At 64.5% G+C, this 67,088-nt stretch overlaps 2 protein-coding genes across 6 annotated transcripts; one reads left to right on the top strand and one right to left on the bottom strand.

Annotated features, from left to right (window-relative positions):
• Window positions 1-8,264: 8,264 nt before the first annotated feature.
• On the top strand, window positions 8,265-23,377 carry TOLLIP (toll interacting protein). Of its 5 annotated transcripts, none has more exons than XM_068976547.1 (6): window positions 8,265-8,356; window positions 16,424-16,573; window positions 18,278-18,460; window positions 19,082-19,234; window positions 19,800-19,890; window positions 21,469-23,377. In XM_068976547.1, the coding sequence occupies exons 1-6, from the start codon at window positions 8,324-8,326 to the stop codon at window positions 21,678-21,680; spliced, it is 822 nt and encodes a 273-aa protein (XP_068832648.1). In that variant the 5' UTR covers window positions 8,265-8,323; the 3' UTR covers window positions 21,681-23,377. The 5 variants fall into 5 exon arrangements, with proteins under 5 accessions (XP_068832648.1, XP_068832651.1, XP_068832653.1 ...); XM_068976551.1 differs by lacking the exon at window positions 8,265-8,356 and adding an exon at window positions 12,110-12,355; XM_068976550.1 differs by lacking the exon at window positions 18,278-18,460.
• A 1,949-nt stretch (window positions 23,378-25,326) lies between these two features.
• MUC5B (mucin 5B, oligomeric mucus/gel-forming) lies at window positions 25,327-63,374 on the bottom strand. The gene is given in 60 exon segments (XM_068976204.1): window positions 25,327-25,419; window positions 25,422-25,458; window positions 25,596-25,708; window positions 25,795-25,948; window positions 25,994-26,037; window positions 26,603-26,692; window positions 27,083-27,190; window positions 27,306-27,392; window positions 27,726-27,842; window positions 28,214-28,251; window positions 28,331-28,435; window positions 28,804-28,984; window positions 29,241-29,272; window positions 29,552-29,652; window positions 29,851-29,920; window positions 29,991-30,172; window positions 30,263-30,491; window positions 30,715-30,901; window positions 31,259-31,506; window positions 32,273-32,444; window positions 32,710-32,891; window positions 33,005-33,103; window positions 33,272-33,464; window positions 33,466-33,506; window positions 33,509-33,621; window positions 33,623-33,758; window positions 33,761-33,947; window positions 33,949-34,082; window positions 34,085-39,524; window positions 39,999-40,099; window positions 40,148-40,336; window positions 40,541-44,245; window positions 44,453-47,422; window positions 47,634-47,831; window positions 47,906-47,949; window positions 48,039-48,186; window positions 48,371-48,499; window positions 48,769-48,925; window positions 49,773-50,012; window positions 50,399-50,578; window positions 51,381-51,494; window positions 51,572-51,710; window positions 52,046-52,197; window positions 52,303-52,403; window positions 52,511-52,563; window positions 52,980-53,235; window positions 53,449-53,575; window positions 54,524-54,618; window positions 54,951-55,115; window positions 55,413-55,550; window positions 55,870-55,939; window positions 56,047-56,157; window positions 56,415-56,489; window positions 58,272-58,381; window positions 58,577-58,667; window positions 58,777-58,891; window positions 58,995-59,256; window positions 59,559-59,609; window positions 60,043-60,096; window positions 63,305-63,374. Coding segments are annotated over 60 exon segments (19,323 nt in total).
• Window positions 63,375-67,088: the final 3,714 nt, after the last annotated feature.

Below are 67,088 nucleotides of genomic sequence, written 5' to 3'. Positions count from 1 at the left end.
CCTGATCTGGGAACCAAGGTCCCACATGCTGCACAGCCAAAAATAAATCCATAGCTCTCAAGCACCTCATGCTGGCTCTGAGGCTCTTTAAAAACGAAAGATTAAAAAAAAATAAAATTGATCGTGGTGATGGATGCACCCCTTTGAAGCTACACGGAAAGCCACTGAGAGCCAGACATTCTGGAATGTGAAGTCAAGTGGGCCTTAGAAAGCATCACGATGAACAAAGCTAGTGGAGGTGATGGAATTCCAGTTCAGCTGTTCCAAATCCTGAAAGATGATGCTGTGAAAGTGCTGCACTCAATATGCCAGCAAATTTGGAAAACTCAGCAGTGGCCACAGGACTGGAAAAGGTCAGCTTTCATTCCAATCCCAAAGAAAGGCAATGCCAAAGAGAGCTCAAACTACCGCACAATTGTACTCATCTCACATGCTAGTAAAGTAATGCTCAAAATTCTCCAAGCCAGGCTTCAGCAATACGTGAATTGTGAACTTCCTGATGTTCAAGCTGGTTTTAGAAAAGGCAGAGGAACCAGAGATCAAATTGCCAACATCCACTGGATCATGGAAAAAGCAAGAGAGTTCCAGAAAAACATCTATTTCTGCTTTATTGACTATGCCAAACCCTTTGACTGTGTGGATCACAATAAATTGGAAAATTCTGAAAGAAATGGGAATATCAGACCACCTGACCTGCCTCTTGAGAAACCTGTATGCAGGTCAGGAAGCAACAGTTAGAACTGGACATGGAATAACGGACTGGTTCCAAATAGGAAAAGGAGTACGTCAAGGCTGTATATTGTCACCCTGCTTATTTAACTTCTATGCAGAGTACATCATGAGAAACGCTGGACTGGAAGAAACACAAGCTGGAATCAAGATTGCCGGGAGAAATATCAATAACCTCAGATATGCAGATGACACCACCCTTATGGCAGAAAGTGAAGAGGAACTAAAGAGCCTCTTGATGAAAGTGAAAGAGGAGAGTGAAAAAGTTGGCTTAAAGCTCAACATTCAGAAAACTAAGATCATGGCATCTGGTCCCATCACTTCATGGCAGATAGATGGGGAAACAGTGGAAACAGTGTCAGACTTTATTTTCTTGGGCTCCAAAATCACTGCAGATGGTGACTGCAGCCATGAAATGAAAAGACGCTTGCTCCTTGGAAGAAAAGCTATGGCAAACCTAGATAGCATATTCAAAAGCAGAGATATTACTTTGCCTACAAAGGCCCATCCAGTCAAAGCTATGGTTTTTCCAGTAGTCACTTATGGATGTGAGAGTTGGACTCTAAAGAAAGCTGACCGTTGAAGAACCAATGCTTTTGAACTGTGGTGTTGGAGAAGACTCTTGAGAGTCCCTTGGACTGCAAGGAGATCCAACCAGTCCATTCTGAAGGAGATCAGCCCTGGGATTTCTTTGGAAGGAATGATGCTAAAGCTGAAGCTCCAGTACTTTGGCCACCTCATGCGAAGAGTTGACTCATTGGAAAAGACTCTGATGCTGGGATGGATTGGGGGCAGGAGGAGAAGGGGACGACAGAGGATGAGATGGCTGGATGGCATCATGGACTCGATGGATGTGAGTCTGAGTGAATTCCGGGAGATGGTGATGGACAGGGAGGCCTGGCGTGCTGCAATTCATGGGGTCGCAAAGAGTCGGACACAACTGAGCAACTGAACTGAACTGAAAGCTGGGGGAGGGAAGGGAAGCAGGGGTCAGAGGGCCTGGTAGGCAGGGCCAGTGGAGGGTAATGTGGGCAGAGGCAGGGCACGTGTTGGGGGGGGCGGGCTGGGGTCCTGAAGAAGGATTGCTACCTGCCTGCCAGAATCTCTCCTTCCCTCTTCCTTTAATTCACTGACTAGGAAAGACCTTCCCCAGGAGCTCTGTTCTCTGGATAAAGACAGTGGTGATACCACTATACTAGTGTAAAAACATTTTATAAACTTTAAAATGCAACCTATTTTTATTTTCCTTAAGAATGAAATTTCCGTGTAATGATATGTTTCCAATATAACTCAATGATGTGTAATATTTGTGTATATTGAATTAAAATTCTTGTCATGCTCAAAAAAAAAAAAAAAAATCAGAGAGTGTGTGGTGAGCCGATGAAGGAGTAGCTTCCAGCCTCAATAGGGTAAGTGTCTGGCTGCTTCTTTTTCCTCCCCAGCCTGGCAGGACTGACCCAGGGGTGACCAGCCAGCCCCACGCATACACCACTCCACCCTGCGGGAGCCACCCTGGGTTGGCAAGGCCACAGGAAGACCCCCCAAGTCTGCAGAGACACACAGGCTCCCTGGGTTTGGCGGCTGTTACAGCAGAAAGCCTGGATTGCACACATCTTAAAGGTTATGGTTGTAATTTCTTACCCTGGCCTGAATTTAGGTGATTAATGCCTGCGGCATGCCCTCACAGAGGTTTTAAGCAGGTGTGTGCAAGTGGCTTCTTTTGTGAAACCTCAGCCTGCAGACACTGCGAGCTGGGTGGCTAGGCCCCCTGGGCGTCCATTCAGGACACGGCCCTCCAGGCGAAGCCAGGGGCCCGAGGGCTTCCCGAGGATGGCCGCCCTGCGTCCTGTGCCTGACATGGCTGGGGTCACTCCTTTTCCGTATAGAAGAAGCAGGTGCTGGCACACAGTAGGGACACAGAGACGAGCCTCTGACCACGAAGGAGGTGAGGGACCCTCTCTGTGTGTCTGGACACAGGGGAGGTCCCGACATTGGGAGCAGGATGAGACCCTGAAGAGCGGGGTGGTCCTCCCCACAGACCCCGCCCCGAGCAGCCTCCGCTGGGCTGCCAGACAGAGTCTGCGTTGCATTCCACAGGGCCGGAGCGAGGGGGCGAAGCGGGTGATTAAACGGTGAATCACACTGCTGTTGCTGCTGCTGCTGCTGCTAAGTCGTTTCAGTCGTGTCCGACTCTGTGCGACCCCATAGACGGCAGCCCACCAGGCTCCCCCGTCCCTGGGATTCTCCAGGCAAGACTACTGGAGTGGGCTGCCATGCCCTCATCCAGGGGATCTTCCTGACCCAGGGGTGGAACCCTGCAGGGGCCGTCAGGGAAGCCCCGTTCAGTGTACACTTATTGATAAAGATGTGTGTTCTGCTGTTCTTGGATGGAGTTTTCTAGAGATGTCGGTCAGATCCAGCCATCTGCAGCCCCCAGCCGTCCAGATGCCGTCTCATCACTTATCCCTTTACCAGGCTTCTCTCTGTCCCACTGGATGTGGAGCAGAGGGTGTCGAAATCCTCTTCGGCAGTTGTGCGTTTGTCTCTGTCCCCACAGTTCTTCCTGGTTTTGCTTCAGGCGTTCTGAAGCTCTACAACTAGGTATATAAACGTCCAGGATTTCTATGTCCTCCTGATAAGTGCGTCCCTTTACCAGCTGAAAACAACCCAGTGTGTCCCTGGCTATCTTGAGGCAGTGCCTTTCGCGCACTCTGCTCGGCGTTCTCTCGGTTCTGTGACTTCTTACTCTGACTTGTGGCAACGGGAACCGTGCCCGGCCCTGCGCGATGAGCGGTGCGATTTCTGTAGCTCTTCCAGGCGCTGCTCTTGTCCTCCTTGGCAGTTCATCCCGTGCCTGCTCTGGTCTGAACTCAGCTGAAGGCTCCAGGGGAGCCTCTGAAGACGGCAGTCCCGTCTCTGCAGGGTCTCCGCTCTGCAAATGCCAGCCTGCCCACTTCCTCGGACCCTGGCCAAGTCCCCTCAACCCAAGGAGACCCTGCCCTGAGCCTTGGTCACCCTCCTGGCGTGGCGGCCTGCGTTGTCTCTCTGGGCAGTGAACAGAGCCATCCTAGTGCCCCCATCCCACACGGACCACTGACCTAGGTTGCCTGATGTCCTGTGTCTTGAAAACTGCTGCTTAATTATTTGGTGTGGATTTTAAACACTCATACGAGCTGTTCTGCAGACATCTACCTTGTTGTTTCTCCCTGTTGTGCGGCACGGGAGTGTGCGTGCATCAGATTCCCCTGACGACGGGCAATTAGGTTGCCAGCTCTGCTGCACAAGCAACTACACAGCAAACAGCCTGAGTGCGTCCCTTGCGGGTTAGCTGGGGAGGCTCCAGAACAGGAGCTCTGGAGAGCGCTCCTGGGCGTGACTAGCTTGCGAAGCCCCAGAGCCAGGCCGACTCCTACCCCAGGCCCCGGCTCAGTTTTCACCAGCCGTTGGTCTCCCTCCCCACCAAAGGCTACTCTTCTGATGTCCCGTCACTGGTCTATTCCTCTCACTCGCTGCGAGCCTGAGAGCCCTTCCCTTACCTGCCAAGCCTTTGGGCTTCCCCTCTTTGAATTCACAACATCTGTCCGTTTATCATCTGGTTGTTCAGTCGCTCAGTCGGGTCCAGCTCTTTGCAACCCCACGGACTACAGAGTGCCAGGCTTCTCTGTCCTTCACTATGTCCCGGAGTTTGCTCAAACTCACCTTCACTGAGTCAGGGATGCCATCCAACCATCTCGTCCTCTGTCACCCTTCTCCTCCTGCCCTCAATCTTTCTCAGCATCAAGGTCTTTTCAAATGAATCAGCTCTTCACATCAGGTGGCCAAAGTATTGGAGCTTGGGCATCGTCATCAGTCCTTCTAATGACTATTCAGGGTTGATGTCCTTTAGGATGGACTGGTTGGACCTCCTTGCAGTCCAAGGGACTCTCAAAAGTCTTCTCCAGCACCACAGTTCCAAAGCATCAATTTTTCGGCACTCAGCTTGCTTTATGGTCCAACTCTCACGTCCATACATGACTACTGGAAAAACCATTGTTTTGACTAGATGGACCTTGCTAGTAAAGTTAGTAATGTCTCTGCTTTTTAATATGCTGTCTAGGTTGGTCATAATTTTTCTTCCAAGGAGCAGGTGTCTTTTCATTTCATGGCTGCAGTCACCATCTGAAGTGATTTTGGAGCCCAAGATGATAAAGTCTCTCACTGTTTCCATTTTTCACCCATCTATTTGCCATGAGGTGGTGGGGCCAGTTTCCATATTGTGGATATTAATTATTCGTTGGTTTTAGACAACGGTAAACATTTTCATCCTTCACTTGCCTGTTATCCTTTGTCAGGCAGATAACAAATGCATGTGCCCCGTGGGACCGTACTGTAGATGGAATAGGTAAACAATGCTGAGCACTTAGATCAATACCTGGCGCCTCTGAAGCATGCAAAGGTGTCATTTATCTTCAGTCTTATCAAGAATCCACCCAGAGACGTACAAAACACCATGGGGGGCTCTAGGTACATCGGGACACTCCGTGAATCCTGGGGCCCGTGGGGGCCACTATGAGGCGAAACCTGGACACAGAAGGCCAAGCAGGGCTTCCCTGCCATGGCAACGCGGATGGGCTGGGCACAGCGAGGGCTCCACAGGCTGATGCCGTCATTCGGGTGACATTCAGGGTCTCGGCCCTGGATGTTAAGTGTTGGGTCTCTGAGCAAACGTAGGCAGTTAGGTGGAGCAGCTGGTGTTTAGAACTCCCTTCAGAGTTAACACTTTCTACAGAAATACACTTGGCAGGACCCTGCCCTCCAGCTCTGCCCCCTCTTCAGTTCTCCTGCCAGAGACGTCCTCTCTGCCCAGCTCTACGGCCCACAACTTCACTCTGTAAAGCTCCATGATGACAACTTACTATTGATAGCACCCTGCTGTGGTTCTCATGCCCACTCTAGGGTTGAAACCCCTTTTCTGGCCCACCTCTCACTTTCTCTGCCCATCAGCTCCCTCTGCCTTTCTCAAGGATATGTGGTCAGTGCCCGGTGGCCAGGTGGTGCTTGTCTTACCGAGTGTCTCTCCCGACGCCTCAACTTCTGTTCGAACCTTCCCACATCTATCAGAGGCAAAGTGGCAGCCTTTTCTGATTTTATCCTTTACAAACGTGGCATAGATACTGCATCAATTCCATTAGAAATTGCTTTTTTGTTCAGCATAAGGTAGGGGTCGAATCACAAGTTTTTTCCCCAAGTACAGCCAACTGTTTTAGTACATGTACTACAAGATACTGCTCAGCAGGGCCAACACCCTCATAAACCAAGTTTTTGTATTTTGTTCCATTGGTGAACTTGTCTATCCCCATATCTATGTCACAGGCTCAATTACTATAGTTTTAGAATACATGTGCCATCTTCTGGAACAGTCTCCTCCTGTCTCCGGCTTCTTCTCTTCCTTCTCCTGGAATGTCTTGGCTAACATCCAGCCTTTGTTCTATACAGATTCTAGAATCAGCTTGCTAAATAGTCTTTAAAAAAAAAAAAAAGAAAAAAACCCTGTAGGGGTTTTAATGACAATTTCTTTTGTAGGGCAATTTGGGGGACAATTGACTTATTTCTGACATTAAGCCTTTCTATCCATGGATATGGTATAGAGCTTCCCAACTTATTCAGGTCTTAATGTGTTTTAATAAAATTTTATTATTTTTCCTTAACACTCATAAAAGCTGCAGTTTTGTCTCATCTATTCTGTTGTTGCTCTTTTCAATGATGTTTTACAAAACTGTGTCCCCTGGTTATTGAGGATATTTATTTTTAATTGAAGGATAATTGCAATATTGTGTTTTCCCTACTTGAGCCTCCCTCCCATCTCCCACCCCTCTAGGTGGTCACAGATCCCCAGTTGGAGTTCCTCAATTTGAGTCATACATCAAATTCCCACTGGCTGTCTGTTTTGCGTATGTCAGTGTATATTTTTCCAAGCTGCTCTCTCCATTCCTCCCACTTTCTCCTTCCCACCCGCTATTGAGGTATTTAGACACACATGTAGATTAGTTTCTGGCTGGCCTCCCCAGATCTCTCCACCTTTCTCTACCTCTCTGTGTCTCTGTCTACAGAATGGATCTCCCGGTTAGCTTGATGGCAGACACTGTATAGATCAGAGATGGGAGGACAGAGGCCAGGGGTTCGTGTCCCCAGGCCCCCTCCCACAGCCCTGTGGTTGGCAGTGACTTCCCCGTCTGCTGAGGAAGCCTCTTTTCCTGACCTCTGCTCCCTCCTTCTCTTCCAGGCCAGGAGTAGTGAAAAGCTCCCTGAGACTAAAAGTCTCTCATGCTTTGCTTTTTCACTTCACCCTTTCTTGGTAAACAGGACATTTGCTGAAATCTCTGCAGTGTTCTTCCTGAGAACACCGGCTGTTTCTTGCTGGGACCCTGACTGATACTATAATTGTCACCGGAAGTGACCCCAGGAAACAGGCTCTAAATGGGATGCTGGCCTTGAGGTGCACATCTATCTGATGAGTGTGTGGATAAAGTCCTTGCCCAGGGAAATCGAGTACCAGGAGCCCGCGTCATCCAGGGACAAGGGACATCCCAATTCCTAAAATGATCACCAGCGGCGGCATGGGACGCCGTGCGAGTGGGTAGCCAGTCGCTTGGGCAAATGCGGGATTGCAAAGCCCGCGCAGTGGGCTGGCTACTTCTGAAGGTTCTAGGAGGCACACAGCAGGGAAAGGACGGTTCAAGCCTCGGGTGTGACAGTGCCCTCCAGGCAGGCCACCGGGAACGCCTGCACCTCGACGAGCTGGGGTTCTCACTGGTTTGCAGACCAGTAAGACCAGACACCCTGGGGGCGCACAGGGGGACCCCGTGTAGGATGGGGGCTTTTACAGGTGATTCCGGGTAAGGTTTAAGGACGCGGGGTCTCGCTGTGGGTTGGGTGCCATCTGGAAGCTTCTTCATACTTCCCATCTGGGAGAGGCGACTGGCGGGCGCCCGAGGCTGTGGCGCGAGGGGGACGCGGCGCTCCAGCTCGGGGGCGAGAGGGTGGCCACTGGCCGGGGGGGAATCCGCGCGGCGGACTGGAGTGGCCAGCGGCTGTCTCAGGCGGCCGCCTGGGAACCGCCTGTGTCGGGAGCAGAACGCCAGGCCCGGGGGAGCCGCCTTGGATGGAAAAGCGCAGGGCCGCGTGGAGACTCCAGAGACCGCCCGGCCAGCAGCGTCGGGCACACCGTGCCGAGGGGCCGGCGGGCGGCAGGGGAATCGCGCGGCCTCACCGCCCGAACACTCGGAAGGCCGCGGCCGCACCGGGTCACGCCGGCCACTCGCGGGGCGCGGCAGCCGCGGCGGCTCCCGTCACCACCCGCCCCGGCCGGCCGCGCCCGGCCGCCCGCCGCGCCCCAGCGCGCAAGCGCACACCGCCGGCCCGGGAGCCATTGCCCGGGGCCGCGGCGCGGGGGGCGCAACTGCGCAGGCGCCCGGCGGGAGCGCGCGCGCCTGCGCGAGAAGCCGGAAGCGGCGGCGCGCACTGCGCCTGCGTCCGGGCGGGGGCGGGGCCGCCGTCAGCTGACTGAGGCGGCTGTGGCGGCTGTTGGTGGGCTCGGCGCGGGGCCGGCCGGACCATGGCGACCACCGTCAGCACGCAGCGCGGGCCGGTAGGCTCCGGCGGGGGCGGGCTCCGCGGCCTTCGGGCACAGGCCGACGCCGGGCTCCGTGCGAGCGGAAGGGAGTCCCCGGCAGGGAGAGGCCGCGCACCGTGCGGGTCCCCGGGAGGACGAGGCCTCACGCTCACTGGGCGCCCGGGGCGGGGGAGGGTCGGCGCCCGTTGCTTTCCCGGGGAGGAGGCGGGTCGGCGCCCGCTGGGTCCCCGGGAGGAGGGTCTGCGCCGGTTGGTTCCCGGGGCGGGGGAGGGTCGGCGCCCGTTGCGTCCCCGGGAGGAGGAGGGTCGGCGCCGGTTGGTTCCCCGGGGAGGAGGGTCGGCGCCCGTTGGTTCCCCGGGGAGGAGGGTCGGCGCCCGTTGGTTCCCCGGGGAGGAGGGTCGGCGCCCGTTGCGTCCCCTGGATGGGGGAGGGTCGGCGCCCTTTGGTTCCCCGGGAGGAGGAGGATCGGCGCCCGTTGCGTCCCCGGGATGGGGGAGGGTCGGCGCCCGTTGCGTCCCCGGGAGGAGGAGGGTCGGCGCCCGTTGGTTCCCCGGGATGGGGGAGGGTCGGCGCCCGTTGCGTCCCCAGGAGGAGGAGGGTCGGCGCCCGTTGGTTCCCCGGGGTGGGGGAGGGTCGGCGCCCGTTGTGTCCCCGGGAGGAGGAGGGTCGGCGCCCGTTGCGTCCCCGGGAGGAGGAGGGTCGGCGCCCGTTGCGTCCCCTGGATGGGGGAGGGTCGGCGCCCGTTGCGTCCCCGGGTGGAGGGGGCCCCGCCCCCACCGGCGGGCCCCGGGGTCGGGCAGGCTCGGCACCCGCTGGGTCCCTGGGAGGAGGCAACACCCTGTGCCTAGAGTGTCCGTCTGTAGAGGAGCCACCCGGCCAGGCTTGGATGAAGGAGGGTCCAGCCCAGCTGTGTCCCTCGGTTCCTTTGGTAACACATGAGGGGGCCTGAGCTGGAAGCCCTCTTCTGCCCCTGGCCCTGGAGTCCTGTCTCCTGCGGGCTGCTGTGTCCTTCTCCAAGAGCAAGGCTTTGGCTCCTGGGGAGTCGCCTCTAGCCCCCGTTCAGACTGGGTTGGGGTGCCTGACCGTGAGCGGTGAGGTTGGTTTGTTTTAATCACAGTCAGAGCCTTCAGCTGGGACAAGGTTCTGGTTGATGGTTTGATGTGGCTTCACCAGGGAAGTCCCCGCAGCCCCGGCTCTTCACCCTCCCGCCAGGGTGGACAGATCTTGTCTGTGTCTCTGCCAGCGGGAGACGAATCTATCCACACGGCGTCTTTCTGAGTTTGAGGAAAGCAGGTCTTGTTGGAAGCCCTTTGGGCACAGGTGCTCTTTCTGACCGTTTGAATGGGACGTAACAGGGCTTCGTGACAGACATGCGTGTGGAAAGGTCCCAGAGTCTGTAGGGCGGATTCTGGCCCCTGGCTTCCCGTCTCTGTCTTCACCGCACACAGTGGCTTGGAGCAGGCTGAGCGTCGGCACTTCCTCCGTTCTACAGGGGCACAGATCGATCATTCCCCTGGGGCAGGGACGGGTGTCGGCTCTGTCCCGGGTCAGACCTGCTGGGAGCTCTGTGCCTTCGTCAGGCGGGATCCGCAGGCAGACATGCGCAGGCCTGCTGGGACCCAGGCGAGGGGAGCGCGTGGTGAAGGCGGGCCTCCTCTAGTCCAGAGGGATGTTGGCCCTGCGCTGAGGTAGGGCTGTGACAGGGCCCAGGCGGCAGAGGGTGTCTTGATGTGAGGCCTGTGCTGTTGAGGTCCCAGTGACCCGGACGACTGGCACGTTCTCTTGTCAGGGACTTGGGCCCCACGCGTGGACTGGCAGGGGTGTGAGGGGTGCTCCTCAGGGGCCGAGCTCATGCCCTGAGGTTTGGTCAGGGCCAGAGCAGCTGGGGGCTCCGGCCCTCGGGCGTGCTGGCCTCGGTGCAGGCGCTCTCGGTGTCTTGGGTAGCACGGCTCACAGAGGAGCCAGGCCTGGGCCTGAAGGTCTGACCTGGAATCGTGGTGAGCAGCAGCCTCCCTGGGCCAGGGCGTGGGGTGAGTAGGGTTGTGGAGGAAGCACGTCTGACCGAGACTTAAGGGAAGGGGAGCGTGGAAAGCAGAGCTGGAGAGGGGGGGAGAGCCACTGCTTTGAGGCCGGGAGCTCCTGAGGGGGGTGCCTGTGCCGGGGGGCGGGGGGTCACTAGAGTGTGCTTTCTGTGTTTTCTAGAGCTTTTGCCTGGTACCTACCCTCTCGTTCTACGTCTCCCCACCAGCCTATCCCCCGTGGGTGAACGGCACTTGGAGAGGCTTCCTCTCCAGTTATCGGCGTTGGGGAGCCCTTCCTTTTGCGGTTACTAGAGTCTGGTGGAGACCTCTTCCCTTGCCAGGATGCATGGACTTGGCGGGGGCTGTCCTGTGTGTGCCTGGTGCAGTGGAGGCCTGCGGATGCGCTGAGTCCCGGCTGGGTGGCACGCCCAAGGGCCAGCCTCTGCCGGGGGTCCCAGCCTGGCTCACACAGGACAGGCAGCACTCAGCCTCAGCCCAGGGTCACTGACCAGGGGACCCGGGCTGACTCTGAAGTCTGACTGTCTCCTCCGGCGCCTGGTGAAGGACGGATGGGCAGGGTCCCCGGGCACATGAAGGCAGAAGTGGGCCTGCCCACTTGGGGAGATTCCCTCTGTCCCTGAACAGGGAGCCTGAGGAGCTGGGAATTGACTTACATTCCAGAAGCCGTGCTATCTGTGTCTTCAGAATAGCTTACCCGAGTGGCCGCTGAGGGTTGCCCGCCCTCTGCTGTCCGCCCACTTTCAGTGGCCCTGGCACTTCCCTCCTGACTGCCTTCTCCACCCTGTGTCTCTTTCTGGTCCACAGAGGATGAAAAGCGTGAATGGGCGCCCACGGGAGCAACTGTGTGGGGCTCAGAGGAGGTTTGTGGCATGTGTCGCTGCAGCTGCCCGTGCTGCTGGCCAGCTCGGCGGGCAGCGGTCAGGCTTGCTCAGAGGCTGAGCCTTGCTGTGTGTCCACAGACTCTAGGCTGACGGGAGCAGTGAGGGCCACTTGCCCAGCTTTGGGAGATGCGGGCTGGTGAGCGCAGCCCCTTTCTGTCGTTTCCCTCATGAGGCTTGAGGGTGAGCTGTCGGGCGACGCTGTGTGGCCTGTGACAGCCAGGTCATCAGCCTCGCACGAACTGATGACTGTTGCTGAGCCTGTGACCCACCAGGGGTGGCAGGGAGTTGTGTTTGAGTTTTATTGCTTGGTTTTGGGGGGCCTGTTGGTATAGGTGAGGTCTAGTTGTCCTTAAGTACAGTCTGTATAGAAGGCAAGATGCAGGCTCAGGCCTTGCTCTGTCTTTGCAGTATTCAAAGGAAGGGGCGGTTCTTCTCTTTGGGCTGGCGCGTGGCTTTCTCTCTCTCTCGGTTGGAGTCTGGCCCGAGCTCCCTTCTTGCTCCAATGGCCCGCTCTCGCCAGGTGAATCCATCCCTCTGGCCCAAGTCCTGGGCGAGGGGTGGCTTCTCCGCCCAGCTGGCCCGTGTCCCGATTCCCCAGGCCCCACGAGCTCTGCTCTGGATTCTCTGCGGCTGAGTTAGGAGCGCTTCCGGGCTGAGAAGGCCCCGTCTTCCTGTGAGTCAGACCTTGTTGCGTGTGGTGACCCTGCTGGCCGTGTACAGGCCTTTCTTGTTTGGCTTGCCGCGATGAGGGATGCCAGCTTGCTTTCAGGGAGTGTCTGCCTGGTAGACTCCTGTTCTGGGACTTGCGCGTGTCGGGTGGGCCTGCCGTCAGCAGCGCGCACGCGGCGCCCGGTCTTCGCCCTCTGACGGGAGTGTGCGCGTCTGCGTGCAGAGTCACACGCGCCGTTTGTTCCCAGCACTTCCGTGCTTCTGTTTGCTTGCTTTTCTCCTTCTCTCCTTGCCTCCTGGTGGAGTCGCTAACCCAGGTTCATTCGTTCCATTTTCCTTCTCTGCTGGTTTGAAACACATCGTCCTTCTCTCTCGTTGCAGTCCTCCTGGGGACGTCACCGTGCGGCCCTGGGGGCTCTCAGGTCCGTCTCTGTAACGGCCCTCCTGGGCAGCAGGCGGCCTCGGTGACCTCTGCTTTCCTCCCAGGAGGGGTGTTATTTGATGAGCTCGTGTTTGTTCAGATGGATGGTTCGTCCTGCTTTCTCTGATTCCTGAAAGGTCTGTGTGGTATCTGGGACTCTGAGCTCCCGGTCCCCTTCTCTCCGGATGAGAAGGGGCCCGTGTGGCCTCGGCAGCAGACCCCCTCTGCTCGGGCGCCCGCATCTGCGCATCCTTCGCCCTGCCCGCGCCGATGGTGCTACCCAAGCTGGACAGGAGCCGGGGCGGGGTTGCAGTGGGGCACGGGAGGGGCCGCTGCCTGTCACAGTGGGAAGGCCCCAGGGGCAGAGCCCACCTGCATTCTGTGGGGCGTGGGAGTGAGCAGGTGGGGAGGGGGACTCGGGTGGTGACTTGTCTGGGGTTTGTTCTGGGGCCTCTGAAAAGGGCTGCAGCTGTGGACACAGGTGCGACGTCCCTCCCTGCCGGGGGTCTCTCTTCGTGGGGATTTCCTTCTTTCCCTGGGGCCCTCGCTGATGTTCCCGTCGCCTCAGGCGGCAGCCCCAGCCCCTTTGCGGCTCCCACCGGAAACTCGCGCACACCCGCAGGCTCTCGTGCGGCTCTGCCTTCTGAGCAGACCCAGAGCCGGTTCCTTCTCAGCCTGGGCACCTCCACACCTGCCTCCCCTGGCCAGCGGGTTCCCGCTGCCACCCCTGGGGCCAGGCCCCAGGCAGAGCCCGTTGTGCGAGCAGCCCCTTGCCCGTCCCCTTCTGCCCCCCTCCTCGGATCCGAGTCAGAGCCCGGTGCTCCTGGCACCTGTCTGCACTCCATGTTCCTGCCCTCCCTGCTTGCCCGGCTTTGGCTACCTCCCCACTGTCCCTAGAGCTGCCCCCCTGGCTCCTAGCCAGGCCTGTGCCCCGCACCTCCCCAGACCCTGCGTGCCGCCCCGTCCTGCCTTCAGATTGCTGCGGAGGCGGCGTCTTCTCCCAAGGCCGCCTGAGCCGGCCACGCCGTCCCCCCTTGGGCAGCAGTGGGGCCTTGTGCGGCTGCCTTTCTTCTGTTGGGACCCGAGCCCTGCGGGCGCTGCGACTGCCCCACGTCTGGCTGGGAAGATGCGCACCTGCGGCGGAGCTGAGACCTTGCAGTGCGGCGCCCGTCTGCCCCGGCCCTGCCGCCCCACAGCCTGTGGCGGCCGGCGTATGCAGTGTGCGCGGGGTGCTCCGTGTCAGTTGCGCCAGGTCCTGAGCGGCGTGAGCGGCGCTGGAGCTCCCTGCCGAGCCCCCGGTGCCGCTCGCTGTCCGTCAGCGGCGTGGCCTGGTGCTCATGTGGCCGGCGGTGCCGTCTCTCGCGCTCGCCCTCTGGTGTCCTTATGCTCACTTAATGCCTCCTCTCGGCCCCCTGTCTGGGGCTTGTGTGGACTGTCCGCAGGGCCGGTACAGCCAGACGCTTGGGCTTCAATGGCTTGTCCGAGTCTGGGCTGTTTAGGAAGTTGGGGCGGCCTGCAGGATAGGATGGCACCCCACTGCAGTACTCTTGCCTGGAAAATCCCATGGACGGAGGAGCCCGGTAGGCTGCGGTCCATGGGGTTGCTGAGAGTCGGACAGGACTGAGCAACTTCACTTTTACTTTTCACTTTCCACTTTCATGCGTTGGAGAAGGCAATGGCAACCCACTCCAGTATTCTTTCCTGGAGAATCCCAGGGACGGTGGAGCCTGATGGGCTGCCGTCTATGGGGTCGCACAAAGTCAGACACGACTGAAGCACCTTAGCAGCAGCAGCAGGGTAGGCAGGGGAGGAGAGCTGGCCTCCGGGAAGGACGGGGCTGTTCGCAATGACACCTGGCAGAGGGCAAGGCTGGGGGCTCCATGGAGCCCTTTGGGAGCCGCCCCCTCCTCAGCCGGGTTAGGAGGCGCTGGTGGTACCCGCCTTCCCTTTGGTGGCTTCCAGGTTTTTGCTTCTCTTTCCTTGAGCTAGGAGGACGGTGGGGTGGGCAGGGAGGGTGAGCGGCACGGAGACCCACGCCGTGGCTGCAGTGACCCGGGTGGTGATGGTGGGGGTCGCAGGCCTCAGCGGGCACGTCCTGTGACCTCCCGGGGGTGGGGTGTGTGTGGCTTGCTCCTCCCCACAGGCCGCTGAGGCTGCTGTCCGGCTGGCGGGGCCGTTATCGGCCACCCCGGGGCAGGGAGCCCCCAGGGCCTGCCCTGGCCCGTTGCTGACTCAGGCCTCTGCCGCCCATGGCGCCTGCAGGTGGGCAGCTGCCTGGACTGGGAGTCTCTGGGTTCCGTGCTGCTGCACCAGCTCTCGGCTGTGACGACCCCCCCCCGCCCCCCAGCCAGGCCTGAGCCTGGCCCGCTGTCCAGTGGCTCCTGTGGGGGCTGTGCAGACCCAGAACCAGCATGAGGACGGTGAAGGGGGTGCACAGCCCCGGGAGTTGGCTCACGGCAGGGCACACGGGCTGGAGGAGCGGAGCTGCCGTTCCTGACCATCACCTGGCCCCGCGTGGCCTGTTCCCCGCGGGCTCCTCAGGGCTGGGTGGGCGGTTGCTCTGAAGGACAGCGGGCATGGTCAATGGGAGTCAGGGCTGAAGCGCTGGGCAGGCCAAGGCGGGGCTATGGGCACACGGCAGCAAGTGGCCCGAGGGCTCTTGGCAGGTGTGTTGTGGGCACACGGGGTCTGGTCTTGGCGCCGTGGACCTGGGAACTGGTGTGTTCCGGGTGTCTCAGCCCTTCCCGAGGGGTGCGGCCGCAGGGTGTCACAAGTGGCCTGCCTCCCGGGGCCCAGGCTGGGGCCTGCTCTGCTGCGCCACCGCCCAGGAGACGCACCCCACAGCGCCTTGGGGAGCGAAGGAAGGTGCTGAGCCTTTCCTGGCAACGTGGGCTCCGGGGCGCCTGGGCCCCGCCCTGCGCTGGGCCTTGGGGCAGCGGAGCTGGGGGATGCGGAGCGGAGCCCGGTGTCCCCAGGGAGCAGGCCACCGGGGACAGTGGCGAGAGTGCCCATCAGAAGGGCCTCTCTGCCCCCACAGTTCCCGTCTGTCCCGCCATTGGCGTCACACTCTCGGGGCCTCTCTTCGTTGTATGGGTGCTGGTTCTGGGGTGAGCGCCAGCAGGAGTGAGGGCACCCTAGAGCCGGCAGGTGCGCTCCCAGGCAGGTGGGTGCCGTCTGGACGCCCACCCCATGCCGTCTGGTCAGCCTCGCGGGAGCCTTGGCGTCTGGCAGTGTCTGGTGGTCCCTGGCAGCCACTGTCCATAAACGCAATTGCCAGGGCTCACCGTGACATGCAGGGTCTTCTCTCCTGTGTTCCCTGAAGCCGCCACGTTCTTCGGGTCCCTGCGCAGGGGTCTGGGGCCCTTGCGCTCTGGGCACCGAGGGGGGCTATGGCCCTGGTTCTGTCGTGGGTCCTGGCCCTGGCTGCACTGTGCCACCCGGCAGAGAGCAGAGGCGGGGGGTCCAGGTTCCTGAGCATCTGGGGGGTGGGCCGCCTGCCCTGGGGGGTGTCTCTCCATGCTCACCGCCCCGGCGGAGCCCAGCTGGCCCGAGCTCGGTCTCCTGTGGTCTCCTTGGAGTTGTCGCCGTCAGACCGCACACTCTCCGCGCGTGGGTGTGTGTCCAGGCGCCGGCGCCCTCCCGCCGCCTTTCCTCTCCAGGGCCGGGTCCCGTGGCCTCTGCTGGTCACTCTGCCGGCTCTCTTGGTCCCCAGGGCGCTTCTGTGTGTGAGCTGTTCTCCCGAGGCGTCTGCACAGAGGCTGCTCCGAGTCTCAGGGCATCTGGGCCTCAGGCTTCACCCAGTGAACAGCTTGTGGTGGAGAGGCCGTGCTCGCCATGGTCCTGGTCTGCGGCTGGGACCGCCAACACGCAACAAGCGCATCTGAGGCCTGAGAGCGGCTTGCAGCCCTGGCGAGGATGCGAGATGTGCTTTCAGGCAGGGACGTGCTGGGCGCCCTGCCCCCGGGAGCACAGGCCTAGGGGGCCTGCAGGCTGGAGCCCCAGACCCGCGTGGTGCAGCAGGGGGCCGGGCCAGGGCGGGCGGCCCCGCGCTGATGCCGTGGTCCCGCAGGTGTACGTCGGGGAGCTGCCCCAGGACTTCCTGCGCATCACGCCCACGCAGCAGCAGCAGCAGATCCAGCTGGACGCACAGGCCGCGCAGCAGCTGCAGTACGGAGGGGCCCTGGGCACCGTGGGCCGCCTCAGCGTCACCGTGGTGCAGGTGGGCGTGGCCCTCAGAGCCCGTGGGGCCGAGCGCGGACGCTGAGGGTTGGGGGCAGCAGTGGGCGGCCCTGAGGCTACTGTGGAGAGCGTAGGTTGAACTGGAGTCCCCACCCCTGGGGTGGGGGCAAGGGTGGGGTATGGGGGGCAGCGAGCAGCGTGGAGCAACTAAGTGGGAAGCAGACGGCGCGCCCCGGGCTGGGTTAGGGCTCCCTCGGGCTCTGTGTCAGGAAGGTCGTGGGCAAGGCTGGAAGGCCCCGCGCTTGGCCTCCTGGGGGGGTCCAGCCCAGTTCGAGAGCCCTCAGGTTGGGGTGGGAGGAGGGTGTGTGACCCCGCGGCCTGTCGCCGGCACCAGGGGTGGTGGGCAGTGGCCAGAACGGGGAGACGGCAGGAGCAGGTGGGGAGGAGAGCCACGCTTCAGTGTCGGACGCGTTCAGTCGAGGGTGCTTGAGAGGATGTGCCTGAGGCTGAGAGATGACTTCAGGGGGAGGTCCTGCGGTGACACGAGGCATGTGTCTGGAGGTGGGCCAGCTGGTCCTGCGTGGAGGGGCGGCTCTGGGGCATGATCGCGGGCAGGCGCGCCAGAGCTCAGGGGGTGTCGGCCCGAGAGGGGTGCAAGGAGGCTCCCAATGGGCGGGGCTTCCACAGAGCCTTCGTCGGGAAGAGATGGCGTCTCACAGGCCGCAGGCTCTAGGGGCTTTTAAAAAGAATCGGCCTGTTGAGTGTGATATACGTGTCAGGACGCACTGGTTTGAAGTAACGTGCTTTTGTTTCTGTGACCTCTTGACACGTGTGTCCACCCCTGTGATAAGAGCGTTTCTCCAGCACCACGGAAAGTCCCCTTTCCTCTGGCTGTCATGGGCCTGCCCTCAGGCCCCAGGGTGCTTCCTGGAGTCTGTCCGTTGCTCAGCAGGAACCAGGGCGCCAACCCTGGTCACCATGAGGCGTGGGCTCCAGGGGATCAGGCCCTCGGAGCGGATTCCCGGCCCCCCCGGGCACTGGGCAGGGTCAGTCACTGCTGAGAGAGTCCTGCCTGGTCAGGGGGCCGGCACGGTCGCTGTCTGAGGAGACAGAGAAGGCTTTGGCCAGGCCTCGATTCTCAGGGGGCCCCCGACCCCTGCTTCTCCGGGGCTCAAGACTCTGTCCCAGGACCGCCTGCCCTCTCCACCCTCCTCCCCAGGAGTTGGGGGGACCCAGCCCCGCCCAGCAGCGGGTGTGTCCTGAGACGCTGGGCCCAGCCCAGACCACCTCCTCGTTCCTGGGCCCCGAAGCACAGTTGTCCTCGGAACGGGCTCTGGGACCCCACAGACAGCACAGTCTGAGGATGCTCAAGGCCACTACCTGAAACAGTGCAGGTTTGCACGTGGCCTGCACAGATCCCATGTACTCAGAGCCATCCCTGGGTTACTCATGACACCTAGCACCCCGAACACGCCACGTGAGCTCAGTTGTCATACGGTACCAGGCTGTAAACCCAGTTGCTGGTGTGGCAGATTCAGGTTTTGCTTTTGGAAGTTTCTGGAATGTTCTTTCCTGGTCCAGCGCCTTTCTCTTTCACTTTGGACCTGTGGTTGTGGAGGGCCGACAGCACAGTGGTGGCCGTGTCCTGTGGGCCAGCACCCAGAGCGCCCTGGAAGCCGTGGGTGGCGGGGAGGCTCCCAGGCTCACGGCTGCGGCCCCGTCTCACGCGGCGGCTTTGTTTCAGGCCAAGCTGGCGAAGAACTACGGCATGACCCGCATGGACCCCTATTGCCGCCTGCGCCTGGGCTACGCCGTGTACGAGACGCCCACGGCCCACAACGGCGCCAAGAACCCGCGCTGGAACAAGGTCATCCAGTGCACCGTGCCGCCGGGCGTGGACTCCTTCTACCTGGAGATCTTCGACGAGGTGGGCACCGCACGGGCCGCTGCGGCGCAGGCTCCCGGCTGCTCCAGAACGCCGGGCGTGTGTGCAGGCACGGTGCTGTGGTGTCACAGGCACTCTGTGCCCCCAGAGTCTCTGGAACCTACACTCAGACGCGTCACCACCATGTCGAGTGTGGACGTCGCCTGACCAGTCAGGCCAGGCACTGCTGTCCGCACGTGGCTCAGGGCTGACACGGTCAGGCCCTGGCAGGGTGGGCACTGGCCTCTTTGTGGGGGAATGGCAGGAGCCTCCTGAGTGTCCCTGGGGTGTCGGGAGCCCCAGGCCCTTCTCAGCCTGGCCCTCCACGTGCCCCAGCCCTTCTGAGGCTGGCTCAGAGTGGGGTGGGCGGCAGGGCTGGGAGAGGCTGCGGTCCTCAGGGATTGGGGTGGAGCGGCGGGGGGGAGGCGTGGTTCAGGGGAGCGCGTGTCTGCGGGGGTCTGGCCCCGCGGGTTGGTGCAGGCGCTGGTGGCGGCTCACTGGAGCCCCCTCCCTCCGTGTGGACCCGCAGGAGGGGAGCGAGGCGGGTGCTCCGTGCTGTGCCCACCCTGCGGGGGGAGGGCCCTGGGGGCTCCGGGGTCACATGCCTTCTCCCGTCTCCCCCAGCGGGCCTTCTCCATGGATGACCGCATCGCCTGGACCCACGTGACGATCCCTGAGGCACTGAAGCAGGGCAAGGTCGTGGACGAGTGGTACAGCCTGAGCGGGCGGCAGGGCGACGACAAGGAGGGGATGATCAACCTGGTGCTGTCGTACACGGTGAGGCCGCCGCCCCTGCCCCGGTGCTCCCCGCGCGGGGGCGGGGCGGGGGACCTGGGCCGGCGGACCCCCAGCCTCGGGGCCACCGCGCTGGTACCTGCTCACCCCCTCCTGGCACTGGACCAGGTACTGCGGGTTCCCACATCAGCACGTTTCTGCTGGGTACATGCTACCTGTTCAGCAGACGCTTCCATGTGGATGGGACGCTGCTGCCGTGTTTAACTAACTGCAGCCAGAGAGAGGCTGTCCTGGGACGGCAGGGGTTTGAGCCTGAAACTTGCGCTCCGGCTTACAGCCTTGAGCAGCGTCCTTTGTTGATGACCTCTCAGTCATGGTTCCGCAGGTCTGACGACAGACGCCTTCCACCCGAGTTGTCGTCCTCTGCCCGCAGAGGAGCCTGTGGGGAGGCAGTGTGAACGGGCGTCTGAGGATGGGGACAGGGCGCGTCCCTGCCTCGACCGTGGGGCCCCAGGCCTGGTGCTGCCTCCCCCCCCCCCCCCAGCTTTTGGTGAGGCTGGGGGACGTGTTCTGCTGTGACCCTGGGGTCATCTTTGGTGTGTTTCAGTCGCTGCCGGCTGCCATGATGATGCCGCCTCAACCCGTGGTCCTGATGCCCACCGTGTACCAGCAGGGTGTGGGCTACGTGCCCATCACAGGTGCGTCTGCCCTCCTCGCCCTCCTCGCGGCGTGTCTCCTGGGCTGGCGTCAGAGCAGGAGGGAGGTGCGTGGGGTGTCAAGCTAGAGGCTGGGCCTGGCCTGCAGGCAGTGCCTGGAGAGCCTCCCCAAACCGGGGGTCCGCTGTCTTGCGTCGGCTTCTCCTGCACGCATAGGGGGTAGGGTTTTTTTTCTCTGTCAGCGCAAAGAAGTTGAGTTAAGCGTGTGAAGATGGGAAAGCATGATTTCTGAGGCGCTGTAGCACAAGGTCACGTCCTTTCGGCTGGATGGACGGGCTGCACGCCCGAGCCTTCCTGCGTCTGTCGAGTTCATTCCCCGCGCGCGGCTCTCGACCTCTCGTGGTGCTCACCTTTGTGAGCCGGCGGTTCACGTGCAGCAGAGTCAAGTAGCGTGTGGCTTCTCTCTTGGATTTCTGTGCCTTCACGTCAGCCTGTTGTCAGTTCCCTCCTAGGCTCTGATTGGAAGTGACTCAGTCCCCCTGCCTATGAACGTCTGTAGGACGGGGTGGGACGCAAGCGTGGGAGGCTCAGAGCCTGGGAGACGGGTGAGGATGCGAGGATGCTGTGCGCACGGTGGTGGCCGTGTCCCTGAGAAACCTCTGAGCTCTTCAGCAGAGTGCGGGGAAGAGTGAGGGCTGGAGTGGGAGGGAGGGGCTGGGCCCCGCGGCTGCCTCGGGTGCGCGCCCGGCCCCGCAGGCAGCCGTGTCCATTGCAGGCTTGGTCCCACCCCTGCGGCCGGCACCCCTGTATCTCAGTGCTTGTCGGCTCTTCTGCTGGTTTTGGTTTGGAAGGTTTTGAGTTGCCTTTAAGGTCTTCTGAGCTCAGACAGGAAAGGAAACCATGTGAGCTGTTGGGCGTGGTTGGGGGACTGTGCTTTTGAGTTTCTAGGGTAGTTTTGCAGCCGCTTCCGCCCTTCCGAGCGCTGTCTGGCCAGGGCTGTCTCTGAAGCTGCGGGACCTCAGCAGCACTGTCCTTCCTTTTGCTGGTCTGTTTTCCTCACGAGACAGTCGGAGCTTTGACTTGGGTTCTCGTGGCTCCAGGTCTGAGTCTTCCAGCAGCTGAGATGCCTTGAGCTTCTCAGCGTCCACACAGGAGTGAGGGGGTGAGGCTGGTGTGGCGAGCTGACACCGGAGCCCCACGTGCTGCCCGTGTGGAGCGGGGGGAGGGGGCGGGACTGCCGTCCCCAGGACGCTGGGCCCGGTGGGGTCTCCTTCCTCGTCGGGGTCTGACTGGGACTGGGTGCCCAGCTGGGAAGGCCTGTCCTGGAGCGCCAGCAGAGGGGCCGGCAGGGGAGTCTCGGTGCTTGGGGTTGGTGGGTTGGCAGCTGCAGGTGGCCGTGGTGGGAGGGGTTGACCCCCGTGGTGTAAATGGCTGAGGTCTGCTCACCCCCATTTCTCCTGAGCGTCTGGCCTATCTGAGAGGTAATGTCCGGGGCCGAGATCTCTGGGGTCATGTTGGGGGTGGGGGGAGATCTCTGGGGTCGTGTTGTGGGGGAGACCTCAGGTAAGACCTGGGCCCCGCAGCAGAGGGGCTGCCTGCTGAGCTCGCCTCTGCTTGCAGGGATGCCCGCCGTGTGCAGCCCCGGCGTGGTGCCCGTGGCGCTGCCCCCAGCCGTGAGCGCCCAGCCCCGCTGCCGCGAGGAGGACCTGAAGGCTATCCAGGACATGTTCCCCAACATGGACCGGGAGGTGATCCGCTCCGTGCTGGAGGCCCAGCGGGGCAGCAGGGACGCAGCCATCAACTCCTTGCTCCAGATGGGCGAGGAGTCCTAGACATGCCCGCCGTCTCGCCGCCTGCCCGCCCGCCCAGCTGCCCCGAGCACTGTCCCCAGCAGATCCCCGTGAACACGCCCCGCATAGCCCCTTCCTCGGACGTCCGTGTTGCCGTCCTCGCCCTCGTTGGGATGCATGTGGTTTTGGTTCTTGGAGCCGTTCTCCACGTGGTCAGGGCGGGTGGAGTGGCTCTCCTCCCGCTTCCTGAAGGGTGGAGGCTGCGCGTCCCGTGCACACGCCCACTTCCTGCCAGCCGTCCTCCCGGGAGGCTCTCCTGGGAGCAGCTCCCCCGCAGGGCCTCGGTGCTGGGCCCCTTCTGGGTTGACAGGTGGTCTCTCGTGATGCCACCTGCCTGGGTAGACACACTAACGTGAGGCACAGAGAACCCACTAACAGCTGCTGTGGGTCGTGTTAGGGCTTCAGGACAAGAAGCTCCGCTCCTCCCCGTGGCGGTCTTCCTGGGCGCCTCGCTGGGGTCGGGCGGGCCTTGCCTCGGGGCCCAGCCTGTGCGCGGAGCCCTGGGCCCAGCCTGGTGTCTGCAGCCACGTCCTGAGCCCGCGGCCCCGTAGTCTTTCCTGCTGCCTCGCCCTCCATGCCATGTCCCGAGGGGTCGCCGCCCCCAGACGCGCTCTGACTGCAGAGCTCGGTGAGATGGGTGTTGGGAGCAGACCCAGTCCTCGTCCTCGTCTATCAGAGGTCTCTGTGAACTCAGCTCACTGCCGACCTTGTGTAGGAAGCTGGGCCCCAGGCTGGGTCAGCATGGTGACCGCCGGCCCTGGGAGGTCTTCCTGAGAGGCAAGAGGCAACCTGCGGCGTGGGCGGCACCCTGCTGCCTCCGACCGTGGACACCGAGGATGGGGCCGGCTGGGTGGAGCCCCGTGGAAGCGAGAACACGGTGAGGCCAGCCACGGTTGCCGCTCTGCCTGGAGGCCTTGCCCGGCCTCTGGACATGGAGACAGACCCCACCCTGAGGCAGCGAGGACTCAGACAGACCCCAGTCCTGTTCCCGACGTAGGCTTAGCGTGAAGCTGGCCAGTGGTCAAGCCAACCAGACCCCTCCCGTGGCGGCCCGGCGGCAGGGAGGCCTGCGAGGGGGGTTCAGACCACCGGTGCCTTTGCCGCAGGCGCTCGGTAGATGGGTGAGACCAGCGGCTGCACAGCCGCACGCTGTCTGCAACACGGTGACCACACAGCGCAACTCTGATGGCTGACCCCAGCCCGGGCGGCCCCACGCTGCCTCCCCACCACCGCCTCCCCCTGCCTAGGCCTCCAAGGACAGGAGACTTGGCTTCAGGGTGGGTGAGACCTGCTAGCCAGCTCGGGGTCCTTTGTCGCGGACGCCTGCTGCTGCACTGGGTCAGAGGAGGGTGCATCTGTGGGGCCTCGAGACGTCCGGTGGCCCTGCTGTCCCTGCTGCTCTGTTCCCATCCGTGCTTGCGTCCAGGCCGCCCCTCGGGGGCACTCAGCGCGGCGTCTGTGGCTGCCGGGCCCAGGACTGGGGCGCCTCGCAGGTCGTTGTTGCTTGGTGTCGGAGAGGAGAGGCGTGTACAGCAGGCTCCCCACCCCACTCCCGTTTCAGGAGCCCTGCCGGGTGTTTGCAGAAATGGTCCTTGGAGCTTTGCGTTTCAGATGATTCTGTTGGGGTCCAGGGTCCAGATTCCTCTTTGATTGTAAGATATGTTTGTACCTTTCAGCCTTCTAACTTAATAAATGATCTATGTAAGAACAGAGAAGTCCAGTTCTTCAAAGAGAATTTACTATTTTTATTCCGCTTTAATCTGGCTTGTAATAAGCCAGTTGATGAAACGGTCACCAGCAGACTAGTGAGTGAAGGCACAGGGCAGAGGCTGGACTCTGCCCGGGAGCCTGGAGTGTGAGCATGGAGCTCAGAGTGTGTGCACGGAGCCTGGCGTGCAGGCACGGAGCCTGCAGGGAGCAAGCCTACAGAGGATGTTAGCACCCTCGGTTCCAAGGTGAGCTCTGACCTGCGGAGCGCGAAGACAGTTCATACATAGGCACTCCAGTCTCTGGAGAGTGAAGACGCTTGACACGCGTGAGCTCCGGTCTGCGATGAGTGAAAACAATTTACACGCGTGAGCTCCAGTCTGTGATAAAAACAATTCACACACGTGAGCTCCGGTCTGTGATAACAGTTCACACGCATGAGCTCTGGTCTGCAATGAGTGAAAATTCACACGCGTGAACTCTGGTCTGTGATAATTCACACGTGAGCTCCAGTCTCCGGAGAGTGAAGACGCTTCACACGCGGGAGCTCCAGTCTGCGATGAGTGAAAACAGTTCACACATGTGAGCTCCAGTCAGTGATAAAAACCGTTCACACACGTGAGCTCTGGTCTGTGGCAAATGTCAGTCCTCAGGTGCCTCAAAAACATGCTTAGTTCTAAGGAAGACGCTGTGCCTTGAGAATGACTGAAGCATAGGGAATGCTGCTGTTTCACTCGTGAATTAGGAGACTCAGGCCAGAGCAGAGCCCAGCCACAGTCGTCCAGGAAATGAGACTGAGACGGGGGAGTGCACAGACCCCAGTGGCGGCCGGAGAGGGGCCGCCAGCTCTGACTGCAGTCTGTCCGTAAGCTTGTCAGCCCTGCTGGACCATTTCCAGTCCAGTCCCAGGGGGGTCCTGCCCCGACTAGACCTTAGTGGTTACGTAGGAAAGGCCACGAAGAGACCCCAGCCCCCACCTTCCCTGGGCGCTGAGGACCGCAGCCCCTGGGGAACAGCATGAGTCACTGGTTCCCAGGTAGGCACCTTGGGTGGGCCCCAGCACTGAGAGTGGAGGCAGGCCCTGTGGTGTGCGGGGCCTCGAAGACCCTCGTCTCACCCACCGGCCTTGCTTGGCTGCAGCCAGCGCTGCCTTGCCCTCTGCGGGGCAGCCTCCCCTGTCTCACAGGGAGGTGCCTGTGCCATGCGGGTGGGTCAGGCCAGGCCTGCCACCCGCCCCTCGCACCCAGCTTGTCCTGCCCCGCCTGGTGCAGACCGCTTTCTCCACTCAGGATGGAACAGCGCAAAAGAAAGGCAGTGACCCCTGCCCTTGGTGGAGAGGAGACATCAGGGGCAGAGACGGGGCAGGCTGGCCGGTGACAAGTGCCTGCAGGAGGTGCTGACAGCGTGGGGAGGGTCTCCTGCGTGGACACACTGTGACCCCCCAAAGGCTCATCCAGTCTTTGCGCCTGTGAACAACTTCCTTCTAAACCCTTCATGTTCGCAATCATGGTGACAGTGTTTCCGAGCCCTCGGGCCACCCCGACTCTGCCTGATAACTCCCAAAGCCTGAGACGGACCCTGGGGGCCTCCTTGCTGCCTGCTCCGCCCGCCCCTCCTGGGGGTTCCAGCAAGAGCCTGAGGGGCGGGGTTCAGGGACAGCCTGGCCACCCCTCTTCCCCGGACGGCGGGGGAGCTCAGGGACGCAGCTGGTGGGAAGAGAGACCAGGACCAGGAAGCGTATGTGATGCTCGGCCTTTATTTGCAAAACGGGCTGTGTGAGCACAGGGCGTACCGTGGGGGCCACTCCCTCCCTGGCCTGCCCCTTGGCCCTCGTAGCCTCAGCCCAGGGTCCAGACACCGGCAGGCAGCCAGCCTGGCTGATGCAGCTCCCTGGAGGCAGCCGGCCTTGCCTGGCCCGGCCTCAGTCTGTGGTTCGCTGTAGGAGGTAGCCAGTGGGGGTCTGTGCCCCGGGGCCTTCGAGGGGCACAGAGGCCGCGGTGGGGCCCGAGAGCAGCAGGGGGTGCGGTTTTCTCCACAGCGTCGCCGCCTCCTGACGCCGGCGGGGTCGAGCCTGGGTGTGCCCGTGTTTCAGATGACAGTCACCTGACCCTGATGGCCAGGGAGGTGGCCAGACAGGCGTGAGGGGCTCTGAGGGCAGGACCTCGGGTCCTCAAGCCGACCCCCACTGCGCTTGTCGCCCTGCAGGGCCCGGGTTTCACCGGGGCAAGTGCAAAGAGGGCGGGGGCAGCAGCACCCATGGAAGGCGTGCGTGGGCGCCCGTGGTTTCTGTGGTGGGGGGGTGCCCGGGGGGCGCAGGACGTCAGACAGCGGTGGACCCCAAGGTCGGGAAGGTGGGCGCGCTCTCCTCGAGAGTCTGGGGCGAGGACGCGCAGGCCGGGACGCAGCCGCACTCGTCCACGTGGGTGTAGGTGTGCTGGAAGGCCGTCCCATCGGGGCACTGCATCATCACCGCCTCCTGGTGGGTCCTGGTCTCCTGGCAGCAGCTGCAGCTGCACTGCCTGGCCTGTGTCTCCATGGAGTACCTGCAGACGCATGGCCCTCAGGACCTGCCCTCCCGCCCACACTGCCCGGCTCCTGGCCTCTCAGAGGTCCGGAGACAGTGGCTGGCTCCCTGAGCGCGCAGGGCTGCTCACACTGGCCCGGACAGCGCTCTGGGTCCCTGAGAACCCCAGCCTTCCCCAGCCAGGCCCCGCTCTTTCCCAAACCAGCTCCTCAAACTTGCCACCCGTGGCAGACCCCTCCTCTGGGAACCTGCCCTGGGCCGTCCACCCGGGTCCAGACTCTTCCTCCTGCCGTTCTGCCTGGGCTCACAGCGGGCCGTGGCCTGGGTTTCTGGGGGTTGGACTCTGCCAACAGCTCTGCCCTGACACTCCGGCTTAGGGAAGGCGCAGATTCTGCCCGGCGCCAACACGGGCAGACCTCCCCGTGGTAGCCCTGGTGCTCTGACCCCTGTGGCCCCGCCCAGCTGTCCCAGGCCTGGCGCCGGGGGTTAGGGAGGCTCAGGGTTTCTGCAGCCCTGCTGGGCGGCCCTTCCCTCTTCCCTGTGGCAAGCTGGGCCCTCCGGCCTCAGCCCCAGCGCAGGGGGTCCCGCTAAAGACGGTCACGTGGGGCACCGGGTGGTGGCCATGCGCGCGTCTGGGGCGGGGGTGGAGGGCACGGGCGGCTCACCGGGACACTTGCGGGCAAGAGCCCTCGCAGAAGGAGACCTTGACGGCAGTCTGGGCGACGCAGCCCCGGTGTCGCAGGACCGTCATGTTGGCGTGGACCTGGCAGGCATCTGCGCAGAGGAAAGGCAGTGGGGGCAGGTCTCCGAGGACCCACGTCACCTCCCGCTCGGGGTGCAGGTTCTGGCGGGGGCGGGCAACTTTGGGAGGAGTCAGTGGGCGGAGCTGGCAGTGCTGAGAGGCAGGAAGCTGACCCTGGACTTACCCGTTTGCACACAAGAGTAGCAGCAGCCGATTTTCTTGAGGACGCCCTGCAGGGGGAGGGGGCAGAGGCGGGGCTGGAGTGGGCGGGGCTCCTTGGTGGGCGGGCGGGGCCTCTGGTGATGGACTCTGGGAATGGGTGGGTGTGGGCTGTGGTGTGGGCGGGGCTTCTGTGCCAGGAGGCCAGGCTGGCTAGCCTGAGCCCCAGACACACACCTTGCAGGGGGACACGTCGGGGCAGACCACAGGCATTGGGGTCAGCATAGGGGGTCCGTCCCTGGCCTGGCAGTGGTACTCCGTGCAGTTGTCCACAAGGCTGTTGATCCAGGTCTCGTTGAACTGGAATGAAAGGGGGAGAATGGGTGGAGGCCGGGCCGGGGATTACCTGGTGGGCGGAGAGGAGCTAGTCAGGAGGGTCTCTGCAGGGCAGGGCTGAGACTGAGTGCCCCCTTACCTGGACCAGCTGACCATCTGGTGCGAGGCAGGAGGTCTGCACGCACTTTCCACAGCATTGCCCGGCCACGGTGGAGTACTCAGAGCCCTGGGCAGAGGGGTGGCCACGTCCCACACCCAGCCCTCCTGCTCTCCCGCCCATCCTGGGGCACCCCCTTTCCTCTGTGAGGCGTGCCCCTGCCCAGCCCCAGGGTCCTCTCTTAGCCTAACCCCTGCTCCCAGCACCTTCTCCACTTCGGCCCTCCAGAACCTGACCCTAGCAGCCTACAGGTCCGCCTCCAACCCAAGGCCCCGTACCCCACCCTCCTGCTTCACTCCCTCCTTTTGGGAAGAAAAAGCCTCCGTGAAGGCTGAGCTGGAGGCCCTCCCGGGGGCCCAGGGCCCGGTGATGCGGCTCCCCAGGGACCTAGCCTGGCCTCACCTGGAGGCAGGTGGTGTTGCAGGCCTCCTCCTCACACCACACGGTCGGGTCCTCACTGTCCATGGACAGACAGGTGCACGTGTGGCACGGAGTGACCCCTGGGATGGTCGCACCAACCTGCAGTGGACAGAGTGAGGGGAGGTGACCCTGAGGGGGCACCAGGGCCAAGCCACCTCCCTGTCCCCGTGAGACCCAGAGAGCGGTCTCCTTCCTCTTCACACAGGATCAGAGACGTGACCCTGGATGAGCGTAGACCGGGGCAGCGGGGACCCCGGGCAGGTGGGAGGGGCACTCCTGCCCTGAAGCTCTTGCTGGGAGAGCCTGAAGCTAAGCTCCCAGTGGCTCTCGACAGCAGCTGCCTCTGAAGGGCCCGGAGCCTCCACCCATCCGCTGTCATGGCGAGAGGGGCACAGGGGTCCTCGGAGGATGTGCCGAGTCTGGAGCCCACCCTCTGCCCTGCTCCGACTGCCTGGACGCGGAGCCCTTACCCCGTAGAACGTGCCATTGAAGCTGCACAGCAGAGGCTCTGGAAGGAAAGGGGTTGCTGAGCGCCTGCCGGGCGGCCCCCAGCCCCAGCCCCACTGCCCCCCAGCCTGGAGACTCACCGCAGCTGAAGGTGGGGCAACAGTCACCCTCCACCTGGGTGCGGACCAGCTTCTCTCCCCGCCCACATGCAGGGGGGCTCTGGGGGCATGTGCTCGCATTGCAGACTGCGGGAGAGTCAGGGGGCTGCCTGGGGTGCCCCTGCCCCCCTCCTCCCGCAACTGTGGTTCCCGGGGTAACACCGCCCCACGCTGGACCGGAGAGGCCTTTTCCAGAGGAGCTGATGGCTCCCTGCGGCCCTTCTGGGCCACACTCTGTCATCTCCCCAGTCTTCCCCAAGACCCTGCCTGGTAACAGGGACACCAGAGGCTGCCAGCTTCATTTTTAGGTGGAAAAGTGAAGGAGCGAGAGGCCCCCCACCTCGGGGTTCAGCCTCAGCCCGGCCACAGGACCCCGAGGCACTCCCGCCCTGCCGGCCAGGTGGCTGGAGCCAGACACCGTGCCACCCACCCGCCCACTGGGGTGCAGGCCTCACCACACAGATTCTCCATGCAGCACGGGTTGTCCGCCAGAGGCCTGCTCACGGCCACGAAGCCGGCCCGGCTGCATTCCTGTGGCTGGTCTGGGGCCGGGCACTCCACGGGCACGCACTGCACTGACACGGTGCCCTTGTCACACACGCAGTTCTGGCAGTTGCTGACCCACCGTTCTCCAGGCTGCGACAGACCAGATCAGGGTTCCCAAGGGCCCCAGATGGCACCCTGGCCTCTGGGGTCGCGTCCAGCAGCAGGTCGGGCCCCGGCCTCCCTGTCCCAGGAGCAGCCATAAGGCTGACATAGCTCACACCTGGGTGTGCCACACCCGCCCCCGCCCCGCCACCCAACCCCGGGCAGAGCCAGGGCCCTGGAAGGGGTATGCCCGCCCTCCTTCCGCTCAAGTGAGGAGTCAGGCCGCTGAGCGCGGAGCACTCACGAATTTGGGAAGCCCATCCGGTCCCACACAGGCTACAAGGCAAGAGTCGGGAGACGGGGGTTAGTGGGAGCACTGGAGTCGGGGCCTAGCCGGCCTGGCCACCCCTCCCCCAGGGGAGGCCTCTTCTCCCTGCTTGGGGCAGAAGCCCCTGGAGAGCTCGAGGGGGTTCACTTAGGAGGGGGCTCAGGAAGGCTCCAGGCCATGCTGAGCTGCTGGCAGGACTGGGCAGGACTGGCCCCAGCCGGGGTCTGCCCGCCCCGGGGCCCCTCCCGCTCTCCAGGGCTGGGGGAGCCCGGCCGCGGGCTGCTTACGGCACTCGGGCACACAGATGTCCCTGTGGGGATTGAAGAGGATGTGGCCGTCGGGACAGAAGCAGCCCTCTGCCAGCCCCACGCTCCGCAGGCTCTGGCTCCTGCGAGGCAGCAAAGGCAGGCTGAGGGGAGGGCGGTGGGCATGGTGCTGGCCCAGGGTGAGCCTCGGGTCCGGGGCCGAGGTCGGGGGGAAGGGCACCCCTGAGGTCTGGGCCTCCTCCTGGCTCCCTGCCGGGTCCTCTGGGCCGGCCCGGGAGGCCCGCTGCCCCCGCCGTGCTCGCCCTGCCAGCTGGGCTCACCTGGAGTCGCAGGACTCTGGCTGCACAGGGCCGCAAGACTTGTACACCTTGGCGGGCGGGCAGGCTAGGTCTGGGGGCACACAAACAGGTGTCAGGCAGGCCAAGGAGGCCAGGGCCCCCCGCGACCACACCCGACTCACCACACAGCCCGTGGGTGGCATTGCGCCAGTCGGCGCAGACGCCCCGGGAGCGGCAGAGCTCTGCGTAGGTCTCCAGGCTCTGGCAGAGCACCTTGCGGCCGTGGCCAGGCCAGCAGCTGTCACTGACACAGGCATTGAAGTACGGGCCAGGCGGGATGAGGCTGTGGCACCCGGCGAAGACCCTGCAGGCAGGGCCCATCAGAGGCTGCAGCGGAGGCCCCTCGGGGTGATGGCGCCCCACCACCACCACCCAGCCCAGGCGGAGAACTCACGAGCTCAGCATCAGCTCGCAGAGGGGCTCTGGGGGGCATGATGGGTGGATGGCGGGTGTGCTGGTTCCCGGCAAGAGGGGGCTGGTGGTTGGGGGCAGGCCGGTGGGCTCTCCGCAGCCCTCCCCGCTGCTGTCGGAGACCAGCCAGGACCGGGCCATGTCCCGGCAGGTGCGGGCCATGGTGCCGTCCGGCCGGCGACATTCATCCCTGCGGTTGTTGGTGCAGGTGCCTGGGGAGGGCGGGGTTCGAGGGGGGACACACACTGGACCATCCTCGCCTTCCCCCTTCCTCTCCCAACCTCCCCAGCAACCGCTCAGCTACCAAATAGGGCTTCCCGCCTGGGGCAGGTGCGGGGGCCGGGTGTGCGTCTGGGGTCCCCTGGGGGGACTGCGCCCACAGTGGTGGTGCCAGCCCCTCGCCGCCCCCGCAGGCGTCCTGCAGGCCCCACTCACCACACTGGCCCTCAGTGTTGTGACTGAAGTGGCTGTACGAGAGCCGGGCCTGGAAGACCCTCCCGTTGAAGGTGATGCTGACACCGATGGCGGGAATATCGATGCGCATCCCGGTGGCCCCAGTCAGGGTCACGGCCACGCCGTTCTTGCTGAAGCTCTGCCTCACCCGAGTTTGGTCCAACAGGATCTGGGGGCGTGACCGGGGGACCCGTGACGGGGGCTGCAGGCCTGCCTTCGGGGCTGTCCTCCCACGTGCTGGGCCCCCTCCTTGGCACTCGTGCCCTGAAGAGCAGATGCCCACCTCGGGCTGGGGTCAGGCTCGGTGTGTTCGGGTCCCAGGTGCTCTCGGCTTCGGGCGCCCCCTCATGCTCCGTCCCCGCCCTCTCTGGAGTCACCACACTCGGGCCCCCAGGTCCCAGTGTGCCCTCTGTCTTCCCCGAGGCCCCTGAGGCTCTCTGGCGGGGGGATGACGTGGTCTCTGTGCCCCAGGGCCCCCCTAAACCAGGTCAGGACTGGCCACCACCGCTCTGCTGCCCGCGCTCACCAGGCTTTCCTCCTGCCCGTCGGCGCTGGTGGTGGTGGAGAGGACGACGTCCGTGGACTGGTAGTGGATGCTCAGGGCACGGGGGCAGTGGGCGGCGGCCTCGCAGAAGCGGCTGTGCAGCAGGACGCGGAAGTTGCCGCGGCGTGGCTGGACCTCGCGCACGAGGACGTAAGTGCAGTTGCCCCGGAAGGTGTAGGAGGTGCCATCGAAGGTCTCATAGTGGCTGCTCCCCCAGCCGCTGCAGACGCCTGCAGGCGTGGGCGGGCCTTACCCAGTGCCACCTGCAGCTGCCACTTTGGGGGTCACTCAGCCCCGGGGGCCTCCATCCCTCCTTTGGGACACGAGTGGACCCGGTTGGATGGGGGGGCCCCCGGACATGTCCACCCAGAGCCTGTGGACGTGACCTCCTTTGGGGAAAGGAGGGTCTCTGCAGCTGTGATTCAGTGAAGGCTAAGGGGGGAGGTCATCCTGGATGACCAGGGTAGCCCTCAGTCCATGACAAGGGTCCTTCTGAGAGGCAGGGAAGAAGCTGCGTGGTCACTGGGTAGAGGTGGGGCCACAGGCCAGGTGCACCCAGGGCCCCAAGTCTGGAGGGCCAGGCAGGACCTCCCAGCTTTAAAGCTTTGGGGACAGCTCGGTCCTTCTGACTCTTTGCTCTCTGACTTCTGGCCTCCAGGACCATGAGAATCAACTCCTGCTGTTTTAAGATGCCTGGCTGCATCGGGGGGGTCATTTGTTTTGGCTGCCCCAGGAGCCCAAGGACTGTAAAGCTACCCACCTCCTCCCGCGGGCCGTTCGGCCATGGATGCTGCTGAGGACCCTCAGGACGCGATCCTCTCAGCACCTCACCTTCACCCCTACTCTCCCTGCTCTCAGAAACCCCCGGGTTCCCTTCAAACCGTCAAGCCTGATGGGGATGGGCCCAGCGACCCCAGGCCTAGGGCATGGCAGGTGCGTGCACGTCTCAAACGCCACCAACCCTCCCCCCACCCGGAACTGAGGGCGGGCGCTCACACTCGCACTCGTAGCGGTAGGCACAGTGCTGGCTCTGATTCTGCACCTTCACGGGCAGGTGCCCGTTCACGCACGTGATGCTGCTCATCGGCCGTGGCCCCAGCAGGGTGACACGGTTGTCACCTTCACAACGGGCCACTGTGCAGTCCTCCAGGAACCAGGACTCATTCACCTGTGAGAGAGCACAGCACTCACGGGGTGGGCTGGCAGGACCCCTTCTCACTGCCCCCACCTCAGCCGCAGGAACCCCCCACCCCTGCCTGGGGCAGGGCGGCCACTGCCTCCTGGCTGGGCTTGGACCCTGCGTGCCTTCCTCCAGCAAGAGCGACACGTGGAGTGGCCACTGAGGGCTGGGGGTGTGCCAGCAACCTTGACAGAGGGCCGGGCCCCATGCACACAGAAGGGCCTGGCAGGTCCTGGTGGAGTGGGAGGCACACCTTTCGAGGAGGGATTGTGCGATCACAGCCGCTAACTGGGGTGGTTGGGGGGACAGAGGCTGAGGTCCCTGTGGGTGAGGAGGTGGTGCAGGCGCCCTGGAAGCGGTCAAGTTCACAGCGCTGGTTACAGACGGCTAAGAAGGGGCAGCCTGCCCCGTCTGTCTTGTTGTAGACAACGTCCCCTACAAGGTCAGAGACAACAGGTCAGCCAGGGTGGGGCCAAGGGCATGAGGACACAACCAAGGCAACCGAATGCCAGGGAGGAGGTCTGCAGGAGGGTTGGTGCTTCACATACCAGGTAGGAAGAACTTCCCAAAGGCGTGGCAAAGGCAGGGTGTGGTGGGGCTAGGCGAGGTTGCGGGAACAACGGAGGGCATCAGGCTGCCAGAGGTCTCTGAGGACCAGGACGGGGTAGTGAGTGGAGACACAGGAGTCGATAAGGGGGAGGTTGAGATACTGGACAAGTCTGGCTTGGTGGTCATGGGTGAGGACCCCGGGAAGGGAGAGGCACTAGAGATGGACATCCTCTCGGTGGTCGCCACGGAGGAGGGTCCCGTCACACTCGTGGGCGTGGAGACCCTCTCCGTGGTCGCTGTGGAGGAGGGTCCTGTCACACTGGTAGGGGTGGAGACCCTCTCTGTGGTCGCCACGGAGGAGGGTCCCGTCACACTCGTGGGGGTGGAGACCCCCTCTGTGGTCACTGTGGAGGAAGGTCCTGTCACACTGGTGGGGGTGGAGACCCTCTCTGTGGTCGCCACGGAGGAGGGTCCTGTCACACTCGTGGGGGTGGAGACCCCCTCTGTGGTCACTGTGGAGGAAGGTCCTGTCACACTCGTGGGCGTGGAGACCCTCTCCGTGGTCGCTGTGGAGGAGGGTCCTGTCACACTCGTGGGCGTGGAGACCCTCTCCGTGGTCGCTGTGGAGGAGGGTGCTGTCACACTGGTGGGGGTGGAGACCCTCTCTGTGGTCGCCACAGAGGAGGGTCCTGTCACACTCGTGGGGGTGGAGACCCTCTCCGTGGTCGCTGTGGAGGAGGGTCCTGTCACACTTGTGGGCGTGGAGACCCTCTCCGTGGTCACTGTGGAGGAAGGTCCTGTCACACTTGTGGGTGGGGAGACCCTCTCAGTGGTCACCATGGAGGAGGGTCCTGTCACACTTGTGGGAGTGGAAGCTCCCTCTGTGGTCACTGTGGAGGAAGGTCCTGTCACACTCGTGGGGGTGGAGGTCCTCTTCGTGGCCACTGTGGAGGAGGGTCCTGTCACACTTGTGGAAGTGGAGACCCTCTCTGTGGTCACTGTGGAGGAGGGTCCTGTCACACTGGTGAGGGTGGAGACCCCCTCTGTGGTCACCATGGAGGAGGGTCCTGTCACACTTGTGTGGGTGGAAGCTCCCTCTGTGGTCACTGTGGAGGAGGGTCCTGTCACACTCGTGGGGGTGGAAGCTCCCTCTGTGGTCACTGTGGAGGAGGGTCCTGTCACACTCGTGGGGGTGGAGACCCTCTCCGTGGTCACCATGGAAGAGGGTCCTGTCACACTTGTGGGGGTGGAAGCTCCCTCTGTGGTCACTGTGGAGGAGGGTCCTGTGACACTCGTGGGGGTGTGGGTCCTCTCGGTAGTTACTGTGGAGGAGGGTCCTGTCACACTCGTGGGGGAGGGGGTCCTCTTCGTGGTCACTGTGGAGGAGGGTCCTGTCACACTCGTGGGTGTGGAGACCCTCTCCGTGGTCACTGTGGAGGAGGGTCCTGTCACACTGGTGATGGTGGAGACCCCCTCTGTGATCACTGTGGAGGAGGGTCCTGTCACACTGGTGGGTGTGGAGACCGTCTCCGTGGTCCCCTTGGAGGAGGGTCCTGTCACACTGGTGGGGGTGGAGACCCCCTTGGTGGTCACTGTGGAGGAGAGTCCTGTCATACTTGTGGGGGTGGAGGTCCTCTCAGTGGTCACTGAGGAAGGAGCTGGAACACTCGTGGGGGTGGAGACCCTCTTTGTGATCACTGTGGAGTAAGGTCCTGTCACACTGGTGTGGGTGGAGGTTCTCTCCGTGGTTGCTGTGGAGGAGGGTCCTGTCACACTGGTGAGGGTGGAGACCCCCTCTGTGGTTGCCTTGGAGGAGGGTCCTGTCACACTGGTGGGTGTGGAGACCCTCTCAGTGGTCACCGTGGAGGAGGGTCCTGTCACACTTGTGGAAGTGGAGACCCTCTCTGTGGTCACTGTGGAGGAGGGTCCTGTCACACTCGTGGGGGTGGAGGTCCTCTTCGTGGTCGCTGTGGAGGAGGGTCCTGTCACACTGGTGGGGGTGGGGGTCCTCTTCGTGGTCCCCTTGGAGGACGGTCCAGTCACACTCGTGGGGGTGGAGACCCCCTCTGTGGTCACTGTGGAGGAAGGTCCTGTCACACTCGTGGGGGTGGAGGTCCTCTTGGTGGTCGCCACGGAGGAGGGTCCTGTCACACTCGAGGGGGTGGAGACCCTCTTTGTGATCACTGTGGAGGAGAGTCTTGTCACACTGGTGAGGGTGGAGACCCCCTCTGTGGTCACCATGGAGGAGGGTCCTATCACACTGGTGGGGGTGGAGGTTCTCGGCATGTTTGCTGTGGAGGAGGGTCCTGTCACACTGGTGGAGGTGGAGACCCCCTCTGTGGTCACCATGGAGGAGGGTCCTGTCATACTTGTGTGGGTGGAAGCTCCCTCTGTGGTCGCTGTGGAGGAGGGTCCTGTCACACTCGTGGGGGTGGGGGTCCTCTTCGTGGTCACTGGGGAGGAGGGTCCTGTCGCTCTCGTGGAAGTGGAGACCCTCTCCGTGGTCACTGTGGAGGAGGGTCCTGTCACACTCGTGGGTGTGGAGACCCTCTCCGTGGTCACTGTGGAGGAGGGTCCTGTCACACTGGTGATGGTGGAGACCCCCTCTGTGGTTGCCTTGGAGGAGGGTCCTGTCACACTTGTGGGGGTTGAAGCTCCCTCTGTGGTCACTGTGGAGGACAGTCCTGTGACACTTGTGGGGGTGTGGGTCCTCTCGGTAGTTGCCGTGGAGGAGGGTCCTGTCACACTCGTAGGGGTGGAGGTCCTCTTCGTGGTCACTGTGGAGGAGGGTCCTGTCACACTCGTGGGGGTGGGGGTCCTCTTCGTGGTCACTGTGGAGGAGGGTCCTGTCACACTCGTGGGGGTGGAGACCCTCTCCGTGGTCACTGTGGAGGAGGGTCCTGTCACACTTGTGGAAGTGGAGACCCTCTCCGTGGTCACTGGGGAGGAGGGTCCTGTCACACTTGTGGAAGTGGAGACCCTCTCCGTGGTCACTGGGGAGGAGGGTCCTGTCACACTCGTGGGTGTGGAGACCCTCTCCGTGGTTACTGTGGAGGAGGGTCCTGTCACACTGGTGATGGTGGAGACCCCCTCTGTGATCACTGGGGAGGAGGGTCCTGTCACACTCGTGGGTGTGGAGACCCTCTCCGTGGTCACTGTGGAGGAGGGTCCTGTCACACTGGTGATGGTGGAGACCCCCTCTGTGATCACTGTGGAGGAGGATCCTGTCACACTGGTGGTTGTGGAGACCATCTCCATGGTCCCCTTGGAGGAGGGTCCTGTCACACTGGTGGGGGTGGAGACCCCCTTGGTGGTCACTGTGGAGGAGAGTCCTGTCATACTTGTGGGGGTGGAGGTCCTCTCAGTGGTCACTGAGGAAGGAGCTGGAACACTCGTGGGGGTGGAGACCCTCTTTGTGATCACAGTGGAGTAAGGTCCTGTCACACTGGTGTGGGTGGAGGTTCTCTCCGTGGTCGCTGTGGAGGAGGGTCCTGTCACACTGGTGAGGGTGGAGACCCCCTCTGTGGTTGCCTTGGAGGAGGGTCCTGTCACACTGGTGGGGGTGGAGACCCTCTCGGTGGTCGCTATGGATGAAGGTCCTGTCACACTGGTGTGGGTGGAGGTCTTCTCCATGGTCACTGTGGAGGAGGGTCCTGTCACACCTGTGGGGGTGGAAGCTCCCTCTGTGGTCGCTGTGGAGGAGGGTCCTGTCACACTCGTGGGGGTGGGGGTCCTCTTCGTGGTCACTGGGGAGGAGGGTCCTGTCGCTCTCGTGGAAGTGGAGACCCTCTCCGTGGTCACTGTGGAGGAGGGTCCTGTTGCTCTCGTGGGTGTGGAGACCGTCTCCGTGGTCCCCTTGGAGGAGGGTCCTGTCACACTGGTGTGGGTGGAGGTTCTCTCCGTGGTCGCTGTGGAGGAGGGTCCTGTCACACTGGTGAGGGTGGAGACCCCCTCTGTGGTTGCCTTGGAGGAGGGTCCTGTCACACTGGTGGGGGTGGAGGTTCTCTCCGTGGTCGCTGTGGAGGAGGGTCCTGTCACACTGGTGGGGGTGGAGACCCCCTTGGTGGTCACTGTGGAGGAGAGTCCTGTCACACTTGTAGGGGTGGAGGTCCTCTCAGTGGTCACTGAGGAAGGAGCTGGAACACTCGTGGGGGTGGAGACCCTCTTTGTGATCACTGTGGAGGAGGGTCCTGTCACACTGGTGGGAGTGGAGGTCCTCTCGGTGGTCACCATGGAGACCGGTCCTGTCTCACTGGTTGGTGTGGAAACTCTCTCAGTGGTCACTGTGGAGGCGAGTCCTGTCACACTGGTGAAGGTGGAGGTCCTCTCGGCGGTCACCATGGAGGTGGGTCCTGTCACACTGGTGATGGTGGAGACCCCCTCTGTGATCACTGTGGAGGAGGGTCCTGTCACACTGGTGGGTGTGGAGACCCTCTCCGTGGTCACTGTGGAGGCGGGTTCTATCTCACTGGTGGGGGTGGAGACCCTCTCGGTGGTCACCATGGAGGAAGGTCCCGTCACACTGGTGGGGGTGGAGGTCTTCTCTGTGGTCACTGTGGAAGAAGGTCCTGTCACACTCGTGGGGGTGGAGACCCTCTCAGTGGTCACTGTGGAGGCAGGTCCTATCTCACTGGTGGGGGTGGAGACCCTCTCGGTGGTCGCCATGGAGGAAGGTCCCGTCACACTGGTGAGGGTGGAGACCCTCTCAGTGGTCACTGTGGAGGCGGGTCCTGTCACACTCGTGGGGGTGGAGACCCTCTCAGTGGTCACTGTGGAGGCGGGTCCTGTCTCACTGGTGGGGGTGGAGGTGGTGATGGCCGTGCTGGGGCAGTAGCTCTTCTCACAGCAGAGCAAGCGGATCTGGTAGTTGAGGCACATCTGGCCGCTCTGGTCCTGGTTCCGGCACACCAGGCCCACCTCCCGCTGGCACAGTACCACCTGGCCCAGGTCTGTCAGGGGGGTGTCCGGCAGCTGCTCAGCCCGACACTCCAGCTTCAGAGGCTGCTCGCAGATAGCCCCGCCGGCTGCCCGGATGTTAGCATACGTCTCAAAGTCCCCCCCATCAGCCCCTGGCATTGGGTAGCTCTGGTCCATCCAGTCTGTCCAGGCACACTGATGCTCACAGGTGGTGGACGCAGTCCTTGGGGATGTGGGGACCAAGGTGGTCCCAGAGGTGTGGGCCTTTGGGGAGGACAAAGTGGCCACAGAGGTTGTGGTGGTGGTGGTGGGGCCCAGGGTAGTGCCCAGTGAGGAGGTGCTGCGCTCAGGCCCCAGAGGGGATAGGGAGGTTCTGGTGCCCGCCCCTGTGCTGGAGGTAGCCTGGCCTGTGCTGAGTGTGGTGACTGGGGGTCTGGTCGTGGTCTCAGAGGGCCTGGTGGGGAGCTCTGTGACTTGTGTGGTGCCCTTGGAGGTTGTGGGTGGCAGGAAGTGGGTGTGAGTGGTGGGCAGGCTGGTCACAGAGGTGGACTCAAGAATGTGGGAAGTCACCAGAGTGATTGTGGAGGGGGCACCAGTCCAAGTCGGCTTCGGGGTCGTGTGCAGGGCCTTGGAGGTGGAGAACGGGGACCAGGCTGTGGTGGAGGTCGGAGGCCATGGCCCCGTTGCTGGGGAGCTGCCAGGGGGCAGGGAAGTGGACCGCAGGTCAGGGGAGGCTGTGGTGGGGCAGTGTCGGACATCATCACAGCAGTACACACGGATGTTGTAGTTGAAGCACATGGTGAAAGGCCCCCTCTGGTCCACGTTCCTGCACACCAACCCTGTCTCCAGGCTGCAGGTGAGTACCTGCCCGATCTGGTCGATGCTGACCTCGGGGTAGCTCTCTGCCCGGCATTCGATCTTCTCTGGATCCTGGCACATCTTGCCGCCTGCAGCCCGGATATTGGCATAGGTCTCGATGTCGCCACCTGTGACCCCCGAGGTGGGGAAGTCCACGTCAAACCACTCTGTCCACGTGCACTTGGGTTGACAGCTGGTCGTGGCCTGGCTGGTGGTGGGCCCAGTGGTGGCCGTAGCGGGCACTGGAGTGCTGGTCCTGGGGTGCTGGGTGGACGGGGTGCCTGTTGTGCTCAGTGGTGCTTCTGTCTGCGGCCCAGCTGTGGAGGTCTGAGTCGTTGCCAACACCGAGGTGGGCCCCTGTGAGGTTTTTGGAGTTGGGAGGACCGATGTGACTGTCCCCAGGGTGGTGGACCCTGTGGATCCTCGAGGAGTTGCTGGGAGTGTGCTTGTGTGGCCTGGACTCGAGGATGTCGCCCGGGTTGTGAGTCCCGTGGAAAGGGCAGGCACTGGTGTGGCACTGCTGGCAGGGGACCCAGGAACCACTGTGCTCCCCGTCTGTGTTCTGGTCTGTGTGGGTGTTGGCACAGCAGTGGAGGTGGTGCTGGAGGCAGTAGAGGCAGTGGGGACTGTGCCAGCGGAGATGGTGGCAGTGGGCACTGTAGCAGTGACAACCGTGGCAGTCAGGGCTGTGGCATTGGAGGTGGCAGCTGTAGAGATGGTGGCAGTGGAGGGGGTGGCCGTGGGCTCTGTGGCAGTGGTGGTGGTTGCCGTGGGCACTGTGGCTGTGGTGGACGTGGGCACTGTAGCAGTGGTGGTGGAAGTGGGCACTGTGGCAGTGGTGGTGGAAGTCGGCACTGTAGCTGTGGTGGCAGTCAGAGTGGGCACTGTAAGAGAGGTGGCAGTGGTGCCAGGGGCTGTGGAGGGGGTGGCCGTGGGCACTGTGGCAGTGGTGGACGTGGGCACTGTGGCTGTGGAGGTGGTTGGTGTGGGCACTGTGGCAGTGGTGGTGGTTGCCGTGGGTGCTGTAGTTGTGGCGGTGGTTGCCGTGGGCACTGTGGCAGTGGTGGTGGAAGTGGGCACTGTGGCAGTAGTGGTGGTTGCCATGGGCATGGTAGCAGTGGTGCCTGTGGGCACTGTAGCTGTGGTGGTGGACGTGGGCACGGTGGCAGTGGCGGTGGTTGCCGTGGGCTCTGTGGCAGTGGTGGTGGACGTGGGCACTGTAGTTGTGGCGGTGGTTGCCGTGGGCACAGTAGCTGTGGTTGCCGTGGGCACTGTGGCATTGGTGGACGTGGGCACTGTAGCTGTGGCAGTGGTGGTTGCTGTGGGCACTGTGGCAGTGATGGACGTGTGCACTGTGGCAGTGGCGCTGGTTGCCGTGGGCACTGTGGCAGTGGTTGCCGTGGGCACTGTGGCGGTGGTGGTGGTTGCCGTGGGCACTGTAGCGGTGGTTGCCGTGGGCACTGTGGCAGTGGTGGTGGTTCCCGTGGGTACTGTGGCAGTGTTGGACGTAGGCACTGTGGCAGTGGCGGTGGTTGCCGTGGGCACTGTGGCAGTGGTGGACGTGGGCACTGTAGCGGTGGTTGCCATGGGCACTGTGGCAGTGGTGGTGGTTGCCATGGGCACTGTGGCAGTGGTGGTGGTGGACATGGGCACTGTAGCTGTGGTCGCCGTGGGCACTGTGGCAGTGGTGGACGTGGGCACTGTGGCAGTGGCGGTGGTTCTCGTGGGCACTGTGGCAGTGGCGGTGGTTGCCGTGGGCACTGTAGCTGTGGTCGCCGTGGGCACTGTAGCTGTGGTCGCCGTGGGCACTGTGGCTGTGGAGGCAGTGGCCGTGGCCGTGGGGGGCGTGGTGGCCGTGGGCACTGTGGCTGTGGTCGCCGTGGGCACTGTGGCAGTGGTGGACGTGGGCACTGTGGCAGTGGTGGACGTGGGCACAGTGGCGGTGGTGGCAGTGGACACTGTGGCGGTGGTTGCCATGGGCACTGTGGCAGTGGTGGACGTGGGCACTGTGGCAGTGGCGGTGGTTCTCGTGGGCACTGTGGCAGTGGCGGTGGTTGCCGTGGGCACTGTAGCTGTGGTCGCCGTGGGCACTGTAGCTGTGGTCGCCGTGGGCACTGTGGCTGTGGAGGCAGTGGCCGTGGCCGTGGGGGGCGTGGTGGCCGTGGGCACTGTGGCTGTGGTCGCCGTGGGCACTGTGGCTGTGGTCGCCGTGGGCACTGTGGCTGTGGAGGCAGTGGCCGTGGCCGTGGGGGGCGTGGTGGCCGTGGGCAGCGTGCAGTCGCTGCTGCAGCACAGCACACGCATCCTGTAGTTGACGCACATCTTGAACAGGCCCGGTTGCTCCTCGTTCCTGCAGACCAGGCCGAAGCGGACGTCGCAGTGCACTTGCTGGCCCACCTGCTCCAGTGGCAGGCCCGGGTAGTTCTCAGCTTCACATTTTATCTCCTGGGGCTGCTCGCACACAGCCCCTCCCGCAGCCCTGACCTTCTCATAGGTCTCAAAGTCGCCCCCACCCTCCTCGTACTTGGGGTAGTCCACGTCGAACCACTCTGTCCACGTGCACTTGGGTTGACAGCCGGTTGTGGCCTGGCTGGTGGTGGGCCCAGTGGTGGCCGTAGCAGGCACTGGGGTGCTGGTCCTGGGGTGCTGGGTGGACGGGGTGCCTGTTGTGCTCAGTGGTGCTTCTGTCTGCGGCCCAGCTGTGGAGGTCTGAGTCGTTGCCAACACCGAGGTGGGCCCCTGTGAGGTTTTTGGAGTTGGGAGGACCGATGTGACTGTCCCCAGGGTGGTGGACCCTGTGGATCCTCGAGGAGTTGCTGGGAGTGTGCTTGTGTGGCCTGGACTCGAGGATGTCGCCCGGGTCGTGAGTCCCGTGGAAAGGGCAGGCACTGGTGTGGCACTGCTGGCAGGGGACCCAGGAACCACTGTGCTCCCCGTCTGTGTTCTGGTCTGTGTGGGTGTTGGCACAGCAGTGGAGGTGGTGCTGGAGGCAGTAGAGGCAGTGGGGACTGTGCCAGCGGAGATGGTGGCAGTGGGCACTGTAGCAGTGACAACCGTGGCAGTCAGGGCTGTGGCATTGGAGGTGGCAGCTGTAGAGATGGTGGCAGTGGAGGGGGTGGCCGTGGGCTCTGTGGCAGTGGTGGTGGTTGCCGTGGGCACTGTGGCTGTGGTGGACGTGGGCACTGTAGCTGTGGCAGTTGCCGTGGGCACTGTGGCAGTGGTGGTTGCCGTGGGCACGGTAGTTGTGGTTGCCGTGGGCACTGTGGCAGTGGTGGACGTGGGCACTGTGGCTGTGGTGGACATGGGCACTGTAGCTGTGGCGCTGGTTGCCGTGGGCACTGTGGCAGTGGTGGTGGTTGCCGTGGGCACTGTAGCTGTGGTGGTGGTTGCCGTGGGCACTGTGGCAGTGGTGGTGGTTGCCATGGGCACTGTAGCTGTGGTGGTGGACGTGGGCACTGTGGCAGTGGTGAACGTGGGCACTGTAGCTGTGGTCACCGTGGGCACTGTGGCAGTGGTGGACGTGGGCACTGTAGCTGTGGCGCTGGTTGCCGTGGGCACTGTGGCAGTGGTGGTGGTTGCCGTGGGCACTGTAGCTGTGGTCGCCGTGGGCACTGTGGCAGTGATGGACGTGGGCACTGTGGCAGTGGCGGTGGTGGACGTGGGCACTGTAGCTGTGGTCGCCGTGGGCACTGTGGCTGTGGTTGCCGTGGGCACTGTGGCAGTGGTGGACGTGGGCACTGTAGCTGTAGCGGTGGTTGCCGTGGGCACTGTAGCTGTGGTCGCCGTGGGCACTGTGGCAGTGGTGGACGTGGGCACTGTGGCTGTGGTCGCCGTGGGCACTGTGGCTGTGGAGGCAGTGGCCGTGGCCGTGGGGGGCGTGGTGGCCGTGGGCAGCGTGCAGTCACTGCTACAGCACAGCACACGCATCCTGTAGTTGACGCACATCTTGAACAGGCCCGGTTGCTCCTCGTTCCTGCAGACCAGGCCGAAGCGGACGTCGCAGTGCACTCGCTGGCCCACCTGCTCCAGTGGCAGGCCCGGGTAGTTCTCAGCCTCACAGTTTATCTCCTGGGGCTGCTCGCACACAGCCCCTCCCGCAGCCCTGACCTTCTCATAGGTCTCAAAGTCGCCCCCACCCTCCTCGTACTTGGGGTAGTCCACGTCGAGCCACTCTGTCCACGTGCACTTGGGTTGACAGCCGGTTGTGGCCTGGCTGGTGGTGGGCCCAGTGGTGGCCGTAGCGGGCACTGGGGTGCTGGTCCTGGGGTGCTGGGTGGACGGGGTGCCTGTTGTGCTCAGTGGTGCTTCTGTCTGCGGCCCAGCTGTGGAGGTCTGAGTCGTTGCCAACACCGAGGTGGGCCCCTGTGAGGTTTTTGGAGTTGGGAGGACCGATGTGACTGTCCCCAGGGTGGTGGACCCTGTGGATCCTCGAGGAGTTGCTGGGAGTGTGCTTGTGTGGCCTGGACTCGAGGATGTCGCCCGGGTCGTGAGTCCCGTGGAAAGGGCAGGCACTGGTGTGGCACTGCTGGCAGGGGACCCAGGAACCACTGTGCTCCCCGTCTGTGTTCTGGTCTGTGTGGGTGTTGGCACAGCAGTGGAGGTGGTGCTGGAGGCAGTAGAGGCAGTGGGGACTGTGCCAGCGGAGATGGTGGCAGTGGGCACTGTAGCAGTGACAACCATGGCAGTCAGGGCTGTGGCATTAGAGGTGGCAGCTGTAGAGATGGTGGCAGTGGGCACTGTAGCAGTGACAACCGTGGCAGTCAGGGCTGTGGCATTGGAGGTGGCAGCTGTAGAGATGGTGGCAGTGGAGGGGGTGGCCGTGGGCTCTGTGGCTGTGGTGGACGTGGGCACTGTAGCTGTGGTGGTGGTTGCCGTGGGCACTGTGGCTGTGGTGGAAGTGGGCACTGTAGCTGTGGCAGTTGCCGTGGGCACTGTGGCAGTGGTGGTTGCTGTGGGCACTGTAGTTGTGGTTGCCGTGGGCACTGTGGCAGTGGTGAACGTGGGCACAGTAGCTGTGGCGGTTGCCGTGGGCACTGTGTCAGTGGTGGACGTGGGCAGTGTAGCTGTAGCCGTGGTTGCCGTGGGCACTGTGGCAGTGGTGGACGTGGGCACTGTGGCAGTGGCGGTGGTTGCCGTGGGCACTGTGGCAGTGGTGGTGGTTGCCATGGGCACTGTAGCTGTGGTCGCCGTGGGCACTGTGGCAGTGATGGACGTGGGCACTGTGGCAGTGGCAGTGGTTGCCGTGGGCACTGTAGCTGTAGCAGTGGTTGCCGTGGGCACTGTGGCAGTGGTGGATGTGGGCACTGTGGCAGTGGTGGTGGTTGCCGTGGGCACTGTAGCTGTGGTCGCCGTGGGCACTGTGGCAGTGGTGGACGTGGGCACTGTAGCTGTAGCAGTGGTTGCCGTGGGCACTGTGGCAGTGGTGGTGGTTGCCATGGGCACTGTAGCTGTGGTGGTGGACGTGGGCACTGTGGCAGTGGTGAACGTGGGCACTGTAGCTGTGGTCACCGTGGGCACTGTGGCAGTGGTGGACGTGGGCACTGTAGCTGTGGCGCTGGTTGCCGTGGGCACTGTGGCAGTGGTGGTGGTTGCCGTGGGCACTGTAGCTGTGGTCGCCGTGGGCACTGTGGCAGTGATGGACGTGGGCACTGTGGCAGTGGCGGTGGTGGACGTGGGCACTGTAGCTGTGGTCGCCGTGGGCACTGTGGCTGTGGTTGCCGTGGGCACTGTGGCAGTGGTGGACGTGGGCACTGTAGCTGTAGCGGTGGTTGCCGTGGGCACTGTAGCTGTGGTCGCCGTGGGCACTGTGGCAGTGGTGGACGTGGGCACTGTGGCTGTGGTCGCCGTGGGCACTGTGGCTGTGGAGGCAGTGGCCGTGGCCGTGGGGGGCGTGGTGGCCGTGGGCAGCGTGCAGTCACTGCTACAGCACAGCACACGCATCCTGTAGTTGACGCACATCTTGAACAGGCCCGGTTGCTCCTCGTTCCTGCAGACCAGGCCGAAGCGGACGTCGCAGTGCACTCGCTGGCCCACCTGCTCCAGTGGCAGGCCCGGGTAGTTCTCAGCCTCACAGTTTATCTCCTGGGGCTGCTCGCACACAGCCCCTCCCGCAGCCCTGACCTTCTCATAGGTCTCAAAGTCGCCCCCACCCTCCTCGTACTTGGGGTAGTCCACGTCGAGCCACTCTGTCCACGTGCACTTGGGTTGACAGCCGGTTGTGGCCTGGCTGGTGGTGGGCCCAGTGGTGGCCGTAGCGGGCACTGGGGTGCTGGTCCTGGGGTGCTGGGTGGACGGGGTGCCTGTTGTGCTCAGTGGTGCTTCTGTCTGCGGCCCAGCTGTGGAGGTCTGAGTCGTTGCCAACACCGAGGTGGGCCCCTGTGAGGTTTTTGGAGTTGGGAGGACCGATGTGACTGTCCCCAGGGTGGTGGACCCTGTGGATCCTTGAGGAGTTGCTGGGAGTGTGCTTGTGTGGCCTGGACTCGAGGATGTTGCCCGGGTTGTGAGTCCCGTGGAAAGGGCAGGCACTGGTGTGGCACTGCTGGCAGGGGACCCAGGAACCACCGTGCTCCCCGTCTGTGTTCTGGTCTGTGTGGGTGTTGGCACAGCAGTGGAGGTGGTGCTGGAGGCAGTAGAGGCAGTGGGGACTGTGCCAGCGGAGATGGTGGCAGTGGGCACTGTAGCAGTGACAACCATGGCAGTCAGGGCTGTGGCATTAGAGGTGGCAGCTGTAGAGATGGTGGCAGTGGGCACTGTAGCAGTGACAACCGTGGCAGTCAGGGCTGTGGCATTGGAGGTGGCAGCTGTAGAGATGGTGGCAGTGGAGGGGGTGGCCGTGGGCTCTGTGGCTGTGGTGGACGTGGGCACTGTAGCTGTGGTGGTGGTTGCCGTGGGCACTGTGGCTGTGGTGGAAGTGGGCACTGTAGCTGTGGCAGTTGCCGTGGGCACTGTGGCAGTGGTGGTTGCTGTGGGCACTGTAGTTGTGGTTGCCGTGGGCACTGTGGCAGTGGTGAACGTGGGCACAGTAGCTGTGGCGGTTGCCGTGGGCACTGTGTCAGTGGTGGACGTGGGCAGTGTAGCTGTAGCCGTGGTTGCCGTGGGCACTGTGGCAGTGGTGGACGTGGGCACTGTGGCAGTGGCGGTGGTTGCCGTGGGCACTGTGGCAGTGGTGGTGGTTGCCATGGGCACTGTAGCTGTGGTCGCCGTGGGCACTGTGGCAGTGATGGACGTGGGCACTGTGGCAGTGGCAGTGGTTGCCGTGGGCACTGTAGCTGTAGCAGTGGTTGCCGTGGGCACTGTGGCAGTGGTGGATGTGGGCACTGTGGCAGTGGTGGTGGTTGCCGTGGGCACTGTAGCTGTGGTCGCCGTGGGCACTGTGGCAGTGGTGGACGTGGGCACTGTAGCTATGGTAGACGTGGGCACTGTGGTAGTGGTGGCCGTGGGCACTGTGGCAGTGGTTGCCGTGGGCACTGTGGCAGTGGTTGCCATGGGAACCGTGGCAGTGGCGGTGGTCACCGTGGGCACTGTGGCAGTGTTTGCTGTGGGCACTGTGGCAGTGGTTCTCGTGGGCACTGTGGCAGTGGCGGTGGTTGCCGTGGGCACTGTAGCTGTGGTCGCCGTGGGCACTGTAGCTGTGGTCGCCGTGGGCACTGTAGCTGTGGAGGCAGTGGCCGTGGCCGTGGGGGGCGTGGTGGCCGTGGGGGACGTGGTGGCCGTGGGGGGCGTGGTGGCCGTGGGCACTGTAGCTGTGGTCGCCGTGGGCACTGTGGCTGTGGTCGCCGTGGGCACTGTGGCTGTGGTCGCCGTGGGCACTGTGGCCGTGGGGGACGTGGTGGCCGTGGGGGGCGTGGTGGCCGTGGGCACCGTGCAGTCGCTGCTGCAGCACAGCACACGCATCCTGTAGTTGACGCACATCTTGAACAGGCCCGGTTGCTCCTCGTTCCTGCAGACCAGGCCGAAGCGGACGTCGCAGTGCACTCGCTGGCCCACCTGCTCCAGAGGCAGGCCCGGGTAGTTCTCAGCCTCACAGTTTATCTCCTGGGGCTGCTCGCACACAGCCCCTCCCGCAGCCCTGACCTTCTCATAGGTCTCAAAGTCGCCCCCACCCTCCTCGTACTTGGGGTAGTCCACGTCGAGCCACTCTGTCCATTGACAGTGAGGCTCACAGGTGGTGGTGGCCGGGAACACAGAGCTGCTCCCCTCTGGGGTCGTGGTTGTGGTCAGCTTGGTGGTTGCAGTCTGGGAGGTGAGCACTGCCGTGGGTGGGCGGGTGGGCGGTCTGGTGGGCGTGGTCTGGGAGGATGGAGGCTGGCTGGCGCCACAGGGCACATAGTCGCAGCAGAGGACCCTCAGCTTGTAGTTGTGACAGAGAGGGGGGCTCTGCTCGCTGTTGAGGCAAGTCAAGCCCTTGTCCTGGCTGCACTCCACCTTCTGGCCCAGCTTCTCCAGGGGCACGCCTGGGAATGGCTGTGCCTGGCACTCAATGTCCACGGGGGCCAGGCAGACCTGGTGACCCCTCTGCCTCAGGTTCTCGAATGTTTCAAAGTCTCCCCCGCTCATGCCTGGCTCTGGATGGCCTCCGTCATACCAGTCGGACCAGCGGCAGACCTTCCGCACACACACAGTGGAGGGGGTGGGGACCAAGCCTGTGGGTAGAGGGCAGGGGTCCCCATCAGCCTCCTCTGCATCCTTGCCAGCCATGCCCAGAGGAGGGGTGACTCATGTCCCCTTGCCCCAGGGTTGGCCCCAGACCATCCTTTGAATCCAGGACGCCTGCGCCAGGTGCTTCCTGGGCCCTCCCTCAGCACCCAGCCCACTGTCAGGGGCCAGGCCCAGTGGTATGCCCGCCAGGCTCACCCGTGGTGGAGGGCGGAGCTGCGGTGCTGGTGAAGGTAAAGGGCGTTGTAGACGGGGTTCCAGGACACTCGATGGCCCTCCGGACGATGGTCCCGTCGTCTCCGCAGATGGCGGTCAGGCAGGCGCCCAGCCCGTCTGTCGTGTTGTAGATGACGTCCCCGTAGGCGTAGGTCCTGCCCTCATAGGTGCACGTACAGGCTAAAGACGGACAAGAGCAGGGCTCAGTCTGAGCCCCCAGCTCCTAGGCCCCAAACCAACCGGGCCCCCCTTACCCTCGGGGCTGTGAGTGCACTGGAGGCCGCTGGAGGTGCAGGCACTGGGGGAGGGAGAGAGAAGAGCTCAGAGCCAGCAGGGCACGAGCCTCAGTGTGCCCGCCTGGCCCCGCCCGCACCCACACTGGCTCACCAGCTCTGACAGTTCTCCGTGGTGGGAACCCTCGTGCCAACATCATAGTAGTTCCCATCTCTGTCGTAGCAGCCGCTGCACTGTGCCACACACTCCATCCGGTCCTCGTTGAAGAGCGGCTTGCTGGGCGGGCACTCCGGGTAGCAGCCTGGGTGGGCAGGGCAGGGAGAAGACTCACGGCTCAGGCCGGGCGGTGTGCGCTTTTGCTGAGCCGCCGTCTCTGCCTCCCTGTCCCAGGGGCGGACATGGGGCAGCAGGAGCCCCTGGCCCCCTCGCCTGTGTGCCCTCCTGGGGTGACGAGGTGTGGCCTCCCCACAGAAGCCTGTCCTCACCTTCCAGGCCTGGCAGGTCCATCAGGCAAAGCCCACTGGGGTTCCGGCAGGTCTTCATACAGGGGGCCCCGCAGGGCTGGTAATGCCACTCGCACTCCCCGTGTGGGTTGTAGTAGTCGCAGAACAGAGCTGAGCGGAGGGGAGAGAGGCTGTGGGCGCCTGCCGGGCTCACCCTCCCAGAAAGGAGGCATCTCAGGCTTACTTCTCATCCCTGCCCTCAGACTGGCCCCGAGGGAGCCTTCCCCTTTGGGGGCAATGTGTCTGTCTGGTTTTTACACACAAGAGCACATGCACACACAGGCAGTACACGCATGTCCTTGTGTGTGCACACATGCCCGCCAGGCCCCCGAGCGGCTGCAGCTGCACCTCCGCCCACCCCCAGGGGCAGCCCAACTCACGGCAGACGTCCGGGGTCCGCCAGGACACGCACACGCCCGCTTCGTGGCAGGCCTGGGCGTAGGCGGCCACGGCCGTGCAGAAGCACTCGCAGTCGGCCCCCGAGTCGCAGGCGCAGGCGTCGCTCACGCAGGCCTCGTGGTACCTGGAGGAGTCAACCTGGGGCGGGGCGGCGGCTGCTCAGCGAGGTGAGTCCACAGCCCCTGGACGGCCGGCTGCCCGTGAGCAAGCCCCGCTGCCGTCTGGGCGCCGCCTCGGGGCTCCCGTCGGCTCTCTGGCCTCACCCCGCCACCCTTCCCCTGCCTCTGCTCGGCGCCGCACTTAGCTGCAGGCCAGACCCCCGTGACCCTGCTGTGACCTGTCCTGTCTCCGCAGGGCCAGGGGGTACCCGCCCCGGTCCTCCCTCCCAGCCAGCAGAGGCCAGGGAGCCCAGGTCTTGCATTTGCCACCACGGGCACTGCCATCCGAGTCAGAGCCCGCTGTGCCACTTCACAAAGGATCGAATGGGCAGGGCACTGGGGGGGGGTGGAGGTGGGGGGCTGCGATCCAGGAGGACCTCGGGGCCTCACACAGGCCGGCCAGCCCAGGGCAGACCAGTCCCACTGGCTGCCTGCTCATCGCCGTGCACAGCCCGGGTCCCAAGAGCCACGTCAGTGACTGCACCCTGCAGCCCCTAAGCAGTAGGATGGCCTGTGGGGAAGGGCCTGAGGCCATCATGAGTCTCTGCTCCCGGGGGGCTGGGCCAGGCGGGAGGCGCCCTGAGGTTTGTCCATGTTGGGGGCTGGCAGCTCAGGGAATGTGCCGGAGGACAGGAGGTGACCCTCAGGGCCCAGGAATTTCCAGGGGGTGAGGCTGAGTGTGGTCAGGGAACATGGGTGGGGCTGGGGATGCCGGCACCTGCCAGAGGGGAGGGCCACACAGCGTGTCCTGCACAATGGTTGGGGTCAAGGCCGTCCTCAGAGGGCCAGCTCAGGCCAGACGCAGGTCCCACCCCGACCCTGCCCACCTGAGAATGGCAGGCGCTGAAGGTGGCGCTGTTGATGATGCTGCACTGCTTCTGGGCCCAGGACCTGCGGTACGGGTTGGCGGTGCAGGGGTCCCTGGGGGCCAGAGCGTCCGGGCACGACGGGGAGAATTTCCAGCTGTTGCCAAACTCCAGCACGTCGCCCACCACAGACTGGCTCCGCGTGGTGAAGTCGTTGAGGGCGTTGTCGTCGAAGTTCCCGCACAGCCCGCAGACCCTCCCCTGCAGGGACAGGGCACGTGGGGCAGCGCCGGGGGAGACACAGAGCCTGGCCCGGAGGCACGGCTGCAGGGCACCCCACTCCCTCAGGAAGCACCCACCAAGCTCTCAGGAAGGCAGGGGCACTCGGGGTCCTGCAGTGGGCAGGTGCCTGCCTCACCCATAGAGCCTTAGCCCAGTGGGCATGGAGCGGCTGGGTGCAGGGACCAGGGAGCCAAGAGCGCCTTCCCCCCAGGACTGACATGGCCCCTTGGGAGCGGGGCGTGTGCCTGCGCCCTCCCCCGCCCCAGCCCTCAGCAGCCCGCCAACTGCCAGACCACACTGCTGGGCCTGCTCTAGGAGTGAGAGCTCCGCGCCCACCCGGGGGTCCCGCGGCCTGCGGCCCTCACCTTGTATTCATGGCGCAGCCGGATGATCACGCTGGTCTTCCGGTCCCAGGACACAACCACGCCGCTGTGGGTCTCCACAGTCAGGTAGACGCCCATGTACCGGACCCTGTAGGGCAGGTCTCCACCCGGCCCCCTCTGCAGCACCCTGTGGGTGCCCTCGTGCAGGATCAGCTCGTAGCTCTGCAGAGGGGCATGGGGAGGTGCCACCTGTAGGGAGCTGAGGGACCAGCTCTGGGCCAGAGCCCCCTCCCCAGTGTGGCCCAGGTGGGCACCAGCGTGCTTGGGGGCATGAAGCATGGGGCTGGCGTTAGGAGTGAGCTAGCCTCCCGGCATTATCCTTGAGCTGGAGGCGAGAGGCTGGGGGGCAGCAGAGGCCGAGGGGGAGCCTGGGGGCCGTCGGTGGTGGGGGGAGGGCACAGCATGCAGCCCCTCTCAGCCCCCTCGGACCCCTGCTCCTCACACACCTTCCCACCTCAGAGCAGGTGGGAACTGCCCCCAGCCAGCAGCTGCACTCTGTGCTGTGAACGCCGACCTCCCTCTGCTAGAAGGGGTCACCCCAGGTGTGGTGGCCTGAATGGAGGCCCCCTCCCAGAAGATGTGTCAAGTTCTAAGCCCCAGGACCCACAAGTGTGCCCTGGTTTGGGCAGAGGGTCTTAGATGGGATAAGTGAAGGGTCTGGAGATGAGACCATCCTGGATTTAGGGAGGGCCCAGACCCAGGGACAGGACGGGGGAAGGACGCAGAGAAGGGGCCGTGTGAGCTCAGGGCAGAGACTGGGGGGACGCGGCCACAAGCCAGGAGCCCCAGAAGCTGGATGAGGCAGGAAGGACCCTCCCCTGGAGCCTCTAGAGGGAGGCCCAGACCCAGGAGAGAACGCCTCTCCTGGGTGTCAGGACCCTGGGCTGTGGTCTGGAGGCCTGAGGCCCCCGCGGGGGCTCAGACAGGACTGCAGAGGGAGGGGGCAGCGCCCAGGCTCCCTCACCCCCAGAAAGATCTTGATGGCCTTGGAGCAGGTGACGCCCGTAGTCCCGCAGGGCACATTCTCAGTGACGATGCGGAAGGTCCCGTTGGCGGTGTCACCGCCCACACAGTAGTCCTGCGGCGGGGAGGAGAGGGTTGTGGTCAGGGCCCCGGCACCGGCGTTGTGGCCCTGGGCAGGGAGGGGCCGCGTACCTGGGCCAGCGTGTACTCGCAGCTCCCCTCGAAGCCGTAGCGCTCGCCGTCGAAGGTGAGGAAGTGGCCGTCTCCATAGGCCACGCAGGTGCCCAGGCAGGGCCGGTCGCTGCACTCCCACCTGCGGCCCCTGCAGGTGCTGCAAGCAAGGGGAGGCGGTGCCGTGACAAGGCCGTGGATACAGCCCCTCTTCCATAAAGTGGGAGACGGTGCTGCCCCCCCCAGGGCTCCAGGGGTTCACAAAGCAAGGAGCATGGGCCCCCGGGGTCCCATACCCCACACCCGGGGTCGCGGTCTTGTCTCCTGGCCCAGCCTCAACCCTCAGTGCCCAGAGTGCAGGCACAGTCATGGGGGTGGCCTTAACCGGCCCTGCCACCTGCTGGGCAGAGGAGGCCAGGCCCTGGGCACGGTCCAGGGGCCGCCAGGGAGCTGTGCTGTTGGCCCACACCGCCCCTCCGTGGCCCCTCCACACACCAGGTGTTACAGTCGACCTTGATGACCTCCCCGGGCTTGTAGGCGGCCTCGTTGTGCATACAAGGGCAGTCCTCCTCGGCCACGCAGCCTCCGCTCCCGTCGGACAGCAGCCCCACGGGGCAGACACAGCCCGACACGCAGTGAGTGCTGAACTGCGGACAGGCGGGTGTCGTCAGCAGTTCCTCTGGCCCGGCTCAGGGATGCCGCCCCCCCGGGCCCCCCCCGGCAGCACAGCCACGCCCTTCAGGCCGACTCACACAGTCCACGTCCAGGGTGTGGCAACTTCGCACGCACTCGGCCCCCGGTGCATCCGCGGAGGCGTTGCTGCAGTCAAGGAACACCATAGGGGCCACGCACCCTGCAGAGACAGCCACGCTGGGAGGGCCTCCCGGCCAGCTGCAGCCCTCCCCTCGGTCATGGGGGGAGCATGGGGCCCCAAGGGCAGAGGTCCAGGGGAGGCCGCACCTGTGCTCTGCTCTGTGGCCCCCAGACAGCTCAGCCTCCCACTCACACACGAGCTACGAGAGACGAGGGTGGGGGCAGTCTGGGCCACTGCCCCACTGCCCCCACCCAGACCCCAGCCGGGACCTGGGCCTTGTTGTGAGCCGGGGGCGGGCACCTTCTGCGGGGCTGCGATGAGGACCCCACCCCCCACCCGAAGGCACTGGGTGAGTGAGCGGAGGTGCCAGCAAGGCCCCTGGACTTGGCGAGGGTAGGGGTGGGGTGCAGCAGGGAAGAGGGGAGGCCGGGGCAGTGGTGCACCCAGGCCGGCCCTCCGCGGGCTCCAGACCCGCAGGACACCTCCCCGGGCCAGAGGGATGGTCCCTGTCACAAGGGCTGAGGGGCAGGCAGGGTGAAGGCCGCTCCGCAGGGAGCCCCTGTGTTTCCGTGTGAAGCAAGTGGGGTACAGTGGCAGCAGAGAGAGGCCCCTCACCACACCACGCCGTTGTCGTGAACGACCTCCCCGGGAGCCACCACCGTGCCGCCCAAGTAGCAGGGACAGGCCTCGGCGGGGACGCAGTCGCCCGCGTCGTCCAGGAAGGTGCCCTGGGGGCAGACGCAGCCGTCCACGGGCACGAAGGCCACGTCGCAGGAGACGTCGGGCTGGCTCAGGGAGCGGCAGGTGGGCTGGCAGCTGTCCACCACGTGGGCGTAGCTCTGGGTCTTCGGGCAGCTGCTCGCGTACTTGGCTGGGGGTGGACGGGCGACACGCAGGTCAGTGGCCGGGTGGCCCGTCCCCGCTCACCTCGGGCATGTCCAGACTGGGGCTGGAGTGGCCTGAGGCTCGGCTTCCCCTCTGGGAGTGGGGAGAGGCCTGAGCTCTCGCTGAGGACACGCGGCAGAGGGTGTCCCGGGGTGCCCAGTCCCCCCCACGCCCGTCTAGCCGGCTGGCGGACACTCACTGCACACGCCGTCCCGCCAGCCGCGGAGCAGCACACCGCGGGCGGCGCAGGCCCGGACGTAGGAGGATAGGGCCGCACACATGCAGTCCTCGCTCTTCTCACAGTTGCAGGTGTCGAAGAGGCAGTTCTGGGGGCACAGCGGGGCGTCAGGGACCCCAGCCCGCCAGAGACCCTCCTCTCCCTGTCCATCCTTCCTGGGACCCCATCTGGGCCGGAGACACGGGGCATCCCCAAGCTGGGCATAAGGCCATGGGATTCGGGCGGAGTGGACACGCTGCCCTGAGGGACGGGAGAGGCTGGGCCGTGCAGGGACAGGGTTGACGGATGGCTCTGCGTGGGGCCAGGACAGCGTCCAGCCTGGATTCTGGATCTGTCACAGGTTGGGTTGCCTGTGAGGAGCGTGGGCTGCGGGAGGAGACGAAAGGCAGAAGCGGGCGGTAGGGCGGCAGTGGGGGAGGGTGCTGGCAGGCCCGCAGCGCCCCCGAAGCGGGCCTGGGTCTTCCAGCCGTGGACACGCATGCCCCGGGACAAGAGCCTTGTGCACGTGAGGGTTTGGGCTTCCTAAAAGGTGGCCTGTGAGCCAACTGTGATGGGTGGAGTTGCGTCCCCAAGAAGAATGTGTCCCTGTTAGGCCCCTGGGCCTGAGAACGTGGCCTTGTTGGAAACGGGCCCCTTGCAGGTGTGCAGAAGCTCAGATGAGGTCATTAGGGTGGGTCTGAGCCAGCACACCTGGTGTCCCCACAAGGAGAGCTTCGAGCGCAGACACACAGGTCTGGGTCCTCGTGGAGACGAGCAGAGGACGGTGCCGCCTTGTGGCCCCCAGAGGTTAGGGAGGCAGGGAGGCCCTGGGGTCCTGCCAGCTCCGTGATCCAGGACTGGGGTGCGGGGTAGAGGCCTCCAGCTGTCACCCCCCACCCTGCACCCAGTCTGTGGTCCTTTGTCACGGCCACCCCAGGCAACACACACACCAGCCGTGGCTGTGTCCCTCGAACGGGCCTGACCCGTGGCCGTGGAGGTGTGGACCGTCCTGCTCCCGGCACCCCGCCCCACCCCGGGTGCTGGCCAGGGGTCTCACCGAGTGGAAGGGCCCAGGGCTGACGACGGAGTGGCAGGGCGAGAAGGGCCCGGCAGGGCGGGTCAGCAGGGAGCACCAGTGCTGGGCGTAGTTCTCTGGGTGGGGGGCACGCGGCCGCCAGTCATGGGCGCGGCTCAGCGCTCACCACCTTCCTCCCACACCGCCTCCCCTGCACCTGCCCACCCGCCCAGCCCCGCTCGGCGCCCCCAGGCCCCGTGGCCAGTGCCTCCCCCAGGGACACTGATTACGGGCTCACTGGCTACGCTAGTGGGCACTGCTCACAGGGCAGCAGGCGCCTTCTGGGGATGAGCCCCCAGCCTGCCGAGGACCCTGCATTCCCCCCACCTGGTCACCCCCAGCCCCAACCTCACAGCTCCCAGGCCCAGACCCGGGTAATCCGAGGGCCCCGGGGCTGCTGGACACACACCGTTCTCCACGCTGAGGGAGCAGGGGTCCTCGAAGCTGTTCTTGACGTTGGGGCAGGCGGCCTGGGTCTTCCAGGTGTTGGCGAAGGCCGCAGCTGTGGCCTCCACCACACCGCCGACGGTCCGGAAGTCGTCAGCCTGGTTCTGGTTGAAGTTCCCACACAGGCCTGTGGGCAGGGGTGTGGGGGGGTGGGCATCAGGGGGCTGCCCAGTCCGGCCCAGGCTCCCCACACCTGCAGGGACCACTGCAAGGTGACCCCACCCAACCAGAGTCCTGGGATTCCAGAACTATTTGCAGATGACCTCTGGTGGAGGGGTAAGGTCAGCCCCCACGCTAAGCCCGCCATGAGGGCAGCGTGCCCTGCGCTCCACCCTCGCAGGTGCTGTCCCGGGCCAGGGTCCTCGCCTCACAGGCCGCGTCCCCCCCTGGCTGCCCTTCCGCTTCCGCCCCCCGCCAGCCTCACCGCACATCCGGCCGCGGTAGGCGGGGTCCAGCCGGAGGAACACCTGCATGAGGGGCACCAGCTGCACCTGCAGCTGCAGCCAGGGGCCCGTCTGCACCAGGATGAAGAAGGACGATGGCCTGAAGACCGTGACGTCCGCTGTGGGGGGTGAGGGCGGTCAGAGGCTGGTGGTGGGCAGCAGCCTGAGTCTTGGGTCTCAGGACCGCCTGGCAGGAGCCCGGGCCACGCCTCCAGGGCCCAGAAGCCGGGCAGGAGCTCGCGTGTGCATGAGATCATGACCGCTGACCCTCCTGCGGGGCCGGGCAGAGAGGGTGGCACACGGATCCCCACAGAGCCGCCGTGAGGCCCCCCCAACCATGCAGCCAAAAACCGCATAGACCTGGGAGGGGCCGGGCGGGCTCTGTGCCGCCACCTGGAGGCCTCTCCTGGCCTCACAGAGCTCCCCGGGGCCACGTACCCACAGACACGGGCAGCTGGGTGTAGATGGAGTTCATGAACACCCCGCCGTTGGCCTGGATCTGGACAGTCTGGCGAGAGGAGGCGGGGCTGCGGTCAGTGAGGGGAGGAGCCAGCCTGGCGCCCCAGCGGGGGACCGCCTGCCCCCGCCCCTCCCAGCCCCCAGCTGGGGCCTCACCGTGTCCCCTCCGTTCAAGCTCAGTGTCACTGTTTTGAGGCAGTTCTCGTTGTCCGTCAGGCCACACTTCCGCAGGTCGGCCAGCACGGTGAGCGCGCTGTCCGCACATACCTGACGGGGCAGGACAACCCACGTGCTGGGTGGTCAGCCCTCCACCGGGCAGGGAGCCCCATGCCCAGGGAGGCCCCTGCAGGGGTGGGGAACTCGCATGCGGTCACCTCGGGACCCCTCGTCTCCGGGCCCCACGAGTGTGAGCTGCTTCTGGGAATGGAACCCCGGGAGCTTCACCACTCTGATGGCCATCGGGGGGCCCTCCTCGGGGCAGCGAGGGGCCAAGGGCTTCGGGAGGCCCAGCAGGCGGGGCTCACCTTGGTGAGGACGTAACTGCAGTCCCCATGTACGTCGTAGAGTTTCTCGTCGTAGGTGGAGATGTGGGACCCGCCCTGGACGGAGCAGGTGCCTGGGCACGGGAGGTCCTGGCACTGCCAAAGTCCCCCGGAGCAGGTGCTGCGGGGAGGGGGGGCAGAGGGGATGTGGGGAGGGATGGTGAGCCCCATCCCGGTGGGGCGGGGCTAGGGGCGGGGCCGGGGCGGGGGCGGGCGGGGCCGGGGCGGGGCTGGGCCGGGGCTGGGCGGGGGCGGGGCCGGGCGGGGGGCCAGGACCTACCAGGAGCTGCAGCTGGTGTTGAAGGAGGCCCCGGGGGCATAGATGCGGCCGCTGTGGGTGCAGGGGCACTGCCGCAGGGGCAAGCAGCCCGTGTGGGTGACGTCGTCCAGCACCGTGTCTGTGGGGTGGGGCACGAGTTCTCAGCGGGGGCTGGGGGCAGGTGTGGGAGACATTGATGGGAGGCAGACACGGGGAGGGGGCAGAGACAGTTGGGGGGCCATCCCCGAGGGCCCGGAGCACCTGCCTGGGGGGCAGAAGCAGCCGTCCACGCAGTGGTCCTCGCACAGCTGGGAGCGCTCGGGGTTGGAGCAGGTGTCCACGCAGGGCGAGCCACACTCCTGGTGCCGAGTGTTCAGGGGGCACGTCTGGGCTGTTGGGGGGAGGTGGCGCTTGGCCCAGGAAGCCACCCCTGCCCCCCTACTCGCCGTATGCCACCAAGGGTCCGGGAGACGAGGGCCTCTTGCCCAGTCTAGCTGCCTTCTGGGTGAGGCAGGAGGGGAGGGGAGCGTGCGGCCCATGACCTGGGGACAGCCTCCAGCCCCCACCTGGGTTCAGGGGGAGCCCTGCTCAACGTGCCACGGCCACCCTCTGGTGCCCAGATGCCCAGGCCTTGCACCACCCCCTGCTCTCCTGCCTTCCTCTCGCTGTGGGCCCCCAAGGGGCTCTGCCTGCCGGGGGTCCCCAGGCAGGGGCCAGGCGTCGTGCCCGGGGCCACCTCCCCGGGGCACTCACGGCAGAGGTCGGGGCCCCTCCAGTTCTGCGGCTGCCCCCCAGCGTGGGCGCACTGGCGGGAGTACTCGGCGAAGGTGGCACACGGGCAGGTGGGGCAGCGGCACAGGTCCTGGGTGCAGGCGGCCACGTACACCTCGGCGTCCACCAGCCCGTGGCACGGAGCGAAGGCGGGGCCCAGCAGCGTGCTGCGGCAGACGCCCTCCTGGGAGACAGGACGGAGGCTGTGTCCTCCCTGGGGCTCGTGCGGGGACCCCACCCTGCAGCCTCTCCCAGGCCAGGGAGCCCCCTCCCCCGAGGCCCCTTCATCCCTCGCTCTTCATCCTCTCATCCGTCTCTCCACCCACCTCTCCTTCCACCGCTCTGTCTGTCCATCCAGGCCTCCACCCAGTTGGCCAGCTGTCCACCTACCCCCCCCCCATCCTTCTCAACCCCTGACGCCTTGCCATGCTCGGTGTGGAGTCGGCTTGGTGACCCATGACCCTGGACCCCCCACTCCCACCGGGCTGCAGGACGCACTTGCCCAGGAGGGGTGCAGACCCCACCCTGCAGAGAAGGGGCGGCGGAGGGGCCTACCCCCCAGCCCCCTCGGCAGCCCCAGTGGGGTCAGCACCGACCTGCTGATGCCCACTCTCCTTCAGCCCCCACCCCTGATCAGTTCCAGGGCCTCATTTACGGCTGCTGGGTTCTGCTCATTTCAGGGATCCTGGAGCCTCTAGGCCACTTCCAGAGGTGGGATCCGCCCAGCTCATCGGAAGGGCTTTTCCCTGGCTCCCCAAGTGCCCCTCTTGGTGGGTCTGTGTCTGGGGGCGCCATGGGCAGGCGCTCACCTCGTCTGTGCAGTTGTCAGCAGCGGGAGAGGGCAGAGGGTCCTGGCACTGCTCCGTGGGCCCATCCAGCTTCTGCAGGTTCCCAAACTGTAGTGGGCTCAGCCTGGCGTCTGCAGAGAGCAGGCCCTCTTTGCAGACCCTGGGGAGCTCTGAGGGCAGAGCTCCTGCCTGTGCTTAGGACCCCCCAAACCCCCCCTTCTGAGGCATCACTGGAACTGTTGACACCCCTGACTTGACCCCTGCCCAGCTTCCCAGGGACTGTGCTAGGGTCGGCCACCCGCCACGCCTGGACCTGGGGCACTCACTGTGGGTGTAGAACTCGCTGACGGCCCGGAGCCCATTGAAGTCGCCGCACAGGCCACAGGTCTGGTTGGCGTACTTGGGGTCCAGCTCCAGCTGGGGGCAGGGGAGGGGCAGCTCCAGTCTCCGCCGGCCCCCCCACCGAGCCCCTGGGCCCCCCTCCCAGCCCTGGGGGCCCCCCAGTGGGAGGCGTGGGCACCCTCACCAGGGCGCTGTCTTCTCCGTTCCACATGAAGGTCAGCATCAGCCGGATGTTGATCCTGACGTAGGCGCTGCTCCGCTCCACCAGGAGCCCCGCGCGGCTGTAGGGCAGCTGCTCCCTGGACAAGAGCCCGGTGCTGCCACGCGTCCGGCCCCCTCCCGGCCAGCTCCGACCCCCGCCCGCCTCGCAGCGGGGCCCCTCCGCGCCCCGCCTGCGCTCACCGCCACCCGTTGATGAAGACCGAGCCGTTGGAGACCTCCAGCACGAGCCCCTGAGATCTGAGGACGATGTGGGTGATGGTGGGCCTGGAGCCCAGCAGGCCGCGGCGGAGCTGCAGGTTGAAGTCCTCGTAGGCGGCGCCGCAGTGCGCGGAGAAGACGTAGTTGCACAGCCCGGGGAAGCGGAAGACGTCGCCGTCGAAGGTCTTGTAGTGGAAGTCGCCCCACGTGCTGCACACCCGCCCGCCGTGGGCCACATTCAGGGCTGTGGGGAGTGAGTGGTGGTAGAGGGGCGACCTTCCCTGGGGCCAGGCCCCTGTGTGGGGTGGGGAGCCACCGCCCCCTTCCTCGCTCCCCTCTGCCCTGGATTCTCGCTCCTGCCCAACCTTGAGGGCCTCACCCCAGCACCTGGGCTGGCCCCCAGGAGAACCATCCACAGGGCAGGCGCCCAAGGCCATCTAGCTCCTCAGCTGCCCACACTGTCCCGGCTTTATCCCCAGGTCTGTGACCACCCCAGAAGCTGGCAAACACCCCCAACCCTGTGGGCCATGGGCGGCGTCCACTTACGGCTCATGGTGGGGAAGACAGTGATGGGCGGGATGAAGGTCAGGTGCCGGGCTGTGAAGGGAGCCAGGTCACACCCCGAACGTGGCCAGGCGGGGACCAGCCGCCATCCCCACCCCCAGGACCCCTCACTGGCTACCCTGGGGCAGCAGGGGGCCGCAGGCCAGCCTGACCCAGCCCAGGGAGCCCAGGACGAACGCTGTCCCTGTAGGACGCTCCCCGTCTGCCCACAACACGCTCCTGCCCAGGTCTGAGTGTGTCCCTGCTTGTGTGTGTGTGAACATGTGAGCGCGGGTGGGCAAACGCGTGCACACGCATGTGTGTGAGCGTGTCTGAGCCTCTCTGCTCACTGTTTTCTCAGGGCCTCTGCTGCCCCCTCCTGTGGGCAGACAGGTCCGGGGGGGTCTCTGTGGCACGAAGCTGATGTGGAAAGGGGACCCCCTGCCGGCTCTGTGCCGGGCCCTCCCTGCCACGCCCACCCTCTGACCAGTCATCTCCGGCTGCTGACTTGTCCAGCTCTGCTGCACGCCGTCCTGGGTCTCTGCAGGGCAAGGGAGTGGGAGTCCATGAGAAGCTGGCCGTCAGGACCCTGCCCCGGGGCGGCGTGGTCTCCGAGGCTGCAGGCTGGCAGCCATGGGAACCGCGCCCCATGCCCGGAGCTGACCGCCCCCCATCTGCATGTTGTGCACCTGACTGTGGCTGGGGTAGGAGGAATCAGGAAAGGGTGTCGGCTCGCTGACCCCAGGCCACCCCAGAGAGAGCGTCTGGCCCCCTCCACACACCCCTCGGAGAAGGACAAAGCCTGGCTTTGTGGGGAGAAGGACATACAGGTTGGAGAGGCTCCCAGGCGTGACTTAGCAGAAACTCAAGACTACAGCCAGCTCCGCCTTCGAGCCCCCAGCCCCATGCAGGCAAGAGGCCTGGGGGCCCACGGCACCTTGTGTCCCCCACCACCGGGGGCGCCCCTCCTGGGTCCAGGTGCCCCCGCCACCTCGGTGGGCAAGACTGAGCCCCCTCCAGGCCCCTCTCTGTGAGGCTTGGCCTGGGGCACCCAGCACACACAGCCCCGGAATTCCTTCCTCACGTCGGTAGGGCTCTCCCCGCTCCTCCCAGCCTGTGCTGCATGGGGAGACGGAGGTGAGGCCTGGAGGTCCGCGTGTCCCTGGAGGGGTGCTGCCTGGCGAGGGGTGCTGCCCGGCGAGGGGTGCTGGGCCAGCTCTGTAGCCGCCGCACCGGGCTCAGCTCCCTACGCTGCCTTCCGGCCAGGACACTGGCCTGGAGGCCGTGGGCACTGGCCCGGCGCTTCTCTCTCCTCCTCAGGGCCCTGTTGACCACGCTTCTCCCTGCCCACCCTGACCCCTGGCCCTGACCCCAGGCCCGCAGCCTCTCCTGCGTGTACCCCTTGTTTTACCCACCCCCCGGTCGAGAAACCAGGGACACACAGACAGGCTCACACGGCACCCCTTCCGGGGCCAGGTGACCACCTGTGAACCTGGCTGGTCCAGAGCTCGGCCAGGGAGATGCCCACCGCCATCCACCCCATCTACTGCAGTCCGGGCACACATCCCCCGACAGGAAGCCCCTCCACTCAGGGCCAACCTCACCCCCCCACCCCCCGGGGGCTCAGCCCAGGGGACACCAGCGTGAGGCGGTGGATACATGGGATCCAGGCTGACGTTCCTGTCGGCCTCCTGTCTGCGCTCGGAGATGGATTAAAGACAGGAGCAGCTTTGTGTCCTGAGGGCGCTGCAGCAGTCTCCGCAGGGGCGGAGGGGCTGAGCCCCGTCTGAGCGAGACTGGGGCCACATATTTCCCACCCCTGGGGCAAGGGAGACACTTGCACACACGCAGAAAGGCTCCTTGAGGGTGAAAGGAGGGGCACCCCCGTCAGAGGGGCACCCCGCACCAGAGGGGCACCCCCACCAGAGGGGCACCCCCCCAGAGGGGCATCCCCCCAGAGGGGCACCCCCACCAAAGGGGCACCACCACCAGAGGGGCACCCCCACCAGAGGGGCACCCCCATCAGAGGGGCATCCCCCCAGAGGGGCACCCCCATCAGAGGGGCACTCCCTATCAGAGGGGCACCCCCCCAGAGGGGCACCCCCCAGAGGGGCACCCCTGTCAGAGGGACACCCCACCAGAGGGGCACCCCCACCAGGGGTGATGCCACGCGCTCCCTAGGCCTCGACTCAAATCTGTCTTGGAGGAAAGTTGTGCACGTGTGTCGGGGAGGGTCCTGGGGCAGTTAAGCATGTGGAGAAAGAAATCAGATAATTGGCCAAAGGTGAGCAAAGGCCTGGAAGAACTGCCCTCCAAAAATGACTTAGCTGCCTGCTTTCCTGGTGGCTCAGACGGTAAAGAACCTGCCTGCAGTGCAGGAGACCCAGGTTTCGGGAAGATCCCCTGGAGAAGGGAGTGGCAACCCACTCCAGCCTTCTTGCCTGGAGAATCCCATGGACAGAGGAGAGCCTGGAGGGCTACAGTCCATGGGGCCGCAGAGTCGGACGTGTGACTGACGCGCCTCACTGTGGGGACGCCCGCGCCCTTTCTGGGGAGGGGGTGGGTCGTATGGGACTCCTGCCTGGTCTCTGTCATGACTAAACAAAGCATTTCTCTGTGCACGTTCCCACGCGTCATGCTGTGGCCCTAATAATAAGCTCTGTGCCTTTATTTACAGCTTTTGCCTGCTTGAGAAATGCATTTTTCCCTGAAGGCAAGGGCCGAGGGGAGTTTGCGTCCTGCCTCAAGGCCCCGCTGGGCGCGTGGCCAGGATTCCTGCTTCTCACCCAGCCCGCCCGGATCCAGGTCCTCAGGGAACTGAGATCGCCCTGCGGCCTCTCCCACTTCACAGTCGCCACGGTGAGCATCTCCTAGCAGGAAGGAGCCCCATTTGAAGGACTTGCCCTCAACAAGAGAAGGGAAGTGTGCTCACCGCAGGCCTGCTGCCCCGGGGCTGAGCAGGGCCACGGCTGGCCAGACAGGCCAGCCGGGCACCCGAACCGCACAGCAGATGCCAGGCAGCATCTGGTACCCTCACCAGGAGTTGCCACGGTTCAGCCCCCACCCCAGGCCTGCCCGCCCTCCAAGAAAGGCAGCCTGGGGCAGAGGCTCTACAGACTGTCTGCCCACCCCTTCACCGCCTCCTTTCCATCTGTGGAGAGGGCCTCAGGTGGTGCCCAGCTGCCCAGACCCCTGAGAATGGGGGCCCTGCAGGAGTGACCGCGGGGCCCGGGCCCAGGCCAGCCCCGCTGGGCGCTGCCTCCCCCGGCAGCACCCCTCGTGTGGACAGTGAGTGTTATGCTCTTGGTGCGTCCCCAGCTCCGGGGCCAGATGGACGGCTGCAGACGAGGAGGGCAAGAAAGGCCACAGGGCAGGTGTGGCTCCTGGAACAGCCGAGGGTCTGATGGGGCTGCCTGGAGGCTACTGCCTGGGCCAGTGCCGAGGGCAGAGTGGGAAATGCAGCCCCCCGTGGGCACCTTTTGTGCTGACTCTGCCCGCTCGGCTCTGCGATGGTGGTGGGGGACCCCACAGAGACCAGAGAGACCCCCCGGCCCAGACCCCTCACCCAGCGCCAGCCCCTCCCATCCCCGAAGCCAAGACCCTTGGTTTCCCCTGAGGTTCTAACTTCTCCCAGCTCAGGCTGCCCAGGAGTCCAGGACACGCAGGGCCCCATGGAGGACACGCTGCCCACTATGGGCCTGCGGGGGCCACCTCTGCTGTGCGGGGAGAGTGAGGGGCTGCACCCTTACCTGCCGTGCCCGCCAAGAGCAGGGCCACGAGGGCCCACAGCAGCGCCGGGCACCCGCTCGGGGCACCCATCCTGGGGCTGGCGTGGTGGGCGGGCGGCCAGAGGGAGTGGGGCGCGGTGCTCACTCCCCTGGGGGCCCTGGGGCTTATGTAGCAGGAGGCCTTGGCCCCGAGCCTGGCTCCCGGGCCACGCAGGGCACGGCCCTCCCCTGCGACAGCCGCGTGTGTTTGCTCTTGGGGAGGGCCGTGGCACGCAGGAACCCGGAGGAGGAGGACCCCCCACTTTTCCCCACTCCACGCCCCAGCAGCATCGGAGAGTCAGAGGGAGGGGGTGGGGGCGGGGCCGGCGGAGCCCCCTGAGCAGGGTCACTGTGACCACCCAGGCCCGCTGCTGCCGCGCCCGCTCCTGATAGGGTGGCGATGGGCTGGATGAGAGCAGACCCTGGGCCCGGGCAGTGCCCCCATGCAGAGGAGGAGGCTGTGCGGGCACCACTCCCGAGGAGCGGGAAGGGCCGGACATCTGCTCCCCGCAGGAGTGTGGAGGCTATTGGGGGGGGAGCGCCTGTCCCCAGGCTCGCAGGGGTCCCAGAGGCCCCAGCCGTGCCAGCAGGCCCTGTCCAGGTCTCTGGGCTCCTCTCCATCACCAAGTTCAAATTCAAGGGGAAACTGGCCTTAGGAGTGAGGTGAGGGTCAAACAGAACGCAGGCCAGGAGCCAATCCCCGCATGTGGGCTGGGGTGTCCATCCTCAGGGCTTGCCTCTCCCTCCCCACCCGGGGTCCCCGCCAGCAACAGGCTGAGCAGGGACCCATGTCCACAGGGACGTACTCCTGGACCGCAGCAGGGCTGATGGGGCACCCTGGGGCTGGGGTTCTCCAGACCCCAGCGCCCGCCCCAAATGCGGTCCCTTAAGGCCCAGCTCCCCGGGCCGGCGTGGCTGGTGGTGGCGGTTCGATGGTGACCCCCGCCCCGGGCACCGACTCGCCCGCAGCGCCCTTCTTCCAGCCCAGCCATGCCTCTCTCCTCTGGGCACCTCCTCTGCCTTGCCGCTGGGCTCCTGACTGCAAACCTGACATGTCTGAGCTCAGAAGGCCCAGGGGTGCCCGACCTGCCCTCTGGTGGGGGGCGGTTTCCAGGTTTGCGCGGTGAACACTCAGCACCTGGACCCACTTCCCTCAGCCACCCCGCCTTCGTCTCCCCAGTGAGTCCATAGACGTGGAATTTCTGGGGCAAAGGGAAAACCCACCTTAAAGCTGTGGGCATCTTTGGCCACCATCACCCCGCCGCCCTCAGCTTGGCCGAGGGCCCCGCAGGCCCTGCTTCTCCTCTTGGCTCCTGGTGTCTCTGGAGCGCCTCTGGCCCCAGTGAGAGTTGGGCGTGGGGGGCCCTCCTGCCGACCTGGGTTCTGGGTCTCAGTGGGAGCTCAGGCTGCCCTCCCGCCCCACGCTCACTGTCACCCTCTGGGCTGGGGCTGCGTGGTCTCCTAAGTTCTCTCTCAGGGACCCAGGGGTGCCGGCGGCAGAAAGCACAGCTGGAGGGGCTTCTGGGGGAGGGGTCTCTGGGGGAGGGATGGGCAGGGCCCCACAGGACCGGCCTGCGGGTGCCCTGGGGCCCCTGCCACCCCTGTGTCCCCAGGCTGCGGCTGTGCCCGGCCTCCCTGCAAACACGGGGCTCTGCACCTGGTCCCTCGTGGGGGGTGGGGGCACACTGCAGACCTCTGGAAGGAAGGAAGGGAGGAAAGAAGGAAGGAAGAAGTGGGAATCTGGTCCCCAGCCTGCACCCCCGTGCCCAGCCTTCTCCCGCCTCCCCGAAGGCCCAGCTCTCGGTCTGTGCCCCCAGCCTGACCCCAGTTGGACACCGTCAGAGCTAGCACACCCCTCCAGCCGTCCTGCGTGGCCAGAATCCTGCAGCCACTCGGGGCGGCCCCTGGCCCCCACCCCCACCACGTGGGAGCAGCTGAGCGCCTGGGCACTCGAGGGCGTTCTCTTCAAGCTTAGAGGTTATCCTCTGCACCCCCACCCCACCCCACCCCGGAAGGAGTGCTCCATGTAGCCGGGCCCTGGCCCATCTGCTCACGGCTGGCACACAGTAGGCACTCAATAAATGCACCGGAAGAGTGAGCCCTTGCTGCCCTGTGCACCTCCCCCCACGCCATCAGCATCCTTGGGCAGGGTCACCGTGGGCGGGGTCGCGGGATTGAGACATCCCGGATGTAGGCCACAGAGCCCAGCCTGTTTGCTCAGCGAGTTTGCCCCTTCACAGTTGAGAGAGCGGAGAACAGAAGGACAAGGAAGCGGTGTGCAACACTGCCGGGAAGGGGGCCGGGGCCAGGCCTCCTGGGGCTCGGGGAGGCCGCGGGGAGTGCCAGAGGCCTGCCCTGCCTGGGGCACGCCCTGCCCCGCGCTCAGCCCGCGGGCCGCAGGCAGCCCAGCTCCCACCTGCAGAAGAGACCCCCACAGACAGAGCCCAGAGCCGGGCTGCCCCGGCCAGTCCCCTGGCCTTGCCGGAAGCCCCGGGAATGGGTCGTCACCGAGGCTTGGGCCCTTCTCTGCTCATCCCTCCCTGCCCACCTGCCTCCCACCACAGCAGCTCCAGGTCAGGGCCGCAGGCGCTGGGAGGCATCAAGCCTCAGGCGTTTGCTGAGTGCTGGCGGTTTGCCCTGCTCTGCACTGCACTCCTTGGAGGGTCCCGGACGATGGGGCACAGCCTGAGGGCTCAAAGGCCTGGCTGACTCTAGGCCTGCCTAGGGCCTGTCTGGCTGTCTGGGGCTGCAGACTTCTGCTCCCCAGAGTGCCAGGCGTCTGCGGAATGGCAACCCACCCTTCTCAGACCAGATGGGGTCCAGACAGCCCAGGTCTATGCCTGGGGAGGCGGGGGAGGGGCGATCAGGCCCCCCTGGGAGACCCGGTCCCCACAGCGTTCCCCTCGCTGAGAAGGGCTGTGCCCACTCCCCTAGCCCCGCCCAGGGCTGCAGGAGATGAGGATGCCCCCCCCCCCACAGGGGGCCCCTGCCCATCTTCCGCGTTTCCCGTCCTCACACAAATCCCTTTCCTTGCCTGATTCCTCTCCCTCCCACTCTCCTTCCCGCCTTCCTTTCTGCCTTCTAGCAAATTCTGATGCACCCCGAGGGATACCTCCCAGGGCCCTGGGGATCTGACGCCGCCAAGGAAGAGCAAATTCCCCCTGGAGCTCACAGCACAGAGCTCTGGGTGGGGTGGGGCAGGGTGCGTTGAGCAGAAGGACGTGGAGGAGGCAGCCTTCTGCTTAGGAAGCGGCAGGTGCAAAGGCCCTGTGGCAGGGATGACAGTGCGCCTTGAAGGGTCTGAAGGCGCCTGGCATGGCTGGGGCAGCTGCAGGAGGAGGCGGGACACGGTGGGTGAGGTTGGATGAGGGGAGGAGCCAGGGCTTCCCGAGAATTTGGGGTGCGAGCTCCTGGAGCACTTACAGTGTGGAAACCACCGGGGATCTTGGTTTTGTTTCTGATCTGCCTATGAAGTGTCCCTGCTGTCACCAGTCACTAAGTCACGTCCGACTCCTTGCAACCCCTTGCCCTGCAACATGCCAGGGTTCCTGTCTTTAACTGTCTCCTGGAGTTTACTCACACTCATACATAACATAAAATGTGCCATTTTAGTTCAGTTCAGTTCAGTCTGGCTCAGTGGGTAAAGCGTCTGCCTACAATGTGGGAGACCCGGGTTCGATCCCTGGGTCGGGAAGATCCCCTGGAGAAGGAAATGGCAACCCACTCCAGTACTCTTGCCTGGAAAATCCCATAGACTGAGAAGCCT

Source organism: Capricornis sumatraensis, chromosome 8 (genome assembly GCF_032405125.1).
Source record: "Capricornis sumatraensis isolate serow.1 chromosome 8, serow.2, whole genome shotgun sequence".
Taxonomy (NCBI): domain Eukaryota; kingdom Metazoa; phylum Chordata; class Mammalia; order Artiodactyla; family Bovidae; genus Capricornis; species Capricornis sumatraensis.
This window is presented reverse-complemented; position numbering and strand designations above follow the sequence as displayed.

Excerpts from the sequence above, each read along its gene's own strand:
- TOLLIP (XM_068976547.1), top strand. The coding sequence starts at position 8,324 with ATGGCGACCACCGTCAGCACGCAGCGCGGGCCG. Across the intron at positions 18,461-19,081 it reads ACCTGGAGATCTTCGACGAG|CGGGCCTTCTCCATGGATGA; the intron begins GTGGGCACCGCA and ends CGTCTCCCCCAG. Across the intron at positions 19,235-19,799 it reads ACCTGGTGCTGTCGTACACG|TCGCTGCCGGCTGCCATGAT; the intron begins GTGAGGCCGCCG and ends GGTGTGTTTCAG.